This window comes from Moschus berezovskii, chromosome 1 (assembly GCF_049115385.1).
Source record: "Moschus berezovskii isolate FMDL1 chromosome 1, NW_MosBer_1.0, whole genome shotgun sequence".
Lineage (NCBI taxonomy): Eukaryota > Metazoa > Chordata > Mammalia > Artiodactyla > Moschidae > Moschus > Moschus berezovskii.
The window spans coordinates 76,414,884-76,486,972 of NC_142460.1; positions in this window are offsets into that span (position 1 = coordinate 76,414,884).

Consider the following 72,089-nt stretch of genomic DNA (forward strand, 5'->3'; position numbering starts at 1 on the left):
TCATGACCCAGGGATTGAATCTGTGTCTCTTTTGTCTCCTTCATTGGCAGGTGTGTTCTTTAACAATAGTGCCACACCATATTTATTTTTAAAAACTTTCCCATAGCTGGATCTTGCATCAAAATACATGTCCCAACACATAATTCTGAAAAAAAGAAAAAATTTCTAGAAATTTCAGAACTATTCTTTTATTCTGGTGTTTAAATTTAAGTTTTTCTTAGCGGCAACTCTTTCTTCTCTGATAACTGAACACTGTGTTAGTTTTATTAGAGAAGTGGAATTGGCTGACTGAAATAAACTTTACCTCTAAGTCTGGAAAAATCAGAATTGATCCTGTAGCCTACAGGCTAATCCATCAACTGCTCAATGATCAGATTCTGTCTCTCTAAGATGAATAAAGAGACACAGAGGACATAATACAAAAGTCTAGGGTACATGAAATGAAAATTCATTTAAGGTCGGATGTGACCATGTGCACAATGATGAGGAGCAAACTGGTCTCTTCTTTTGGCTTGAAGAACAGAACAAGCATGAAGCCACTAAGTTGCATTTCAGGGGGCTCCAATGAGTTGTGTGTCTTCGTGTCTCAGTGCAGAAAGAAGTCAGCACAAGGCAAAATGTTAGGTACATGATTTACTAAGATAGGACACTTGTGAGGCTTACTTGTGTGGGTGAGGGAGTTCTGTGCCCTGAGAAATAAGTGAGCTACAGTTTTATAATAAAAGGAAGAGTGGGGAGGGGAAAAGACCACCTTCTTCCTCATTTCTTCGGTAGACATCATGCTTCCATCATCAGCTCCCCCTCTGTGTCGGACAGGGGAGTTTTCTTGTCCCTAGATGGTCAAGACAGGATTATCACGACACTAAGGAAAAATTATTTCAGGTCTCAGGACAATGAGGGTCTTTCACTTTAAAATGTCACTTTTCCATAAATTACTGTGTGTTTTTTTTTTTGGTCAGCGAGGGTGGGGTGGGGGGGGGTGTGCTTCCCTCATAACTCAATTGGTAAAGAATTTGCCTGCAATGCAGGAGACCCGGGTTCGATTCCTGGGTCAGGAAGATCCCCTGGAGAAGGAAATGGCAACCCAATCCAGTATTCTTGCCTGGAGAATCCCATGGACAGAGGAGCCTGGTGGGCTACAGTCCATGAGGTCACAAGAGTAGGACATGACTTAGCGACTAAACCACTGTTTTTTTAACATATGCAGGGGGTTTCCCTGGTAACTCAACTGGTAATGAATCTGTCTGCAATGTGGGAGACCTGGGTTTGATCCCTAGGTCGGGACAACCCCCTGGAGGAGGGCATGGCAACCCTCTCCAGCATTCTTGCCTGGAGAATCCCCAGGGACAGAGCAACCTGCAGTCTATATAGTTCATGGGTTTGCAAAGAATCAGACATGACTTAGCAACTAAGCACAGCCCAACACAGCACATGTATGCAGGGAGCATATCTTAGGGGTCATTACATTATTCAGTTAACTGGGCAGGCTATGGGTCTCATATCACCATTATTTATTCTTTTGGGGGCATAGCTCATGCTCCTATTGCACAGTTTTGTTGCTAAGCAAGTCTGCTTGGTTTTGTGGTTAAGTAAACCTGTTTTCTTGAGTGCTCATTAATTTACAGGAGTCTCCCATATTTTCTCTTTACTTACAATCCTCTAGTGGGATTAACTATTTAATCACTAACTTTGTCCCTTTACTCTGTCCCTGTTGGACATTCAAAGAGAAGGCCTGGCCTCAAAGGTCCTCAAGTTCTCAAAGGTTGTCTGCCATGGGGACTGGCTAAGACTTGCTTCTTTATTCTTCTATACAGCTTTTGACTTCGGCCTGTCTACAGGGGGCCTTTGGGCTTCCCTGGTGGTTTAGTGGTAAAGAGCCTGCCTGTCAATGCAGGAGACATCAGTTTGATCCTCGGGTCAGGAAGATTCACTAGAACACTAGTGTTTGAGCTATGAGTTGCTACTTAAGAAAACATTGTGTAACTGAGGCAGATTTCTAGGTCATTCCAATTAAAATATATTTTAGGGGGAGATACTCCATGGAAGATTAATTATTTTCATTTCTTAAGAATATTACTTTTCTTAATGAATACTGAATAATGAATACTTTAAACAGAGAACAAAAGGCAAAAGAGAAAAGGAAAAGATATATCCATATAAATGCAGAGTTTGAAAGAATAGAAAGGAGAGATAAGAAAGCCTTTCTAAGTGATCAACACAAAGAAATAGAGGAAAACAATAGAATGGGAAAGACAAGAGATCTCTTCAAGAAAATTAGAGCTACCATGGGAACATTCATCTTCCCTTGTAGCTCAATTGGTAGAGTCTGCCTGCATTGCAGGAGACCTGGGTTGGATCCCTGGGTCTGGAAGATCCCCTGGAGAATTAAATGGCAACCCACTCCAGTATTCTTGCCTGGAGAATCCCATGGACAGAGGAGACTGGCAGGCTACAGTCCATGGGGTCGCACGAGTAAGACACGACTTAGCGACTAAGCCACCACCACATGGGAACATTTCATACAAAGATGGGCACAATAAACGACAGAAACGGTGTGAACCTAACAGAAGCAGAAGATATTAAGAAGAGGTGACAAGAATACTTTAAATAGAACTTTCTTTAAATATTATTCCCTTAAAAAATTGGAAAGATCATTCAAATTTGTGACTATTTTAATGAGTCAAAGAATGCAAGGAACGGCCTAAATATAGTCTCTTAGCTTTCAATAGACTAGCTGTGTGCCTACAAGCCTTAAGTATGGCAAGTCACTTTCTCATAGCAATCAAGAGACAAGGCCTAATTCCTTTATCCAAAAGCAAAGAGGTTAAATTAGAGGTCATCAAAGATTTCTTCAAGCATAAGAAAAAGTTGTGATTTCTATATTCATAGGAAGTGATGCCCAAGAAAAATTAAAAATAGCCACAGTCAGGTATTTTTTAAGCTTTCAATTAACTTGCTCAGCTGTGAGCACTGTGATAAAATTGCAGTGTAATTGTGATTAATGTTGTAATCGTTATGATAATTTTTATCATAACAAATCAGGAGGAGATAGATATCCCACAGCTACAAAGGCAACAATACAGTACAGATTGCTGCTAATATTAAAACTTTTCATTTATATATAGTTTTACAGCTTAAGAAAATATTTTATGTGCATTTTCTCATTTGATCTCACACCTACTCTGTGAAATAGGCCTTAATAAAATATACTCTCAGAACTTTAAGATGGAATCATGGAGGCTAACAGAAAGATGATTTTTAGTGACTGAACTGAACTGAACTGAACTGATAAGGCCATTAACTGTAATTCCCAACTTTTTAAGTGGGTATGTAGGTCACAAATCACTTTAGAATCTGAAGAGACCTATGAATCTCTACCTAAAGCATGTACATACCTACAACTATTGACACTTTAGAACCTCTAGGTGTTCATGAATCCTTCATTGTTTACCTCTGGTTCTATCTCAGATTACTGTAAAATCTGAGAACTCATCAAAGGGAAAAGTAAAATAAATTTTTCTTTAAGTCTATACATGTAGGTAGAAGAAGAAAAGATATTTAGGTAGTAGGATATTTAGAAGAAAAAAAGGATATTTAAGTGTAGATGGTCAACACCGAAATCAGACTGATTATATTCTTTGCTGCCAAAGATGGAGAAGCTCTATACAGTTAGCAAAAACAAGACCAGGAGCTGACTGTGGCTCAAATCATGAACTCCTTATTGCCAAATTCAGACTGAAATTGAAGAAAGTAGGGAAAACCACTAGACCATTCAGATATGACCTAAACCAAATCCCTTATGATTATACAGTGGAAGTGAGAAATAGATTTAAGGGACTAGATCTGATAGATAGAGTGCCTGATGAACTGTGGACGGAGGTTCGTGACATTGTACAGGAGACAGGGACCAAGACCATCCCCATGGAAAAGAAATGCAAAAAAGCAAAATGGCTGTCTGAGGAGGCCTTACAAATAGCCGTGAAAAGAAGAGAAGCGAAAAGCAAAGGAGAAAAGGAAAGATATAAGCATCTGAATGCAGAGTTCCAAAGAATAGCAAGAAGAGATAAGAAAGCCTTCCTCAGCTACCAATGCAAAGAAATAGAGGAAAACAACAGAATAGGAAAAACAGGAGATCTCTTCAAGAAAATTAGAGATACCAAGGGAACATTTCATGCAAAGATGGGCTCGATAAAGGACAGAAATTGTATGGACCTAACAGAAGCAGAAGATATTAAGAAGAGGTGGCAAGAATACACAGAAGAACTGTACAAAAAAGATCTTCATGACCAAGATATTCATGAGGGCATGATCACTCACCTAGAGCCAGACATCTTGGAATGTGATGTCAAGTGGGCTTTAGAAAGCATCACTACGAACAAAGCTAGTGGAGGTGATGGAATTCCAGTTGAGCTATTTCAAATCCTAAAAGATAATGCTGTAAAAGTGCTGCACTCCAGATGCCAGCAAATTTGGAAATCTCAGCAGTGGCCACAGGACTGGAAAATATCAGTCTTCATTCCAGTCCCAAAGAAAGGCAATGCCAAAGAATGCTCATACTAGTGCACAATTGCTCTCATCTCACACTCTAGTAAAGTCATGCTCAATATTCTCCAAGCCAGGCTTCAGCAATATGTGAACCGTGAACTCCCAGATGTTCAAGCAGGTTTTAGAAAAGGCAGAGGCACCAGAGATCAAATTGCCAACATCCGCTGGATCATGGAGAAAGCAAGAGAGTTCCAGAAAAACATTTATTTCTGCTTCATTGACTATGTCAAAGTCTTTGACTGTGTGGATCACAATAAACTGTGGAAAATTCTGAAAGAGATGGGAATACCAGACCACCTGACCTGTCTCTTGAGAAACCTGTGTGCAGGTCAGAAAGCAACATTTAGAACTGGGCATGGAACAACAGACTAGTTCCAAATATGAAAAGGAGTATGTCAAGGCTGTATATTGTCACCCTGCTTATTTAACTTCTATGCAGAGTACATCATGAGGAACGCTGGGCTGGAAGAAGCAAAGCTGGAATCAAGATTGCCAGGAGAAATATCAATAACCTCAGATATACAGATGACACCACCCTTATGGCAGAAAGTGAAGAGGAATTCAAAAGCCTCTTGATGAAAGTGAAAGAGGAGAGTGAAAAGGTTGGCTTGAAGCTCAACATTCAGAAAACAAAGATCATGGCATCTGGTCCCATCACTTCATGGGAAATAGATGGGGAAACAGTGTCAGACTTTATTTTGGGGGGCTCCAAACTCACTGCAGATGCTGATTGCAGCCAGGAAATTAAAAGACGCTTACTCCTTGGATGAAAAGTTATGACCAACCTAGATAATATATTAAAAAGCAGAGACATTACTTTGCCAAACAAGTTCTGTCTAGTCAAGGCTATGGTTTTTCCCGTGGTCATGTATGGATGTGAGAGTTGGACTGTGAAGAAAGCTGATCACCAAAGAATCGATGCTTTTGAAGTGTGGTGTTGGAGAAGACTCTTGAGAGTCCCTTGGACTGCAAGGAGATCCAACCAGTCCATTCTAAAGGAGACCGATCCTGGGTGTTCATTGGAAGGACTGATGCTAAAGCTGAAACTGCAATACTTTGGCCACCTTATGCGACGAGTTGACTCACTGGAAAAGACTCTGTTGCTGGGAGGGATTGGGGGCAGGAGGAGAAAGGGACGACATTGAATGAGATGGCTGGATGGCATCACTGACTCGTTGGACTTGAGTTTGAGTGAACTCCAGGAGTTGGTGATGGACAGGGAGGCCTGGCATGCTGTGATTCATGGGGTCGCAAAGAGTCGGGCACGACTGAGCGACTGAAGTGAACTGAACTGAAAGAATAAAGGGTATTTTGTATTTATGGAGTGATGCTTACATGTGAAATATTTTGCATTCTTTTCCTATTTAATTCTAATTAAAGAGAATTTAAGGTCCAGAGAAGTCTACACACAATTAGAAAGCAACAGAAGGAATTTAAATGTAAATGGTTAAGCTCTGCACAAAGGGTAAATTTAAATTTAAAAAAATAAGTTTAAGAGAATTTAACCTGAGGGAGAATCTCTGATCCTTATAAAGGATGTATTCTTTCTATTACAATGTATTGGCTAACATGTTACTTCATGTTCAGGAAAAGAAAACAACCACTTTTGTTTGACTGTCTTTGTAAATAGTTGAGCTTAAGAGTTTAGACAACTGACTTTTCATAACTCCATCTTTAAATTCTAAACAAGAGGTGAGGAAAGACCATGCAGTGCCTGAAGAAGTGATGATGTCATATTGTATTCAATAAATTATTTATATTGTGAGGATACATTTGAGGGTAACAGGGCACACTAGAGGTATAGCAAGACTAGATATAAGCACAAATGAAGCAAACAGAAAAGATGGTTTATCCATGATGCCAGAAGCAGTGAAAAGAATGCCTATCAGAATGATGTGGGACTGCCATGGAGGAAGGGTGAGTCACAGCTATAACCTGTCCTCAGGTGTGTAAACATTGCCTCAGGGCTGGACGGCTCCTCCCATACTGAGAAGTATCACTTCCTGGTTATGCTTAGAGATACACACTTACCATGGTCACATTTTGTCAAGGCTGTGATCCACGGGCAGAACCCTACTATGCATTTACTGGGCCAATCTTCTAATTCCTACCCTCCCCAGTATTCGGTTCAGTTCAGTTCAGTCGCTCAGGTGTGTCCAACTCTTTGCGACCCCACGAATCACAGCACACCAGGCCTCCCTGTCCATCACCAACTCCCGGAGTTCACTCAAACTCATGTCCATCGAGTCGGTGATGCCATCCAGTCATCTCATTCTCTTTTGTCCCCTTCTCCTCCTGCCCCCAATCCCTCCCAGCATCAGAGTCCTTTCCAATGAGTCAACCCTTCGCATGAGGTGGTGAAAATATTGGAGTTTCAGCTTTAGCATCAGTCCTTTCAATATTAGTGGACCACAAAACATCATCCTTCAGTGATAGTCTGTAGGAGCTGATTAGTGAAAATGAAGCACTTTAGCTCTCTGGGTCCTTGCTTCTCTTCAGCTCATCTACCCGCCAAAGGATGGAACCCAGCACCATTAGAGTAACTTCCAGCAAAAGACTCCTCCAGATTGATATCCATGGGAGCCTCTCCTGGGAATTTACTGCTGCCAATACCAGACAAAGAGATGGTCATTTCTCCAGAGTCTGAGCTCCTAGAAATCTCTGGTCTAACCGTTTCTTTTTGTTTGTAGGTAACGTGTTTCTCTCACAGTCTCCATGACAATACCACATGATGATCCAATATGCACACTTGTCAGAATCATTTGGAAAGTTTTTATATATACTGATTCCAGGACTCAATTCTTATGACTGCCAATATGGTAAATCTGAGGAGAGATCCAGAAATCTGCCTATTTATCCATGCATCTATCTATCCTTCCATCTGTCCACCTCCCTAGGTAACTCTGGCCATCAGTTTGGAGTATCTCTGGATTAAAAAACATGCAGGGTCAGGTCCACAGTTCAGAGCTTTTATTTGGATATAACTAAAAAAATAAATACTCAAAAAATAATTCAGAGTCTTGAATGTGTTAGAATACATTTTAGGATGCATAACAATTTTTATTAGGGAAACTTAGAATGAAAACTGCATGATTTTTGGAAAGATGTAAATACACAGTCTTATTATTCAAGTTTGGCACCAATTGCATCTGCCAAAAAGGCTTTAATTAACAGACCCACACCTGGGCTTGAGTTTTTCTTTCCCAGCCCCAGGCTGAACTTTCCCTCTTGGTGTCATGACATCCAGGAAGCAAGGCAGTCTCCTCTTTGAAACTCTGATTGATGCCCAGAACTTCATGTCTAAATTGCCCTTCTCAAAGTCACTTGAACTGTGACCCAATCAGATTTTTCTGCTTTAATCACAATCTCAGTGAGCACATCCCAGATTTACCTCTATTCTTAATTATCTTTTTCAATAATGAGCTCAACTTTATTCATGTCCTTTTGTAGCTCCTACTTACCTGGTAGGTGCTACCCGTAATAGATTCTGCTTTCAGTTACCTTGCCTCAAGATCACAGTTTCCTTTGGCATTATCAGTTACCCCCACACATTTTTATATTATCATATGATACCTGTTAAACAGGGGCAGCCCAACTTGATAGTAAGAAGGTGTTGTTTCTACAAGCCTATAAAGTGTAATGAGGTTGCTGTGCTTCTTAATTTAAGAATGGTTGTGTGGCAAATGGGGTTTCTCAGGTGGCATTAGTTGTGAAGAACACATCTGCTAATGCAGGAAACACAGGAGACTCAGGTTCAATCCCTGGGTTGGGAGGATCCCCTGGAGTAGCTCATGGCAACCCACTCCGGTATTCTCATGGACAGAGGAAACTGGAGGACTGCAGGGGGTCGAAAAGAGTTGGACACAACTGAAGCGACTTAGCACCATACCACACCATGTGGCAAACAGCACCATGGAACTTAGAAAATTCCACATGGAAGCTAAAGAATGAGAATTCTAGAATTTGTAGGTTTAAGTTCTTGAGCATGAAGGAGATATGCAAAAGAATAGAGAACATCAAAGAAGTAAAAGAATAAAATGAAGAAAGTAAAATTTAAAAATCACTGACAGCATAGAAACTAAAAATGAAAAGAACAATTACTATCAGAATGCTAAAGATACAGGTGGTGACTCTGTATTGCAGTTACTTCAATTTAGTTATCCTGGCTTATGTTTAGAAGATACTGTCCATTCTGGATTCATATGGACTACCACATGGAGTGTTCTCATTTCCTTTGTGAGACTCAAATCTGCTATTTCCTGATCTAACACATTTACTTTAAATTGCCTTGCAATTCCCAGTGATTTCAACTTCAATTTAATGCTAGCAATAATTGACTTCTGGTTAATTCTGAGCTTCATTTACAGGAAAGAGATCGATATTGTGTGCTGTAGTTTCTGAGATCCACCCTGACAGTGCTCAGAGGAATCCAGACCTAGTATTTTCAAGACAGAAATCATAGGCTCTGCTGAACAGAGTGAAGCAAAAGTCACAAGATAGAAACTAGAAGTCTGCTCAAATCTGTGAGTCTGAGACAGTCTAAGCAGTATTTCTGACCAAAAAAAAAAAATTTTCAAAATAGAATCTCTTACATTTTTCTTTATTTGATAATCATAATTCAAGGAAAGACAGGCATATTTCACAGTGATTCAAAACAGTATGTAGACTCTCTTCTCAGAGTCTGTATGAAAAATAACTAATATTTCATGTTAAAAAGCAAAATAAACAACATTCTATATTGTGTGTGCGTGTGCTCAGTCAACTCAGTCCTGTCTGACTCTTTGTGACCGAATGGACTATAGCTCACCAGGCTCCTCTGTTCATGGGTTTTTCCAGGCAAGAATACTGGAGTGGGTTGCCATTCCTTTCTCCAGGGAATCTTTCCAACTCAGGGATGGAACCCACATCTCCTGTGTCTCCTGCATTGGCAGGCAGATTCTTTACCCCTGAGCCACCCAGGAAGCCCTACATTCTGTATTATAACACTCTAAATAATTGTGTTATTCAATGTATTTCCAAATACCTTCCATTGTTTTATCTTCATAGCAGGAGACTGACAGATTGATCAATTGTGTTTTATAGTGAAAAGTCAATATTTAGAAGAATGAAAGGTCTTGCCTCAAATCATCATTCAGTAGGGCATTGATGCAGATGAGATTAGAAGTTAGATCTCATCGTTCTGAGGCCTTGGGGAGTGTAGTTATCTACCCTGCTATCCTTAATTAATTTATACCAATATAAGACATATTCATAGATAAAAGAATAAAGGACAAACGATAAAGGAATACAAGTGTTAATAATATATATATATACATAAGATATATGATATGATGTTTCATATGATAAATGAGAATTTATTAAATTTGACAGATAATAGAGTCAAGGTTAAGAATATAAGCTGTAGTCCAAAATCTGGAATCTTGTGCTATGTTTCCATTTCCATGTCTGTAAAATATAGATAAAGTTAGTATTTATCAAACAGAATTGGTGGTCAGACTAAAAGAGTTAGTACACATAAAACACCTAAAATAGCATATGCAACGGCATTTCATGTATAAATGATATTGGTATGGTCACAAAATATGAGCAATAATATATTAATTTAACTTTAAAATTTTTAAACATGAAATATTTCAAATGAGCATAAAAGCACAGAAAATAAAATACTGGATATCTATATGCAGAAAGTGGGCCTTAGGAAGCAGTGCTGTTAATAAAACTAATGGATGCAATGGAATTCCAGTAGAGCTCTTCAAAACCCCAAAGTCTGATGCTATCAAAGTGTTGCACTCAATATTTCAGCAAATCTGGAAGACCCAGAAGTGGCCACAGGACTGAAAAAGGTCAATCCTCATCCTAATTCCCAAGAAGCATAGTACTAAAGAATGTTCTAACCATCGGACAACTACACTCATCTCTCACGCTAGTAAGGTCATGCTTAAAATCTTGCCTGCTAGGCTTCGGCATTACATGAACCAAGAACTTCCAGGCTTCAAAGCTGAGTTCAGAAAAGGCAGAGGAACCAGAGGTCAAATTGCCAACATTCTCTGGATCATAGAGAAAACAATGGAATTCCAAAAAAACATATACCTTTGTATCAACAACTACGCTAAAACCTTTCATTGCATGGATCCTAACAAACTGTGGAAAGCTCTTAAAGAGATGGAAATAGAAGACCATTTAAACTGTCTCCTGAGAAACTTGTATGCGGGTAAAGAAGCAACAGTTAGAACCCTGTATGGAACAACTGATTTGTTCCAGGATTGGGAAAGGAGTAGACAGGGCTGTCTGCTGTCACCCTGTTTATTTTGAGCACATCGTGAGCAATGCCAGGCTGGGTGAGTTACAAGCTGGAATCAGGATAGGTGGGAAAAACAACAACCTCAGATATGTGGGTGATAACCACTCTAATGTCAGAAAGCGAAAAGGAACTAAAGAGCTTCTTGATGAGGGTGAAGGAGGAGAGTAAAGAGCCAGCTTAAAACTAAATACTAAACAACTAAGATCATGGCCTCCAGCCCCATTACTGCATGGTAAATAGAGGGGAAAATGTGGAAGTAGTAACAGATTTCCTCTTCTTGGGTTCTAAAATCACTGCGGATGGTGACTGCAGCCATGAAGTCATAAGACAGTTGCTTCTCAGCAGGAAAGCTTTGACAAACCTAGACAGTGTGTTGAAAAGCAGGGACATTACTCTGCCAACAAAGGTCTGTATAGTCAAGGCTACGGACTTCCCAGTGGTCACTATGGTTGTGAGAACTGGACTGTAAAGAAGGCACAGCACCAAAGAATTGATGCCTTCAAACCGTGTTGTTGGAGAAGACTCCTGAAAGTCCCTTGGACAGCAAGGAGATCAAACCAGTTAATCTTAAGGGAGATCAACCCTGAATACTTGTTGGAAAGACTGATGTTGAAGCTCCAGTATTTTGGTCATCTGATGTGAACAGCTGACTCATTGGAAAAGTCCCTGATGCTGGGAAAATTGATGGCAGAAGAAGAAGAGGGCATCAGAGGATGAGATGTCTGGATGGCATCGCTGATGCAATGGACATGAACTTGCGCAAACCTTGGGAGATGGTGAGGGACAGGCATTCCAAGGGGTAGTAAAGAGTCAGACATGACTGGGAGACTGATTAACAACAACATATGTGGAAAATCCAGATTTATCAAATGTTAACATCTTGTTTTATTTCTTCCAAATCATTCTTTATCAAGAGTTAAACACTACAGATACAGTTAAGACTCCACTCTCTATTTCTTATCCCTGTTTCCCTTGAAGGAACACTACTCTGATGGTGTGGGTAAGTTTCAAGTATTATCTTTTGACATGTATATTATCATTTATAAATTTTTTAATTTACATACACATCTTCAAACTGTGAAATATCCTTTTATCATTCAACTTAATGATGTTTTTAAAAGCATCATTAGTTTGAGTGATAAAAGGACATTTTGTTTTATATCCTTTTGTACATAAAAGGATATCAACCATTAATCTCTGCTTGATTCATCTTATGCTTACTAATGTTTACTAAATAAACATTCTACTGTATCAACTAAAACTAAATTTATTCATTCCTCTCTTAAGAGATGACTAGGCAGGTAGTTTTCATTTTTATTCTATTGCAAAATACTACATTGATTTTCTGCACATTTAGGAGAATTTTTCTGAGTAGATATCTAAATCTCTACTTGTTCTTTAATTGCTAAGTTGCATCCAACTCTTTTGTGAATCCATGGAAATTGACTATAATCAATCCTTGACTTAACTTGACCGGGATTTCCAGTCAAGAATACTGAAGTGGGTTACCATTCCCTTCTCCAACGGATCTTCCCACGTCTCATGCTTGGCAGGCGGGTTCTTTACCACTGAGCTGCCTGGATAGCCACCACTATCTATCAAACAGATTTCATGGGCACCTTCAGCTCTCCAGTTTCCAACGAATTGCTTTCCAAAATTTTGGTAACAATTGACTCCCCTACCAGCAAGACTATTTTCCTGCACCCTTACCATATTATCAGACTCAAATTTTACCAACTGAAAGTATATGAAGTGGTATATAATTGCTTTTAATTTACTTTATCTGATTATTAGAAGGAGCAAGTATCTTTTAAAAGTTCTCTTATTACATTTTGCATCTTTCAGTTGTTGTGTAGAGATGCGAGATGGGGTAAAGGCACAAGAGAGTCAACAGTAAGATGCTAAAATAAGTGGTCGGACATGAGTTTGAGTGAACTCCAGGAGTTGGTGATGGACAGGGAGGCCTGGCGTGCTGTGATTCATGGGGTCGCCGAGAGTCGGACACAACTAAGCGACTGAACTGAACTGAACTGAACCTAGTTATCTATGTAGTTATAGCCTGAAGACTCATGTAATTCAAAGAATCTCAACAATGCCATTTATAAACAGGAAAATAATCTGTCATTCCTTACATTGACTTTGTTGTGTTTGTATTATAGCAAGCACTCTCATGATTCTTATGTACTTATTCTACTCTTCTTAAAACAATTGGCAACCACAGAGAAAAAGAAAATCATAAAATGAGAATAACTTGGGATGATGTGGTGTATTTCTCTCAAAATTGAAATGAATGTGTACACTCCCACATGGCTAACTGGGATAAAATGACCCTTTGAATATTTAAATGAGTTATGGCTGAAAAATTCAATTAATGAGAAACAACTAAAATAAAAGAAAGACAACATAGACAAAATCTGTCAGCTGCTTCTGAGCCTGGAAGACTAGCATGACTGTGAAATACCTTATTTTAATTAAAGTACCATCAATCATAAAAGATTTTACTGTGGGGCATCTTTCAAGAAAAAAATCATCCGTTGTGTCTCATGAAAAACTGAAAATGAAAAATCTTCATTTCTGCATTTACTGTAATTACATTTGCTATTAATTGCCATAGACTTTGTGGATACCTTGGTGGGATGTTTCAAACAAGCACGATTACTACGACAGCTCTGCATTTTATGACATTTTGTATTTTTCCCTGATTTATATGCTTTTAGGTTACACATTAACATGCTTTGTTGCATTCCATAAAGAATGAAATGGGATCAATGCACATCTTAAACTCATTATGCTGATATTACAAATGCAAATTGCCTGCTACCTACAGAGTAGTTAAATATCATCCTGAAGTTTCCTGTTACTTATGAACAATTTAGAAATAACATCTGCAATTTTAAATATGTTTTCTTTGTCTAATCAATCTTGCGGTGCTCCCAAATATATGCCATGTCTTGGAGGAAGACTTGCAAAGGCAAACTTTATTTTGTTTGTACATGTAGCATTTCCATCTCTCTGTTGAGGTGTCAACACAAACTCTTTGCTGTCCACAGACAGGGGCTACACTTTCAGTGAGGTGGCTTCAGTCTTTAAAGCCTCTCATGACAAAGCAGCAAGCACTGAATATCCCTGGGATTCCAACGCCATGCTTTGTGAAGCTTCTTCCACAAGCAGCATCACAGAATAGTACTAATGAGGAAATGAATACCCAATTTGGCCCCAGTATGTGACAGCATTTCCAAGACAATATAGGCTTCAAAAGCATAATTATTTCACCAATGTCTGCTTGCAAATTTCATAGGAGAAGTCACAACAATTCGTATGAGGATCATATTCTCTTCTTCAGTTCAGTTCAGTTCAGTCACTCAGTTGTGTCCGACTCTTTGCGACCCCATGAATCACAGCACGCCAGGCCTCCCTGTCCATCACCGACTCCTGGAGTTCACTCAAACTCATGTCCATTGAGTTGGTGATGCCATCCAGCCATCTCATTCTCCGTCGTCCCCGTCTCCTCCCACCCCCAATCCCTCCCAGCATCAGACTCTTTTCCAGTGAGTCAACTCGTCGCATGAGGTGGCCAAAGTATTGGAGTTTCATCAGTCCTTCCAATGAACACCCAGGATTGATCTCCTTTAGAATGGACTGGTTGGATCTCCTTGCAGTATAAGAGACTCTCAAGAGTCTTCTCCAACACCACAGTTCAAAAGCATCAATTCTTGGGAGATCAGCTTTCTTCACAGTCCAACTCTCACATCCATACATGACCACGGGAAAAACCATAGCCTTGACTAGATGGACCTTGGTTGGCAAAGTAATGTCTCTGCTTTTTAATATGCTATCTAGGTTGGTCATAACTTTCCTTCCAAGGAGTAAGCGTCTTTTAATTTCCTGGCTGCAATCAGCATCTGCAGTGATTTTGGAGCCCCAAAAAATAAAGTCTGACACTGTTTCCACTGTTTCCCCATCTAAAGGGTTTGACTTCTTTGCCTCTCTTGGATCTCATGCTTTCAAAGTCTAGACACATTTCAATTAAGATTTCTCTTTTTTTCTGCAGGCTTGGGGCTTCATTTGGTTTCTCAGTCAATGAGAATTTATAGCTGCTTTGCTTTCTTATTTTTTAAAAAAATCTCAACCTTTTTGTTTTTCTTGTGTACACATCCAACACTTGTCTATCTGTACGTGCTTCTTCCTGGAGCTCATCTTCTGGCTGTTTGAGAACTTTCCAGACCAGCAATTAACTAATCTGATAAGTTCATTCATGCCTCTGTTCCAGTGCAGGTAAAGCAAAGAAGTAAAGATATTTATTAAAGGTTTCTTTCTGTATTTTTTTCTGTTGTCCAAATAGTTAACTTTAATTGGAAATTTCAAGTCAGGAGGAAGACAATGACAGTGAAATACATGAGAAGTTGATGTTTCTGGATAGATTGAGCCTTAAACACAGTATGTGTTATCCTTCTCATATCTTTCATCCCAGTATATATGAGTGGTCCCAAGCATAATGATAATTCAAACTGAATTATCCATTTATTTCATCAAATTGAAATTTTGTAATTAAATATGCATAGTGAAATATTAATAAGGAATTGTATTTATTTCCCAGGGTTCCCCCACAAACACCACAGACTGGGTGACTAATAGAAATTAATTTTCTCATAATTCTGAAAGCTGGAAGTCCAAGATCAAGATATTGGCAGATTAGTTTTCTCTTAAGTACTGTTTCCTTGGCTTACATAAGGCTGCCTTCTCAGTGTGTCCTTACATGATCTTTCCTTAGTGTTTGCATCCCTGCTGTCTCCTTGTGTGTCCAAATTTCCTCTTATAAGAGGACACCAGTCAGATTGGATTAGGGCTCACCCTAAAGGCCTAATTTTAACTTAATCACCTCTTTAAAGGTCCTATCTCCAAACCCAATCACATTCTGAAGTATTGGGTGTTAGGGCTTCAACATTCAAATTTGAGAGTACACAATTCAGCTGTTAAGAGCCCTGAAAATAATTATGCTCCATTTTTAATGCTTAAAGCTGGAAATGCTTTAAGAGACATTTTGATAAAATGAAGCCATTTTGATAAAATGTCTTATGATGCATAGCATCTTAAGACAACTCTGAATCTAGTCACCCTTGCCTTCAGATAACAGTTAAGATAGCTGGTAATGACAAATGCTTGGCATAAGTAATGTCACTCCTCTGTCTCACCAACAGACTGGAATTAGCAGCTGATTAAAATATTCCAAGCCCAGACATGGTTTCTGAGTCTTTTCACCGTAACTTCCTAAGCTGTTATTAATAATCAGTAAGAGATAGTACATAAAAAGAAACTTATTTGTCCTACCAAACTCATATGTTAAACTGCATGACATAAAATTTAAAAAAATAATAATATAGATGAATTTTAGTTAATAGTTTGGTTTTCCCTTTATACCTAGCCACTATCCTATTAATACAACCTTTGATTGGATTTTCCCAGTATGACTTAAAGATGGCATTATAGGCATTTTACATGGAACAGTTCTTCATTGTGCTAGACTTGCCTCTGCGTTATCTGCTACTAAATGTACATAGTGTCCCCAGACACTGTAAAAACCCAAATTTCCCTTCACATATCCAAACTCTCCTAAGATAAGTTCGGCTGCCAGTTTTAAAACACAGACCTAAGCAGCCACACAACACTGGTAGAATCAGTTCAGTTCAGTCGCTCAGTCACGTCCGACTCTCCGCGACCCCATGAATCACAGCATGCCAGGCCTCCCTGTCCATCACCAACCCCCGGAGTTCACTCAAACTCATGTCCACAGAGTCGGTGATGCCATCCAGCCATCTCATTCTCTGTCGTCCCCTTCTCCTCCCGCCCCCAACCTTTCCCAGCATCAGAGTCTTTTCCAGTGAGTCAACTCGTCGCATGAGGTGGCCAAAGTATTGCCGTTTCAGCTTTAGCATCAGTCCTTCCAATGAATACCCAGGATTGATCTCCTTTAGAATGAACTGGTTAGATCTCCTTGCAGTCCAAGGGACTCTCAAGAGTCTTCTCAACACCACACTTCAAAAGCATCAATTCTTCAGCAATCACGGAAATGTTAAAAAGAAAAGATGAAGGAGGAGGACAATGTAGGAAGGAAGGAAAGAAAAGAAGAAAGGGAAAAATAAAGAAACCAAGAAACAAATAAATAAGGAATTTTTATAATTTGATTTGATTTTTTGTAAATCCATGCTGACCCCTATTAACATCTTCAATGAACTGTTCAAAAACCATTTTTTTAAACGTCTTAATATGTCTTTCCTGTTAGCTCAGCTGGTAAAGAATCTGCAATGCAGGAGACCCTGGTTTGATTCCTGGGTCAGGCAGTTCCCCTGAAGAAGGGATAGGCTACTCCAGTGTTCTTGGGCTTCCCTGGCGGCTCAGATGGTAAAGAAATCTGAAATGCAGGAGACCTGGATTTCATCCCTGGGTTGGGAAGAGTCTCTGGCTGTGAGCATGGCAACCACTCCAATATTCTTTCCTTCAGAATTCCCCATGGACAGAGGAGCCTGGCAGGCTGCAGACTATAGAGTCACAAAGAGTCCAGCACGACTAAGCATAGCATGTCTCTCAACTACACCAATCTCTTTTTTGCCTTCAGATCTTGGTATGTGTCATCTTTCCTTCTGGAAACTCCACTCAGTCTCCTCCAACCTCCCTCTCCCCCACCCTGCCATGCACAGGCACAGAGTGTGTTTAATCTCTTAGTGAATCTTCTGATAAGAGATTAAAATCTTCCACTTCTGGCTCTTTTGAATTCTATTGTGTATTACCTGTATTAATTGCCTATTTACTTGTAAATAATTCCCTACTGGGTTGCAAACTCTTTAAAGTTATGAAGCTTCCTGGTTAGCTCCTGTTTATCTCTGTATCCCAACACCTAATACCATGTCTGGCACATCTGAATTCAATAAATAATTACTCAAAGACTGAATCAAATAATTAATCAATGAATGTAGGCATCAAAGTCACTAGGAGTCTGGGGTTTATGTAATCTTTCCACTTCCCCTTTCTGTATTCTGAATGTATGTGCTGTTTGCAACCTTCTGGAACCTTGTACACACTCTGAAAGTCCTTCTAATTCCAAGCTGAGCTTACAGTCTTAAATTTATTTAAGGGATCCAAAGGCCCTTTTATTTTTCCTGGTCTCAGTTGCCTTTTATCAATGCTTCTTCACGTGCTTTTCATTCTGTAGAAAATCCAACTTGGAATTCATGTTTAATCAATGAAAATTGTGAAAGTCATTGTAATTTAAATTCATAGAAAATAAACCCTCAATTTTAATATTTTAAAGCAAAGTGCTTTTTTTTAGAATTAAAAAACACAAAGTGTTGGAGTATCAGCATTTTGAAAAACAAAGAAATTTGGCAGAGAAATCCATGAACTAACTCCTGGTAAATGTTGACCAGAAATAATTAAATGATAATAGTAATAAGCAGAATCATGAAAGTAACCAAGTCTGTCTTCTCTCCTCACATTTAAATGCTCTCAACTGTAAAATTCATTACAGACTGTGAAATTACAATTGTTTCCTAGAAGGAGTGATCATTAATAGTGCTGTGACCAGTTCCTAATTTAAATAGAATTTTAAAGGTCTTCCCCCTGATTCATGGTATATGGAGAAAAACAGATACACAAAGCTAGAATTTTATTATGCACATTTTCCTGGCTCACAAACACTAGGCTTTTCAAATAATTTTTTTAATATGTCAATATTCAACTATTTTATTGCCCAGAGGTTACAAAATAGCTTGTTTGACATTAGCTCCATTTGCCCTCACAATTTCAAAGACTTTTTTCAAAGGAATAGAGGGATGTTAGAAAAGAGAATGCAATGCAGAGGTGAATTAAATATGAGGCTATACCAGTGACTTTCTGGAAAAAAAAATAGGTAAAGCAAAAAAGGAAAAAAAGATGACAAAAATTTTTAGAAACAGTCTTTTAACACAGACAAAAATAAGTCACTTCCAAAGGTATGTTATTTACCAGTCTGCCTAGTAGGAAGATCAAATCCCTAAACTCTGGTTTATAAATCATAGTACATACCTCTTTGTAATTTAAATATATAATTCAGTTGGTTCTGAAACACAAATTTGTAAACTTCCCTCAGAACAGACCTGAGGAGTGAATATTTTCTTCTGTGTAAAGAAAACAAAGTGAAAGTTGCTCAGTCATGTCTGACTCTTTGGGACCCCATGGAATTCTCCAGGACTCCATACAGTCCATTGAATTCTCCAAGCCAGAATACCGGAGTGGGCAGCCATTCCCTTCTCCCGGGGCTCTTCCCAACCCAGGGATCAAACCCAGGTCTCCCACATTGCAGGTGGATTCTTTACCAGCTGAGCCATTAGGGAAGCAGAATTCCTGAAGGCTTTCTGTGAAATGGACAGCTCCAAGTCTCACTTTCATTCACACACTAGCAAGCTGGTAGGGGCCTTGACAAAGAGAAATATTCTCAAACCAACCAGATAAATATGAATTTAATAGAATCACAATGGGATGATTTACTTAGTCTTCTGAAAGATTTTTAAATAAAAGAATAATCAGCTGGGGTTACAGATGACTATAATTTTCCATTTTAAACTTTTTTCTAGTTTCCTAACTTTTCACAGTTTGCATGTACTGTGTTTGCAATTGTAAAGAAAATTAAATGTTTTGTTGTGTTTGTTGATGGTGAGGTGGCAGAGCTTGGTAGGAGTACAAAAGAATAATCGTAGATTATTAAAAATATTTGGACTAAATTGCACTAAAGATTGTTTTAAAATAGAGTCACCAATTTACTGGGGAAAGGAAAATGTCATTTGGTCAAAAAAGAAGTGGCTTTTAAGAAGCAAAATACTGGTAAAAATACTTCTATCTATGGGAAAGGGTAAAGAGTGGGGTTCTTCATGAATAATTCCAGATCTATTTTACTTAACATCTTATAAATGATTGGAGGCAGGATTAAAGCAGAGTGAAACCTCACGTTTTGGAAGCACAGAGCTCTTATAGAGTATAGTGTGACAAGTGAATGAAGATAATAGTTTCTAGAATCTGTGCAAGTAGATAGAAGTATAGCAGATAGAGCCATCTGAAGGCAGAGATTATATAATTTCATTCATCTGTGTATCTCCAGCCCCAGTCACAGGGTATGGATCTCATATTCCTGCACAAAAGTTTGTAGATAGATAGTTTTAAAAGCTAAGTCAAGAACTGGAAATCTAAGACTTAGGAACAAACTAAAGAGCTGTTATTCATAACTCTGCAAAGGGATGTGGGGATGGATAAAAGAAGTTGGGTCAGTATGTCCTGGGTACCAAGAAAGGTATCAAAATTAATTCAGTTTGATTCAGCAAGCATTAAAGTACACATAAAAAGACCCAGACACAGATAGACCTGAAGTGCAAGGAGGAAAGAGGACTGGATTAAATCATTCCATTTCTACATGTACATAACAGGACTCCTTACAACTCTAATTTTAGTTAACTATTGGTGCTTACAGTCCATTCTAAAGGAGATCAGTTCTGGGTGTTCATTGGAAGGACTGATGCTAAAGCTGAAACTCCAATACTTTGGCCACCTCATGTCAAGAGTTGACTCACTGGAAAAGACTCTGATGCTGGGAGGAATTGGGGGCAGGAGGAGAAGGGGACAACAGAGAATGAGATGGCTGGATGGCATCACCGACTCGATGGACATGAGTTTGAGTGAACTCCGGGAGTTGGTGATAGGGAGGCCTGGCATGCTGTGATTCATGGGGTCACAAAAGTCGGACACAACTGAGCAACTGAACTGAACTGATTGGCGCTTACTGCATACAATGATAAATCCCTGTTCTTGTAGTAAAGTAACTTTAGCCAAGAGATGACTTAAATGTTTTGCCTCAGAGACTTCAAAACAAAAGATGAAGTTGAGAGACTCTTTCCAAGTCCTGGAGGACTTGAGTAGTGCCAGCAGAAAGGACAGCAGGGGAGAAGACTAATTCTTCTCCATCAGTAAGCATTTGGCTTGTATTTATTAAGTCTCTATCATATGTCCAGTGCTGAGGATATAAAAGTTAGAAACAATAAAGGATTACCAAAAATTCATTTAATGAAAAGATGCACCAGAACTTTCTGCTCAACAAGCATTTAATCCAATCTGAATTAGTCACAATGATGGGGAGGGAAAGGATAAAAGGAAAAGAAAGAGATTCCAAGTGCAAGAGGAACTGTGAAAAATCTGATGCTGCTTCTAATGCATACAATATTTTTTTAATATCCTTAGGAAACTATCTTCTGAGGTCATGGGCATTGTATTGAGCATTATCAATTATTGCAGGCTTTCTTCATTTGAGGAAGCTTATTTATTATTTAAACCTTTAATGGAAAGTTTCACATAAATATAAAAGAGCAAATAGCATAATAAATCACCATACTGGTGTGGATTGCCATTTTCTTCTCTGGGTGATCTTCCTGATCCAGGGATTGAACCCAGGTCTCCTGCACTGAAGGCAGATTCTTTACCAACTGAGCTACCAGGGCAGCCCACCTGTTAGTCAGTTGCAACAATCACAAACTCATAGCCAATCATACTACATATGCCCTTGAACAATTTCTTCAACCTCAGATTATTTTTAATCCAAATCTAGGCATCAATCATTTCATTTAATATACTTACAGCTTTTTGAATAACTAAAAGATAACGACATTTTAAAATGTGACCATAATACCATTTTAATAACTTAAATAGTATAATAATTCCTTAATATCACTAACAAATCAGCATTCAAATTGCTCATATAGTCTGTTTTTAATAGCATGTTTATTCAGATAAAGATCTTAAAATTTGTATACATTGGAAATAGTTGATATATTTAAGGTTTTTAAAATTATCTTTGATCTTTAGCTTCTATCATTATCACCTTTTACTTTTCCTTTGCAAATTATTTTCTGAAGAAATCAGACTTTTTTGTCCTGAGACTTTTTCAGACTGGATGTTGTAGACTTTATTCCCATGGCAACATTTAGCACATTTCTCCAGCCTCTTGATTTCCCATAAACTGATAATTAGTTTTAGAGACTTTGGCAGATTCAGGTTCAATTTTTATAAAGAATAGTATCTGAGGCTATATTTATTTAAATAAACAAATACTCAAAGGTCTTTCAGAGCCCAGTGTAATGAGAAAGATGAAGTGTTCACTTGAATAATAGCCTTTAAGGGTGTATCTTAGAAGAAATGTGATTCAAAGATAAAAATATTTATTTATCAATTTTACAAAAAAAAATAGCTTTAGAGACAATTCCAAGAATAGCTGCAAAGACTTTAAAAGAAAACCTTTTCATTTTGTGTTGGAGTATAGCAGATTAACAAACAATGTTGTGATAGTTTCAGGTGAACAGTGAAGAGACTCAGCCGCACATACACATGTATCCATTCTCTACCAAACTCCTCTCCCATCTAGGCTGCCATATAATACTGACAGAGTTAAAGCAACAGCAACGTAATTTAAACATATAGAAAATGGTCCCAAGGTGATGTTAACTTTTATGAAGTATGAAGTGAATATATGTTTGAAAAATTAGTTCTTGTTGCTTTTGCTTTAATATGTGTCCTGATTCTGACTCTCAAGAATTTAAAGTGTTTTGACAACACACACTAAATACAATAAAACTATTAGAGAATACAAACTAATGCATGAAAAGTTACTATAAAATATGTTTGAAAAAATTCTCACAAAAAATAAGAGAGTATTTTCTGCATTGAGAAAATATAACATATATAAAAAGCTTTATAAGTAAGCCAAATTGGAAAAAATATAGTCAAAGTTAGGAAAAGATGTTTAAGGATAGAGTCATTTGATAACCTGAGAGAAAAAGAATGATAGAAAGAAAAAACAACCATTAAAATTGCTTGATTTTCATAAAAGTAAAAATGAGCAAATAGGACTTAGTCAAACTTAAAAGCTTTTGCACGGCTAAGGAAACCAATAAATAAATAAATAAAAGCGAAAAGATAATCTATAGACTGGGGGAAAATATTTGCAAATGATTCAATCAACAAGAGATCAATTTTCAAAATATACAAATAGCTCATAAAATCTAATACCAGAAAAACAAACAACTAGATCAAAATATGGGCAGAAGACTAAATAGATATTTCTCCAAAGAAGACATACAGACGTGCAACAGGTACATGAAAAGATGCTCAACCTCACTAATTATTCAGTTCAGTTCAGTTCAGTTCAATTCAGTCACTCAGTCATGTCCGACTCTTTGCGACCCCATGAATCACAGCACGCCAGGACTCCCTGTCCATCACCAACTCCCTGAGTACACTCAAACTCATGTCCATCAAGTCAGTAATGCCATCCAGCCATCTCATTCTCTGCTGTCCCCTTCTCCTCCTGCCCCCAATCCCTCCCAGCATCAGAGTCTTTTCCAGTGAGTCAACTCTTCACATGAGGTGGCCAAAGTATTGGAGTTTCAGCTTTAGCATCAGTCCTTCCAATGAACACCCAGGATTGATCTCCTTTAGAATGGACTGGTTGGATCTCCTTGCAGTCCAAGGGACTCTCAATAATCTTCTCCAACAAAACAGTTCAAAATCATCAGTTCTTCGGCACTCAGTTTTCTTCACAGTCCAACTCTCACATCCATACATGACCACTGGAAAAACCACAGCCCTGACTAGGCGGACCTTGGTTGGCAAAGTAATGTCTCTGCTTTTTAATATGCTGTCTAGGTTGGTCATAACTTTCCTTCCAAGGAGTAAGCGTCTTTTAATTTCATGGCTGCAATCAGCATCCGCAGTGATTTTGGAGCCCAAAATAATAAAGTCTGACACTGTAGCTAATTATTAGAGAAATGCAAATCAAAACTACAATAAGATACCACCTCACACTGGCCAGAATGGCTATCATTAAAAAGTCTGAAATTGAACAAATGCTGGCGAAGGTATGGAGAAAAGGGAACCTGCCTACACTGTTACTGGGAATGTAGATTGTTGCCACTATGGAAAACAGTATGGAAGGTCCTTTAAAAACTAAAAATAGAGCTGCCATATAATCCAGCTATCCCACTCCTGGGCATATATCCAGAGAAAACTATAATTTGAAAAGATACATGCACCCCAGTGTTCATAGCAGCACTATTTACAACAGCCAAGACATGTAAGCAAACTAAATATCCATTAACAGATGAATGAACCAAAAGATGTGGTATATAGACACAATGGAATATACTCAGCCATAAAAGAAAATGAAATAAAGCTATTTGAAGCAACATGGATGGACCAAGAGACTGTCATACTAAGTGAAGTAGGTCAGAAAGAGAAAGCCAAATAACATATGATATGTGGAATCTACAATATGAAACAAATGAACTTATATACAAAACAGGAACATAATTACAGATATAGGAAAAATATATATATAGTTACCAAAGGTGAAAGGGGCAAGGAGGAAAAAGTTAGGAGTTTGACATTAGCAAATACAAACTGCTATAAATAAAATAAACAACAAGATTATAGGGAAGTATATTCAATATCCTGTGATAATCCATAATGGAAAAGAATATGAAAAAGAATATATATATATATATATATATATGAATCACTTTGCTGTACACCAGAATATTTTTTGTTTCCTTGATCACTTTTATTGTAAATTTATTTATTGAAATAAATAAGGCATTCTCATAAAAAATAACATACAGTGTGTAAAAAGTAAGTGACTGCCCATTCCCTGTTCCTGACCTTCAGTTCCCCAATTCACTTATCTATTTCTACTAACACAATATTTTCACAATATTTTAAATCAACTATATTAAAAAAGAAAAGAAAACTATCTGATTTCCCCAAATTTGATGAATATAAAAAATGTTCAGACAACTTATACCCTTGTTTAATTTTAGATTTCTATAGTTCAGACTTCGAACAGGTACAATCCTATTTTGTTGAATATAGCAAAATTAGCAGTAAATATGATTGTATTATGAAGAAACAAATTGATTATGACTTCAAAAACTTATTAAAATAGGTTAGGTATCACTACGTTAGAAAGCATCCTTGTATGTTGATGGAATGAAATCAATCATAATAATAGAATCAGAATGTGCAAATGTGTTTATAGGAAGTTATCAGTGGATTAAGCTTATCAAAAAAATTTAACAGTACTTCTCATCCAAGGACATTTCTCCTTTGAGAGTTTAATTATTAACACATGTGTTTTTAAATAACACATTCTGAGAATAACAAATATGCCTTAATGAAACATGCTGATCAAAGGAATCCAAAATGTACTATAAGGCGAAATACCTGTGATTTTTCAGTGAGACTCAATGTGGTGAGATGTGATTCATCATCAAGTATAAGGTAATTTGAAAATTGCCTAATTACAGTTTTCTGTGGACAAAATAGAAAGTGCGTTTATGCCATCTCATCTCTCTTTCTTCTTATGGGTCTTAGGAGAAAAACCTGGATTTTGTCCTGACATCACCTTCCATTGTACTGTGGAGTAATCAAGAGCTCCCAGTAGCAATCTTCATAGCAGGTTTTTTAACCATAGCATTAAAAAACTACATACCTACACTTGTGTGTGTATGTTTGATACATACAAAGTACATTTATTTGAGATGAAACTGTGACTTATAAATTGTGTGTCCCTTGGGAATTTTCTTAAGCTTTTCTTTCTGATATTTTACATGGCAAAAGATAGCAGGTGTTTAATTTATCCTGCTGACATTTGCTCAAACATATTTCCAGTAATCAAGACAGTGTATGTTAGCTAATGCATCTTACTTGACCTACCAGCAGCATTTGGTACATATAATCATTTCCCATTTATAAAAATTCTTCCATCCTGGCTTCTAGACACCACCCTTCTCACTTCCCTGCCATCTCATGAGATGCTCCTTTGCATTATTTTCCTGGTTTCTCCTCCCTCTGATCACAAAATATCAGTGCCCCAGGGATCAGTCCTCTGGATCTTTCCTTTATCTATACTCAGACGCTGGTGATCTAATTCAATCTAGTAACTTTCGTATGCCAAAGACTCAAATTTAGACTTCCAGTGTAAACTTTCCCTCAAACTGCCATCTTGTATTTCCAACTGTCTCTTTAGCATCTTTTCTTGGATATCAAATGTGTATCTCAAATGCAACATGTCACAAAATGTTTTCCTGGTTTCCAGCTCCTTCTGTTTCCCCTGCAGTCATCTCCATCTATGAAATGTGATGTCATCCTTCCAGTTGCTCAGACAGAAACATGAGGGTCAACTTTGGCTCTTCTTTTCCTCTCAAACTCCAAATCCAATCTCTCATCAAATCCTGTTGATTCTAGTTTCAAATATGTTTAGAACTGACTATTTCTCTTCAAATCCTGAGACCTGGTTTATAACCATGCAGTTCCAAACTGTTGTCATCCCTCACCTGGATTAATTCAGGACCCTTCCAACTGGTCTCCCTGCTTTGAACTTTGACCACAACCCCTCCCACCCTCTTTCAATATGTCCTCAACCATTCTGAGCCTAAGTCACAGCATGAAACTCTTCTGCTCAAGCTGCTTTTGATCTTACCAAGTAAAATCAACCAGGAAGAGTGAAAACAAACAAACAAAAAAAGCTTGAGGTTGAAGAGGAAATGGAATTGGGAGCAAATCATAGGGACTCTGAAGTCCTTTGTGAGAACTTTAGACTTTACTGTGGGAGCAGGGGAACTTTTCAGTATTTTAGGTATATAATACTTTTATCACCATTTTTAGATGGTGATAGTTACCATAAGAGAACATAAAGCAAGGAAAAGCTAGTGGTAGTGGGAGAGGTCATTTGTAATGATACTCTGGGTGGATTGGAAAAGGCCCTAAAATCCATGTGGAAGCAAGCTCTATGAAGACCTGGGGGATCGTTCCAGGCAGAAAAATCAGCAAGTATAAAGGTCCTGAATTTTGAGTATGGCTTACTTATTCAAATAAACTTCAAGAAGGACAATGTTTCTTGAAACCAATCACAAATCATAATCTCTTGCTTCCCTTAGAATGTATGTTTCATGACATTTAAAAAATTTCCTTTTCACTTTCATATCCCCAAATTCTAAAAAAATCACTTCACATGATATACATGTAATAACAACTTGTTGAATACATGAGTAGATAATGCTAAAATAAGGTGTAATTACATATGCTGATCCAGATTTGAAAATTATTTTCAGTGATCTGAGTCCATAATTAATAACTCTCAGTATATCCCAGAATCCACTGACTTTTATATGGCATGAGCTTAAAAAAAACACAGAATTCTATGAGTGTATGTAAAAAAAGTCCTTTCCTGACCACCACAGTTCCATCAGTCTGGATAAGGTACCCCTTCTCTGTGTATTATTGTGTTGTCTATTATACTTGTCTTAACAATTATTATATGCTGAGTGCTCAATTGCATCAGACTCTTTGTGACCCCATGGACTGTAGTCTGACAGGTTCCTATGTCCATGGAATTCTCCAGGCAAGAATACTGAAGTGGATTGCCATTTCCTCCTCCAAGGGATCTTCTCTACCCAGGAACCAAGCCTACATCTCCTGTATTGGCAGGCAGATTCTTTACCTCTGCAACACCTGGGAAATCCCATGGACAAAAGAAGCTGGTGGGTTACAGTTCATGGGGTCACAAAGAGTCAGACACAACTTAACAGCTAAACAACAAACACAACAACTGATAGACCACAGATTGAATAAACATGTATTGAATACTCACACTGAATGTATTTGTCTCTAGTCCCACTAATGAGATTTTAGGGTTAAGTAAATTCTTCTTCCCTGCTCAAGAAAGACATAAGAATCAAGCAGTGAGTGAGACTTTTAAATGTCAGTTTTTGTAGAGGATTATTAAAAGGAAGAAGGAAATGTCAACCCACCCCAGTACTCTTGCCTGGAAAATCCCATGGACGGAGGAGCCTGGTAGGCTGCAGTCCATGAGGTCGCTAAGAGTTGGACACGACTGAGCGACTTCACTTTCCTTCTCCCTTTCATGCATTGGAGAAGGAAATGGCAACCCACTCCAGTGTTCTTGCCTGGAGAATCCCAGGGACGGAGGAGCCTGGTAGGAGGCCATCTATGGGGTCACACAAAGTCGGACACGACTGAAGTCACTTAGCAGTAGCAGCAGCAGCAAGTTTAATATATATAGTACTCACTCAACGACTCACTACAGATGGACAGCAATTGCCTTCAGTCTATGTGGAAAGTGTCCCTCTTATTACATGACAGAGAGCACCTGCTTTCTGCAAACAGAAAGCTTCAAATCTGAGTGGTTTCACAAGAGAGAAGCCAGATATGTGCAGTATGTGCTTGCTAAGTCTCTTCACTCATGTCTGACTCTTTGCGACCCTATGGACTATAACCCATTAAGCTCCTCTGTGCGTGGGATTCTCCAGGTAAGAATGCTGGAGTGGGTTGCCATGCCCTCCTCCAGGCGATCTTCCTGACCCAGGGATTGAACTCGAATCTCTTATGTCTCCTGAATTGGAAGGCGGGTTCTTTACCACTAGGGCCAGATGTGCAGTACCTCATCCTACACACCGCATCAGGTAAACTCATAAATCTCCTCTAAGTAGGAATGGTAAAGGGGTAGAGAAAATCTAGGATTGATAATTATCCTCTCCTTGGAAATATGAAAAATAGGGAACTTGAATCATGCAATTTCCAATACCCACTGAAACATAAATCATGAATGTGTCTGTCGCGTTCTCCATTTAAGTCCCTGTGCTTAAGAAAAAGTCTCATATATAGAAAATGAATTAGATCTATATATCTATATATATTACATAAAACAAGCCCCTGAAAGATCATGTCCAAGAATCAAATATTATCCCCCCTCCCAAAAAGAAAAGAATAAAACAACCAAAATTATCCAGAGGAGGCAGAAGCAGAATAGATAGAATATGCTTAAGCAGCTTGCTTGTTTTCTGCTGGGCCCAGTAAACTTGCCAGAACTTATTTTTATAAGTTGCCTTCCTCTGTCTCCTGTACAAAAATAACTAAGAGGCAGTGATGAAGACCATCCACAAGAAAAAATAATGTAAAAAGGCAAAATGGTTGTCTGAGGAAGCCGTACAAATAGTTGAAAAAAGAAGAGAAGTGAAAGGTAAAGGAGAAAAGGAAAGATACACCCATTTGAATGCAGAGTTCCAAAGAATAGCAAGGAGAGATAAGAAAGCCTTCCTCAGTCATCAATGCAAAGAAATAGAGGAAAACAATAGAATGGGAAAGATTAGAAATCTCTTCAAGAAAATTAGAGATACCAAGGGAATATTTCATGCAAAGATGGACTCAATAAAGGACAGAAATGGTATGGACCTAACAAAAGCAGAAGATAATAAGATGAGGTGACAAGAATACACAGAAGATCTATACAAAAAAAAATCTTCATGACCCAGATAACCACAATGGTGTGATCACTCTCCTAGAGTCAGACATCTTGGAGTGTGAACTCCAGTGGGCCCTAAGAAAGCATCACTACAAACAAAGCTAGTGGAGGTGATGGAATTCCATTTGAGCTATTTCAAATCCTAAAAGATGATGCTGTGAAAGAGCTGCACTCAACATGCCAGCAAATTTGGAAAACTCAGCATTGGCCACAGGGCTGGAAAAGGTCAATTTTCATTCCAGTCCCAAAGAAAGGCAATGCCAAAAAATTCTCAAACTACCACACAATTGCACTCATCTCACATGCTAGTAAAGTAATGCTCAAAATTCTTCAAGCCAGGATTCAACAGTACGTGAACCGTGAACTTCCAGATGTTCAGGTTGGATTTAGAAAAGGCAGAAGAACCAGAGATCAAATTGCCAACATCTGAAAGATCATCAGAAAAGCAAGAGAGTTACAGAAAAACATCTACTTCTGCTTTACTGACTATGCCAAAGTCTTTGACTGTGTGGATCACAAAAAACTGTGAAAAACTCTTCAAGAGATGGGAATTCCAGACCACCTTACTTGCCTCCTTTCTAATATAAACCCTTACATGATTATGATTATGTAATTTATATTAGAAAAATATTTCAATTTAAATTGAATAATTAGACCCCATTAATGGTCTGTGTTCAAAAGAAAAAATCTCTAATGAAATAACGAAAAAATAAAAATAAAAATGCTCTTTTTCCTATATTTGAACCAGTAAAAACTACAAAAAAGTGTTAGTTATTCTGAAGGTTAACTAAAACAACAACAAAAAATCATTCTCCTCAAATTATCAGAAAATTTTATGTAATGTACTTGACTTACAATTGCAAATCAGTACCAGAGCCCTTATTAAAAAATAGCAAAACAAATAAACATTAAAAAATACTCATATTTGTTGATTTTACATAAACAGTGATAGAGTTCATTTTATAAATATTAATGTACTTTTTCAAAACTTTTACAAAAACTTCATTCAAAAGATCATTTAAATGGTGTCATAAAACATGGAAGAAATTTGTGAAGAAACAAAAAGCAAATCAGGAACTTTGGGGAGTTGACATCTTAGTTGCTCATGAATTCTGGAAGATTCCTTAATAGAATTGAGGCCCATTTTATCACGACCAAGAAAATATGCACAGTATTTCAAAATGTTTTGGGCTGTTGTTAAATAAATAATTTATTTGCCTTTTGTAATTATAATTTTTCACCAAGTGACATAATTTATTAGGACTTTGTAGCTATCAGAAAGCTTGTAAATAGAAGATACAAATACTATTATCACCTTACATGCTTTATTTCCATGATGAAACTCAAAATGAATGTACCACATTGCTTACCTAGTTATATTAGCATTATGGGAAAGGAAAATGGCTACGATGGGTGTAAGCTGATATTCTAAATTGTGCTGAATTCAGAACTGGCCCATTTGGCAATTTCATAAAACGGACTTTGCAGCTTTATACTAGGCAAGAATGGCCCACTATTACTGGGCCTCAGGTTAAAAGCAAACTTTCCAGTCTTCATCTTAACCCTCTCTAAATTTTAAAAGATATGGTCATATTTTACTTTTTTTATACGCAAATAGCACTTGTAAGCTTACATAGTTGGATAATTACAATGTTATAGCTGAATAATTTAATCAAATATTATTTGTGAGTCAAAGAAATTTTACTTTTATTTTCTTTGTTTTAATCCTAAAACTTCCTCTCAATCTATTTCTAAATAAAAACTAACCCCAAACTGACTTTGCAAAAGGATTCTAACTTTGTAAAAAATGAATAATGTAAACACTGCCTTCGAGCACAATAGATATACAGGCAGTTTTATTGGGAGATCAATGATTTAATTTCTAATACATCCAAGATATATGCCGTCATTACCAAATTAGTCAGTGAAGAGACAATGAGAAGTCAGACTACACACGTGTATACAATAAGACCGATAATGTTTTCTAATGTCTCAGCATACATAACCCCTATATTCAAAATGAAGTCTTATAGCACAGAGTGCAGAAAATCTAAACTCACTCTGTATTGATGGCTTTGACATAGGAAGCTACAATTTTTCTTAACGACCTCAGATTCTGAGCTCGTGAGTACCACACATCAGTAATAACAGAGATGATCTGCACTGATGAAGTAAGAGGGTAATTTTCTTTCTAAGTCTGTGATGTCCTTAGACAGGTCTTACCTCCTTTAATTAAAGGTCTTACCTCCTTTAATTCTCCTATGCTACCTTTATCATTTCCCATATACTTTCATCTGTAAAGGCTCTCAAAATCCTAAAAAAAAATGCATCAACATATTTAATATATATTCTATATTTTCTATCAATATAGTTTTAACAAAATGAGATCAAGTTAAATAAAGAGAGCAGCCACTAAGAGATCCAAAATTTATAAATTTGTCATCTTGAGGGGATTTTGTACTTATGAGACTCAAACGTAGTTTGTTGTTTTCTTTTAAATTCATATATATATGTTTATTTTGCTAGAAAGAAAATCTTTAGATTTACTTTCAACTCAATCCTGAATTTTCTTATTTTTTTCTTTTATTTTTTATTGGAGGCTAATTACTTTACAATATTATATTGGTTGGTTTTCCCATACATTGACATGAATCTGCCCTGGATATACATGTGTTCCCCATCTTGAACCCCCCTCCCACCTCCCTCCCCATCCCATTACTCTGGGTCACCCCAGTGCACCAGCCCCGAGCATCCTGTCTCATGCATCAAACCTGGACTGGCAATTCATTTCACATATCATAATATACATGTTTCAATGCCATTCTCACAAATCAACCCACACTCGCCCTCTCCCACAGAGTCCAAAACACTGTTCTATACACCTGTGTCTCTTTGAAACAGAAATACTTTGGCCACCTCATGTGACGAGTTGACTCACTGGAAAAGACTCTGATGCTGGGAAAGGTTGGGGGCGGGAGGAGAAGGGGACGACGGAGAATGAGATGGCTGGATGGCATCACCGACTCTGTGGACATGAGTTTGAGTGAACTCCGGGAGTTGGTGATGGACAGGGAGGCCTGGCGTGCTGTGATTCATGGGGTCGTGGAGAGTCAGACACGACTGAGCGACTGAACTGAAACAGGGTTATCGTTATCATCTTTCTAAAGTCCATATATATGCATTAGTATACTGTATTGGTGTTTTTCTTTCTGGCTTACTTCACTCTGTATAATAGGCTCCAGTTTCATCCACCTCATTAGAACTGATTCAGATTCTTCTTTTTAATGGCTGAGTAATATACCATGGTGTATATGTATCAAAGCTTTCTTATCCACGCGTCTGCAGATGGACATCTAGGTTGCTTCCATGTCCTCGCTATTATAAACAGTGCTGCAATGAACATTGGAGTACGTGTCTCTTTCAATTCTGGTTTCTTCGGTGTGTATGCCCAGGAGTGCGATTGCTGGGTCGAATGGCAGTTCTATTTCCAGTTTTTTAAGGAATCTCCACGCTGTTCTCCATAGTGGCTGGACTAGTTTGCATTCCCACCAACAGTGTAAGAGGGTTCCCTTCTCTACACACCCTCTCCAGCATGTGGACTTTTGGATAGCAGCCATTCTGACCGGTGTGTAATGGTATCTCATTGTGGTTTTAATTTGCATTTCTCTGATTATGAGGGATGTTGAGCATTTTTTCATGTGTTTGTTAGCCATCTGTATGTCTTCTTTGGAGAAATGTCTGTTTAGTTCTTTGGCCCATTTTTTGATTGGGTCGTTTATTTTTCTGGAATTGAGCTGCAGAAGCTGCTTGTATATTTTGGAGATTAATTCTTTGTCAGTTGTTTCATTTGGTATTATTTTCTCCCATTCTGAAGGCTGTCTTTTCACCTTGCTTATAGTTTCCTTTGCTGTGCAGAAGCTTTTAATTTTAATTAGGTCCCATTTGTTGATTTTTGCTTTTATTTCCAATATTCTGGGAGGTGGGTCATGGAGGAACCTGCTGTGATTTATGTCAGAGAGTGTTTTGCCTATGTTCTCCTCTAGGAGTTTTATAGTTTCTGGTCTTACATTTAGATCTTTAATCCATATTGAGTTTATTTTTGTGTAGGGTGTTAGGAAGTGTTCTATTTTCATTCTTTTACAAGTGGCTGACCAGTTTTCCCAGCACCACTTGTTAAAGAGACTGTCTTTTCTCCATTGGATATTCTTGCCTCCTTTTCAAAGATAAGGTGCCCATAGGTGTGTGGATTTATCTCTCGGCTTTCTATTTTGTTCCATTGATCTATATTTCTGTCTTTATGCCAGTACCATACTGTCTTGATGACTGTGGCTTTGTAGTAGAGCCTGAAGTCCGGCAGGTTGATTCCCCCAGTTCCATTCTTCTTCCTCAGGATTGCTTTGGCTATTCGAGGTTTTTTGTATTTCCATACAAATTGTGAGATTATTTGTTCTAGCTCTGTGAAAAATATCGTTGGTGGCTTGATAGGGATTGCATTGAATATATAAATTACTTTGGGTAGTATACTCATTTTCAGAATATTTATTCTTCCAATCCATGAACACGGTATATTTCTCCATCCATCACTGTCCTCCTTGATTACTTTCAGCAGTGTTTTATAGTTTTCTATGTACAGGTCTTTTGTTTCCTTAGGTAGATATATTCCTAAGTATTTAATTCTTTTCATTGCAACAGTGAATGGAATAGTTTCCTTAATTTCTCTATTTTCTCATTATTAGTATATAGGAATGCAAGGGATTTCTGTGTGTTGATTTTATATCCTGCAACTTTACTGTATTCATTGATTAGCTCTAGTAGTTTTCTGGTAGAGTCTTTAGGGTTTTCTGTGTAGAGGATCATGTCATCAGCGAACAGTGAAAGTTTTACTTCTTCTTTTCCAATTTGTATTCCTTTTATGTCTTTCTCTGCTCTGATTGCTGTAGCCAAAACTTCCAGAACTATGTTGAACAGTAGTGGTGAAAGTGGACACCCTTGTCTTGTTCATGACTTTAGGGGAAATGCTTTCAGTTTTTCACCATTGAGGATAATGTTTGCTGTGGGTTTGTCATATATAGCTTATATTATGTTGAGGTATGTCCCTTCTATTCCCATCTTCTGGAGGGTTTTTATCATAAATGGATGTTGAATTTTGTCGAAGGCTTTCTCTGCATCTATTGAGATAATCATATGATTTTTATTTTTCGGTTTGTTAATGTAGTGTATTACATTGATTGATTTGCGGATATTGAAGAATCCTTGCATTCCTGGGATAAACCCCACTTGGTCATGATGTATGACTTTCTTAATGTGTTGTTGGATTCTGATTGCTAGAATTTTGTTAAGGATTTTTGCATCTATGTTCATCAGTGATATTTGCCTGTAGTTTTCTTTTTTTGTGGGATCTTTACCAGGTTTTGGGATTAGGGTGATGGTGGTCTCATAGAATGAATTAGGAAGTTTACCTTCCTCAGCAATTTTCTGGACGAGTTTGAGTAGAATAGGTGTTAGCTCTTCTCTAAATTTTTGGAAGAATTCAGCTGTTAAACCATCTGGACCTGGAATTTTGTTTGCTGTAAGATTTCTGATTACATCATCTATTTCCGTGGTTGTGATAGGTCTGTAAGATTTTCTATTTCTTCCTGGTTCAGTTTTGGAAAGGTGTACTTTTCTAAGAATTTGTCCATTTCTTCCAAGTTGTCCATTTTATTGCCATATAATACTGATAGTATTCTCTAATGATCTTTTGTATTTCTGTGTTGTCAGTTGTGATCTCTCCATTTTCATTTCCAATTTTATTGATTTGGTTCTTCTCCCTTTGTTTCTTGATTATTCTGGCTAGTGGTTTGTCAATTTTATTTACCTTCTCAAGGAACCAGCTTTTGGCTTTGTTGATTTTTGCTATGGTCTCTTTTGTTTCTTTTGCATTTATCTCTGCCCTAATTTTTACAATTTCTTTCCTTCTACTAACCCTGGGGTTCTTAATTTCTTCCCTTTATAGTTTCTTTAGATGTAGAGTTAAGTTATTTAGTTGACTTTTTTCTTGTTTCTTGAGGTGTGCCTGTATTGCTATGAATCTTCCCCTTAGCACTGCTTTTACAGTGTCCCAGCGTTTTTGGTTTGTTGTGTTTTCATTTTCATTAATTTCTATGCATATTTTGATTTCTCTTTTGATTTCTTCTATGATTTGTTCATTATTCAGCAGCGTGTTGTTCAACCTCCATATGTTGGCATTTTTAATAGTTTTGCTCCTGTAATTGAGATCTAATCTTACTGCATTGTGGTCAGAAAAGATGCTTGGAATGATTTCAATTTTTTTGAATTTACCAAGGCTAGATTTATGGCCCAGGATGTGATCTATCCTGGAAAAGTTTCCGTGTGCGCTTGAGAAAAAGGTGAAATTCATTATTTTGGGGTGAAATGTCCTATAGAGATCTATTAGGTCTAACTGGTCTATTGTATCATTTAAAGTTTGTGTTTCCTTGTTAATTTTCTGTTTAGTTGATCTATCCATAGGTGTGAGTGTGGTATTAAAGTCTCCCACTATTATTGTGTTGTTGTTAATTTCCCCTTTCATACTTGTTAGCAATTGTCTTATATATTGCGCTGCTCCTATGTTGGGTGCATAAATATTTACTATTGTTATATCTTCATCTTGGATTGATCCTTTGATCATTATGTAGTTTCCTTCTTTGTCTCTTTTCACAGCCTTTGTTTTAAAGTCTCTTTTATCTGATATAAGTATTGCTACACCTGCTTTCTTTGGTCTCTATTTGCGTGGAATATCTTTTGCCAGCCCTCCACTTTCAGCCTGTATATGTCCCTTGTTTTGAGTTGGGTCTCTTGTAGACAACATATATGGGGGTCTTGTTTTTGTATCCATTCAGCCAGCCTTTGTCTTTTGGTTGGGGCATTCAACCCATTTACATTTAAGGTGATTATTGATAAGTATGATCCCATTGTCATTTTCTATATTGCCTGGGTTCGAGTTTATACACCCTTTCTGTGTTTCCTGTCTAAAAAAGGTCCTTTAGTATTTGTTGAAGAGCTGGTTCAGTGATGCTGAATTCTCTCAGCTTTTTCTTGTCTGTAAAGCTTTTGATTTCTCCTTCATATTTGAATGAGATCCTTGCTGGGTATAGTAATCTGGGCTGTAGTTTACTTTCTTTCATCACTTTAAGTATGTCTTGCCATTCCCTCCTGGCCTGAAGAGTTTCTGTTGAAAGATCAGCTGTTATCCTTATGGGAATCCCCTTGTGTGTTATTTGTTGCTTTTCCCTTGCTGCCTTTAATATTTGTTCTTTGTGTTTGATCTTTGTTAATTTGATTAATATGTGTCTTGGAGTATTTCACCTTGGGTTTATCCTGTTAGGGACTCTCTGGGTTTCTTAGGGTTGGGTGATTATTTCCTTCCCCATTTTAGGGAAGTTTTCAACTATTATCTCCTCAAGCATTCTCTCATGGTCTTTCTTTTTGTATTCTTCTTTTGGGACTCCTATAATTCGAATGTTGGGGAGTTTAACATTGTCCCAGAAGTCTTTAATATTGTCCTCATTTCTTTTAATTCGTTTTTCTTTTTTCCTCTCTGTTTCATTTATTTCTACAATTCTATCTTCTAGCTCGCTTATCCTGTCTTCTGCCTCCATTATTCTGTTTATTCCCTCCAGAGTGTTTCTGATCTCATCCATTGCATTATTTATTGTATATTGACTATTTTTTATTTCCTGTAAATCCTTATTAAAACTTTCTAACATCTTCTCAATCATTTTCTCCAAGTTATTTATCTGTTACTCCATTTTGCTTTCCAGATTTTGAATCATTTTCACTATTAAAATTCGAAATTCTTTATTGGGTAGGTTCCCTATATCTTCCTGTTTTGTTTGTGTTGGTGGGCATTTTTCCTGTTCCTTTACTTGCTGGGTATTTCTCTGCCTCTTCATCTTACTTATATTGCTGTGCTTGGGGTGGCCTTTCGTCTTCTGACAGTTGGTGGAATTCTCTTAATTATGCAGTTTCCTCTCTGTGTGTGGGGTTGGACAGGTGGCTTGTCAAGGTTCCCCAGTTAGGGAACCTTGTGTCGGTGTTCTGGTGGGTGGAGCTGGATTTCTCTCTGGAGTGCAATAAAGTGTGCAGTAATGAGTTTGAGATGTCAATGGGTTTGGAGTGTTTTGGGGTAGCCTGTATGTTGAAGTTCAGGGCTATTCTGTGTTGCTGGCAAATTTGCGTGGTATGTCTTTCTCTGAAACTTGTTGACTCTTGGGTGGTGCCTGGTTTCAGTGTATCAGTTAATGTTCCCTGGAACAGGAGATCTCTGGTGTTCTCAGGATTTGGAGTTAAGCCTCTGCCTCTGGTTTTCGGTCTTATTCTTGCAGTAGGCTCAAGACTTCTCCAACTGTCACATCCAAGGCAGTTCTTTTTGTTTAAGCTCTTCTGTTTACTGGTCTCTTCCGTGTCTAATTCCAGCCCTGATACACGGATACGGTGGTGGACATTTTAATAGACGTGCTGTGGGGAGGGAGGGATGCTGCTAGCAAATATCCCTGGCATCTGTGGGGAGTGAGTGCAGTGTCTCAGCTACACTGGGATTGCCCCCGCTCGCAGCTTGTGTGCTTTCCCTGTTTATGCTGCTCAGGCTGTAGGTTGCTCTGTCGGGAACTGTCCGCAGCTGGTGCTGGGTTGCATGCACTTCTCAGGTCTCAGACGCTCAGGTTCAGGTCCTCAATTTCTCCACAAAGGCGCAGACTTGGGTGGGCCTGCGTTTTGTGCCTTCCCCAGCCCAAGCAGCTCAGGTGACCAGGCTTTTGGCGAGCGTGGTCACTGTGATTTATCGCCTCCCCGGTACCTGCTGCTCGGTTTTCTGGGTGTACAACCGGCGCACCTTCTCGGGCAGATATTGACTGGCCCAAATCCAAGAAGTCTTGGTTAGCAAGGAAGCCTGCCTGCAGCTTGCTATGGGAAGCCTCTCTGGGGCTGTGGTTGCCCCTTCCGGCGCTGGCTGCCCTCCCTGCCTGTCCCGGCGGGGCCTGGGGGATGAGCTGATCCCAGAGGGTTCGCTCTGCTCAGTCCTTTGTTCTGTGAGTGTGGCTGGCGGAGTCTTAGGTTGGGGCTTTTTGTGTTTTCGCAAGCTTTTCGCCTTTCAGCGGGGTCGCTATCCCACCTTCTGCTTAGCTATCTCCCATTAACGCCCCCAGATTGCCCTCGGGCTGGTCTTCTCTCTAAGGGCTGCTGCCACGCCTCCTTGCCCAGCCCCCGCTTGCTAGTCAGGGATGTGGGGAGTTGCGCCACTTCTCCACTGAGAGTTTCCTCTGAGCACTTAGTCTGTGGGTTTTAATTATTTATTTCTTTTCTCTCCTGGTTATATGGCCCTCTGAGGTTTCAAGGCTGGACACAGACTTACCAGTGACTGTTTAAAGCTGTTTGGAAACCTCTCTCTTTTTTTTTTTAAGACTCCCTTCCTGGGATGGAGCTCCATCCCTCCCTCTTTTGTCTCTCTTTTTATCTTTTATACTCTTTCATCAGTTCAGTTCAGTTCAGTTGATCAGTCGTGTCCAACTCTTTGCAACCCCATGAATCACAGCATGCCAGGCCTCCCTGTCCATCACCAACTCCCGGAGTTCACTCAAACTCATGTCCATTGAGTCGGTGATGCCATCCAGCCATCTCATTCTCTGCCGTCCCCGTCTCCTCCCACCCCCAATCCCTCCTGGCAACAGACTCTTTTCCAGTGAGTCAACTCATTGCATGAGGTGGCCAAAGTATTGCAGTTTCAGCTTTAGCATTAGTCCTTCCAATGAACACCCAGGATTGATCTCCTCTAGAATGGAATGGTTGGATCTCCTTGCAGTCCAAGGGACTTTCAAGAGTCTTCTCCAACACCTCACTTCAAAAGCATCAATTCTTCGGTGATCAGCTTTCTTCACAGTCCAACTCTCACATCCATACATGACCACGGGAAAAACCATAGCCTTGACTAGACGGACCTTTGTTGACAAAGTAATGTCTCTGCTTTTTAATATGCTATCTAGGTTGGTCATAACTTTCCTTCCAAGGAGTAAGTGTCTTTTAATTTCCTGGCTGCAATCAGCATCTGCAGTGATTTTGGAGCCCAAAATTAAAGTCTGACACTGTTTCCACTCTTTCCCCATCTATTTCCCATGAAGTGACGGGACCAGATGTCATGATCTTTGTTTTCTGAATGTTGAGCTTCAAGCCAACCTTTTCACTCTCCTCTTTCACTTTCATCAAGAGGCTTTTTAGTTACTCTTCACTTTCTGCCATAAGGGTGGTGTCATCTGCATATCTGACGTTATTGATATTTCTCCCAGCAATCTTGATTCCAGCTGGTACTTCTTCCAGCCCAGCATTCCTCATGATATACTCTGAATATAAGTTAAATAAGCAAGGTGATAATATCCAAACTTGACGTACTCCTTTTCCCATTTGGAGCCAGTCTGTTGTTCCATGACCATTTCTAACTGTTGCTTCCTGACCTGCATACAGGTTTCTCAAGAGGCAGGTCAGGTGGTCTGGTATTCCCATCTCTTTCAGAATGTTCCACAGTTTATTGTGATCCACACAGTCATACTCTTTCCTACCTCCTTTCAAAGACAATGGGCTGTTTTTCTGGGTGCCTGATGTCCTCTGCTGGCATTCAGAAGCTGTTTTGTGGAATTTACTCACCGTTCAAATGTTCTTTTGCTGAATTTGTAGGGGAGAAAGTGGTCGCCCCATCCTATTCCTCTGCCATATTCTATCCTCCCCCTCAAACGTAGTTTTATGTTATTGAATTAGTAGAGCATCGTTTAGCATTTTTGAGCTCCCTTTGTCTTTCTTCTAGCTGGTAGATCTTTTTTCTATTGCATATATTTAAGTTGTGCTTGCATCTACAGTCGAGTCAGTCATGTTGAACCCTTTGCAATCCTAAGCACTGTAGCCTGTCAGGCTCCCCTGTCCATAGGATTCTCCAGGCACGAATACTGGAATGGGTTGCCATGCCCTTCTCCAGAGGATCTTCCCAGCCCAGGGATGGAACTCATGTCTCCAGCAGCTCTTGTATGGCAGGGAGATTCTTTACCATTGAACCCAGGGAAGCCTACATATATGTAAGTCAATGTGGTTTAATATCAGCTAAATCTAGCAGAAATACATTGAACATCTAGAACATGCCACAGAGACACCATGAGTATACGTTGTTTTTGTCTCAAAAACACTTACTATTTAGCATAACACAAAATATTGTCTCCCTGCTGCTGAAAACAACTATAAAACTTGGACATAACACAAAAAGCAACTTTCTGAAAGTACCAGAGAGCAACAAAAATCGGTTCTTCGGAAGTGCATTAATAACTTGAGAAACAAAGATGGGAGCTACACCGATAAGTAAGTTTCAATTCAGTTCAGTTGCTTAGTCGTTTCCAACTCTTTGGGACCCCACGAGCCACAACATGCCAGGCCTCCCTGTCCATCACCAACTCCCGGAGTTTACCCAGACTCATGTCCATCGAGTCGGTGATGCAATCCAACCATCTCATCCTTTGTTGTCCCCTTCTCCTCCTGCCCTCAATCTTTCCCAGCATCAGGGTCTTTTTAAATGAGTCAGGTCTTTGCATCGGTTGGCCAAAGTATTGGAGTTTCAGGTTCAACATCAGTCCTTCCAATGAACACCCAGGACTGATTTCCTTTAGGATGGACTGGTTGGATCTCCTTGCAGTCCAAGGGACTCTCAAGAGTCTTCTCCAACACCACAGTTCAAAAGCATCAGTTCTTTGGCGATCAGCTTTCTTCACAGTCCAACTCTCACATCCATACATGACCACGGGAAAAACCATAGCCTTGACTAGATGGACCTTTGTGGACAAAGAAATGTCTCTGCTTTTTAATATGCTGTCTAGATTGGTCATAAATTTCCCTCCAAGGAGTAAGCGATTTTTAATTTCATGGCTGCAATCACCATTTGCAGTGATTTTGGAGCCAAAATTAATAAATAAATTCAGCCACTGTTTCCCCATCTATGTACTAGGTATTTAATGTTGAACTAAACGGCAAACCACTTCAGTATACTTGCCTTGAGAACCCCATGAACAGTATCAAAGGGCAAAATGATAGGCTACTGAATGAGGAATTCCCCAGGTCGGTAGGTGCCCAGTATGCTACTGGAGATCAGTGGAGAAATAACTCTAGAAGGAATAAAGGGATGGAGCAAAAGCAAAACCAATACCCAGCTGTGGATGTGACTGGTGATAGAAGCAAGGCCCGATGCTGTAAAGAGCAATATTGCATAGGAACCTGGAATGTTAGGTCCATGAATCAAGGCAAATTGGAAGTGGTCAAACAGGAGATGGCAAGAGTGAACATCGACATTCTAGGAATCAGTGAATTAAAATGAACTGGAATGGATGAATTTAACTCAGATGACCATTATATCTACTACTATGGGCAGGAATCCCTTAGAAGAAATGGAATAGCCATCATGGTCAACAAGAGTCCGAAATGCAGTACTTGGATGCAATCTTAAAAACCACAGGATGATTTCTGTTCGTTTCCAAGGCAAACCATTCAATATTACAGTAATCCAGGCCTATGCCCCAACCAGTAATGCTGAAGAAGCCGAAGTTGAACGGTTCTATGAAGACCTACAAGATCTTTTAGAACTAACACCCAAAAAAGATGTCCTTTTCATTATAGGGGACTGGAATGCAAAAGTAGGAAGTCAAGAAACACCTGGAGTAACAGGCAAATTTGGCCTTGGAGCACGAAATGAAGCAGGGCAAAGGCTAATAGAGTTTTGCCAAAAGAACACACTGGTCATAGCAAACACCTTCTTCCAACAACACAAGCGAAGACTCTTCACATGGACATCATCAGATGGTCAACACCGAAATCAGATTGATTATATTCTTCGCAGCCAAAGATGGAGAAGCTGTATACAGTTAGCAAAAACAAGACCGGGAGCTGACTGCAGCTCAGATCATGAATTCCTTATTGCCAAATTCAGACTTAAATTGAAGAAAGTAGGGAAAACCACCAGACAATTCAGATATGACCTCAATCAAATCCCTTATGATTATACAGTGGAAGTGAGAAATAGATTTAAGGGACTAGATCTGATAGATAGAGTGCCTGATGAACTCTGGATGGAGGTTCGTGACATTGTACAGGAGACAGGAACTAAGACCATCCCCATGGAAAAGAAATGCAAAAAAGCAAAATGGCTGTCTTAGGAGGCCTTACAAATAGCCGTAAAAAGAAGAGAAGCAAAAAGCAAAGGAAAAAAAGAAAGATATAAGCATCTGAATGCAGAGTTTCAAAGAATAGCAAGGAGAGATAAGAAAGCCTTCCTCAGTGATCAATGCAAAGAAATAGAGGAAAACAACAGAATAGGAAAAACAGGAGATCTCTTCAAGAAAATTAGAGATACCAAGGGAACATTTCATGCAAAGATGGGCTCGATAAAGGGCAGAAATTGTATGGACCTAACAGAAGCAGAAGATATTAAGAAGAGGTGGCAAGAATACACAGAAGAACTGTACAAAAAAGATCTTCACGACCAAGATAATCATGAGGGCATGATCACTCACCTAGAGCCAGACATCTTGGAATGTGATGTCAAGTGGGCTTTAGAAAGCATCACTACGAACAAAGCTAGTGGAGGTGATGGAATTCCAGTGGAGCTATTTCAAATCCTAAAAGATAATGCTGTGAAAGTGCTGTACTCCAGATGCCAGGAAATTTGGAAAACTCAGCAGTGGCCACAGGACTGGAAAAGGTCAGTCTTCTTTCCAGTCCCAAAGAAAGGCAATGCCAAAGAATGCTCATACTAGTGCACAATTGCTCTCATCTCACACTCTAGTAAAGTCATGCTCAAAATTCTCCAAGCCAGGCTTCAGCAATATGTGAACCGTGAACTCCCAGATGTTCAAGCAGGTTTTAGAAAAGGCAGAGGCACCAGAGATCAAATTGCCACCATCCGCTGAATCATGGAGAAAGCAGGAGACTTCCAGAAAAACATCTATTTCTGCTTCATTGACTATGCCAAAGCCTTTGACTATGTGGATCACAATAAACTGTGGAACATTCTGAAAGAGATGGGAATACCAGACCACCTGACCTGCCTCTTGAGAAACCTGTATGCAAGTCAGGAAGCAATGGTCATAACTGTACATGGAACAACAGACTGGTTCCAAATAGGAAAAGGAGTACGCCAAGGCTGTATATTGTCACCTTGCTTATTTAACTTATATGCAGAGTACGTCATAAGGAATGCTGGGCTGGAGGAAGCACAAGCTGGAATCAAGATTGCTAGGAGAAATATCAATAACTTCTGATATGTAGATGACACTACCCTTATGGCAGAAAGTGAAGAGGAACTCAAAAGCCTCTTCATGAAAGTGAAAGAGGAGAGTGAAAAGGTTGGCTTGAAGCTCAACATTCAGAAAACTAAGATCATGGCATCTGGCCCCATCACTTCATGGGAAATAGATGGATAAACAGTGGAAACAGTGTCAGACTTTATATTTTTGGGCTCCAAAATCACTGCAGATGTTGATTTCAGCCAGGAAATTAAAAGACGCTTACTGCTTGGAAGGAAAGTTATGACCAACCTTGATAGTATATTAAAAAGCAGAGACATTACTTTGCCAACAAAGGTCCGTCTTGTCAAGGCTATGGTTTTTCCCGTGGTCATGTATGGATGTGAGAGTTGGACTGTGAAGAAAGCTGATCACTGAAGAATTGATGCTTTTGAAGTGCGGTGTTGGAGAAGACTCTTGAGAGTCCCTTGGACTGCAAGGAGATCCACCCAGTCCATTCTAAAGGAGATCAATCCTGGGTGTTCATTGGAAGGACTGATGCTAAAGCTGAAACGGCAATACTTTGGCCACCTCATGCGACGAGTTGACTCACTGGAAAAGACTCTGATGCTGGGAAAGGTTGGGGGCGGGAGGAGAAGGGGACGACGGAGAATGAGATGGCTGGATGGCATCACCGACTCTGTGGACATGAGTTTGAGTGAACTCCGGATTTGGTGATGGACAGGGAGGCCTGGCATGCTGTGATTCATGGGGTCGCGGAGAGTTGGACACGACTGAGCGACTGAACTGAACTGAACTGAACTGAACTGAAATTCAGTCCACACTGTTTACATAGTGGCAACAAAACCATAAATGCTGAAGAGATTGGGGGAATTCCCAAATGGAAAGAATCAGAGAGGGAAATCCTCAAACTTCTTCAATCCTCAGACAGTTTCTAACCCAAGCAGGCACAGAATAGACTCAAAGCAACTAGGCTAAAGACAAAAGAGCTAGACTTAGATATGCCGCCCAAGAGGCAGAGTTTGCAGTTCATTCCAACCAAAAGAAATCGACCCTATATGACAAAGGAAATGCTCACTGGAGAAAATACACACTCCAGAATCTCCAAAACATAGCATTCATATTGTCCAAAATACATTCCAAAATTAACTGAAATAAAGAGAACCAGGAAAATGAAACCGTTTCTCAAGAAGATAGAAAATCTATTCAGTCTGACAGCTAAATAAACTAGATATTGAAAGAAATGGATATGGATCATAAAGAAGTTATTATAATTGCTCTCCATGAACTAAAACAAAACATGTTTCCAATAAGTAAAAATATAAACAAAATAATAGCATCAGCCAAGAAACAATGAAAACCAATGAACGAAATGGGAATTCCAGCATAAAATTCTGAAATAAAAATAGGATAAACTTGAGACCAAAAAAATAAAAAGGACAAACCCCTCCCCCCCAAGACAAGAAAGAGGAAAGATTAAGATACATAGATAGGCAGATAATGGCATATTATTCAACCACAAAAATGAAGAAAATCTTGACATTTTCAACAACATAGATGAAGCCAAAGGACTTGTGCTAAGTGAAATAAGTCAAGCAGAGAAAGATTAATACTGTGCAATCTCACTTATATGTGCAGTATGAAAAGTCAAGCTCACATAACCAGAGACTATACCAGTGATTATCAGGATCTGGGGCAGTTTGAGATGACAAAAAATGATGAGAAGCTGTTCTTTAAAGGGTAAAAAATTTCCATTATAAGATCAATAAATCCTGGAAATCTCATGTAAAACATGATGATGATAATTATTAACATGTATACTTGAAATTGCTAAGAGAGTAAATCCTAAATGTCCTCATCACACCAAAAGAAACAAAAAAATGAATTATGTGAGGTGACAAATGCAAAAATGAACTTGATTGTGGTAACCATTTCAAGTGTATCTGTATATCTGATCATCGTGTTGTTCACTTAAAACATGCATAATTTTTATTTGTTAATTATAACTCAATAACTGGGGGAAAAGGAGGAAAGTGAAAATGAAGACATTTTCAGGGAATCAAGAAATACAAATCTGTAGTACAATAGATACTAAAGGAAATTCTTCAGTCTAAAGGAAGGTGATACCAGATTGAAACTAAGATTCCCAAAACAGAATAAATAGCTGCTAAATATCCAGATAAATGGTAAATATGGAAATGGTAACAATCTGGGTAAGTGCTAGTTGTTTTTCATGTTGCCTTTTACAAATTATTGTTTTTGTAAATCATGCAATAAATACAAAATTTAAAATATTTTCTTTTAGGATTTTAAAATATATTTATATAATACAGATACAATTTTACTACACAGATTATATATATATATATATATATATGTATATATTTATCAACTAAAAAAGTAAGAAAAATGTATTATGTGTTTGTAAGATGTCTGTAATTTATCTCAAGTAACATGTGTTAACTGTAAGTGGTCTATGAAAATTTAATGATGTATGTTGTTAATCTATAAGGTAATCATTTAAAATGTAGAAATATAACCCAAAGTTTTCCAGGAAATTTTAAGTGGAATTCTTAAAAAAAATCCAAAGATAATTTTTTAAAAAAAATAAGGAAAAAAGGAACAGAGAAACAAAACTAAAAAAGGCAAGTAAAATAATATTAAAATATTAGACTCAACTATGAAAATATTAATTATTACATTGAAAGTTAACTAGACACTTTGAAACATAGAGACTGAAAAAATAATCTTTAATCCTGCTTATATTCTGCCTACAAGAGACATACTTTAAGCAGCAGTCCCAATCTTTTTGACATCAGGGACCAGTTTCGTGGAAGATAATGTTTCCACAGACCATGGGGTAGGGATGGTTTTGGGTTGATTCAAGGGCATTACATTTATTGTACACTAGCTCATTATATTACATCAGCTCCACCTCCGATCATCAGGCATGAAATCCCAGAGGCTGGGGGCACCTGCTTTAAGATATAAAGCTAGATTGGCTATAAGCAAATGAATGGAAAAGATACACCATACATACCCTATGCATAAGAAAGATATAGTAGAATATAATATACATACATATATATATGTCAAAGAAAGTAGATATTAAGACAAAAAGAGGGGCACTTGATAATAAAGTGTCAATCAGGAAAAGATAGCAATCATAAATATACAAGTACCTAATAACATAAGCTTAAAATATATGAGAACTTAACAGAATTGAGGAGAAAATTATAATATTACACAATTTTACATGAAGATTTTAACACTCATTTTCTACACCACTTATTAAATAATTAGGCAAAAATTAACAGACATGAAAAATCTGAACAGCACTATCAAATATCTTGACTGAATTAACATTTATAAGACTCTACATCCCAAAATAGGAGAACGATATCCTTTGCAAATGCATGGGTACATTTACTAGGATAACTATATTTTGAGTAATAAAAAAAGCCTCATTAAATTCTAAAAAGTTTGAAAACAAATAAAATATATTCTCTAACTCCACTGCAATTAAATTAAACCCAGCAATAATGTTTTCAGAAAAAATCCAGATGTTTGGAAATTAAACAACATATTTTAATAAAATATTGCATTGAATAAAAAATTAAATGATCAATGATAATAAACATACATCACAATTTATAAGCTGTAGCTAGGGCAATGTTTCTAGGGAAATGCTTAGCACTAAAAGTCTATATTAGGGGGGAAAAAGTCTAAAAATGAAGGACCTAAACTTCTATTCTAAGAAACGAAAAAACAAATTAAATTAAGTCCAAGACATGAAGAAATTCGGAAATAAATATGAGAGCAGAAATCAATGAAACAGAAAGCAAAAACAATAGATATAATCAATGAAATTAAAATATTTGGTGGGAGAGAATCAGTAAAATGAATGTTTAACCAGAGGGAGAAAGGTAAAGAAAAAAGAAGGGAAGAAAGGAGGTAAGGATCGAGGGAAGAAGGAAGGAAGGAAAGATAAGGCATATATTACTATCAGCAGAAATCAAGAGCCTTCAGACTTTAAAAGGACAGTAAGGTAATACAGTGAAAAATTTTATGGCAATAAATCAAAATGGACACATTCCTTAATGATACAAACTACCAAAAGTCATCCAAGAAAAAGTAGAAAACTTGTATTGTCTTATATAAATTTTAAAAATTGAATCATAATTAATATTCTTCTCCATCCAGCACACACACACTTGCACAATTCCTTAGGTTCAGATTGTGCCACTGAAAGTTTTTTCCAAACATTTAAGAAATTTCAATCCTACACTTTCAGAAAAGAGAAAAGGGAATGACTCTAAATCATTTTATGAGGTTAATGTTATCTTGATTTCAAAAATACATAAAGACACCACAGGAAAAGAAAACCACAGACTGATGTTCCTCATGAATACAGCTACAAAAAATTTGAAAGACAACATTAGCAAATTAAATCCAATAAAAATGCAAAAAGAAGAATTCATTATAGTGATGTAGAAGTTGATCCTGGGAATTCAAAGTTGGTTTAATGCTTAAGAAACCAAGCAGTGTAATTCACCATAATAAAGGATAAAACACATGATCACTTCAATGGATGCAGAAAATTGATAACCTCATTTTTAAATTTAAATGGAAATGCAAAAAAGACCAAGAAGAGCCAAAATAATTTTGGAAAGTAAGAACAAAGTTGAAGCACTTACACTGACTAATTTTAAGGCTTACCCTAAAGATACGGTACTTAAGACAATATCATCTTGATATAAGGGTAGACCAATTCATCAATGAAACAGATTAGAGAGCCCAGAAATAGAGCCATGTGTATACAATAAATTGATTTTTGACAAAGTTGATAAGTTAATTAACTGAGAAAAATATATTCTTTCAACAAAAGATGAAAGAATAATTGGTTATCATTTTTCTTGTTTGTTTTATCTTTTTATAATTTTGCATTTATTTGTTAAGCTTTCATTTTAATAATTTGAAAGTGTCCTTTTCTTTGCTTTGAAAGAATATTTAAAACTAGTGAACTAGATTTATTTGTTTTCTATCACATTTAACTTTCTTTATGTGTTACTGTTATGTTTTTTTCTTTCCAGTTTTACTGAGATATAATTGACATACAGCACTATATGAGTTTAGGGTGTACAGCATAATGGTGTGACTTATATGCATCATAAAATGATTACAATACTGAATATGGGTATGGAAAAAGATAAACTTTAACCTCCTCAGAAAATGCAGAACTTAAGTCAAAATAGGTAGTAAACTAAAATTATGAAACTTCAAAAGAAAGCATAGGAGAAAATCTATGTGACATCAGGTTGCTGTTCAGTCACTCAGTTCTGTTCAACACTTTGTGACCCCGTGGACTGTAGCATACCAAGCTTGCTTGTCTCTCACTGTCTCGCAGAGTTTGCTCAAACTCATGTCCATTGAATCAGTGATGCCATTCAACCATCTCATTCTCTGTCTTCCCTTTCTCCTCCTGCCTTCAATCTTGCCCAGTATCGGGGTCTTTATATCTTCCAAGGAGCAAGCATCTTTTCATTTCATGGCTTCAGTCACGATCTGCAGTTATTTGGAGCCCAAGAAAATAAAGTCTGTCATTCTTTCTATTTTTCCCCATCTATTTGCCTGAAGTGATGGGACTGGATGCCATGATCTTAGTTTTTTGTATGTTGAGTTACAAGCCAGCTTTTCACTCTCCTCTTTCACCTTCATCAAGAGGCTCTTTAGCTCCTCTTTGCTTTCTGCCATTAGGGTGGAGTTATCTGTATATCTAAGGTTATTGGTATTTCTCCCAGCAATCTTGATTCCAGGTTGAACTTCATCCAGCCTGTTATGTTGCATGATGTATTCTGCATGTAAGTTGAATAAGCAGGGTGACAATATACAGCCTTGATGGACTCTTTTCCCAATTTTGAACCAGTCCATTTTTCCATGTCCAGTTCTGACTGTTGCTTCCTGACCTGCATACAGGTTTTGCAGGAGGCAGGTCAGGTGTCAGGTATTCCCATCTCTTTAAGAATTTTCAACAGTTTCTTGTGATACACACTGTAAAAACTTTACATAGTCAATGAAGCAGTAGAGGTTTTTCCGGAATCCCCTTGCTTTTTCTATTATCCAGTCTATATTGGCAATTTGATCTATGGTTCCTCTGCCTTTTATAAATCCAGCTTATACATCTGGAATTTCTCAGTTCACTTATTGTTAAAGCCTAGCTTGAAGAATTTTGAGCATTACCTACCTAGAACTCACAAATGAGTGCAATTATCCAGTAGTTTGAACATTCTTTGGCATTTCCCTTCTTTGGGATTAGAATGAAAACTGACGTTTTCCAGTCCTGTGGCCACAGATGAGTTTTCCAAATTTTCTGGCATACTGAGTGCAGCACTTTAACGGTATCATCTTTTAGGCTTTGAAATAGCTCAGCAGGAATTCCATCACCTCCACTACCTTTTTTCATAAGAATGGTTCCTAAGGCCCACTTGACATTAGGTTAGGCAATGAATTTTTAAGCAGCACCCAAAAAACATAAAATGTTTTAAAAGAAAATGTGATGAAATAAACATTAAATTTAAAGCTCTTTCTGAAAGTTATCCTTACCAGAACCAAAAGGCAAGTCATAAAATGTGATAAATTTTTTGCAGAAATATATCAAGCAAACACCTTACTTCCAGAATATATAATATATAAATAACACTTACAACTCAATTTTGACAGTAAAAATAGATAAAAAATATGAAAAGTATTTCACCTAGGAACATACACAAATGCCTAGTAAACACACAAAGTGTTGCTTATTATCACAAATATCTGAGAAATTAAACCCACAAGGAGATACTATTACACATACATTAGAATAGTCATAGTTAAAAAGACTGACCTCACTAAGTGTTGGTGAGGATATGAACAACTAGAACTTTCAAATATTGCTGGTGAAAATGAGAAACGTTGCAGTCACTTTTGAAACTAATATGCAATATCTTATATAATTAAGCATATACTTATTCTCTTTCTATGTAATTATCTAGAAAAAATAAGAATAAATGTCTACGCAAAAATATGTACAGGCATGGTCACAGCAATAATAACACCAAATTATGAACAAACCAAATGTCATCAATTGGGAAATCAATGAATAAATTGTGATACATTCATATTATGGAATACTGCTCAGCAACACAAACAAAATAATAATATACCCAACAACATGAATGCATCTCAGAAACATTTTGCTAAGTGAAAGAAACCAAGCAATGAGCTTTATGATATCAGTTATATGTTATTCTAGGAGAGACAAACTTATAGTAACACCAGGTAAATCAGTGGTAACTGGAAAATAATCAATAACAAAGTACCATGAGAATACTTCTAAGATAAAGGAGCTAGTCTATGTTGTTATTAAAATAGTGCTCATGTAATTTTATACAATTACCAAAATTCATCCAGCTGTAGCCTTAAAACAGGTGAATCATATTGTACATAAATAATACATTTTAATGGCAACCCACTCCAGTACTCTTGCCTGGAAAATCCCATGGACAGAGAAGCCTGGTAGGCTACAGTCCATGGGGTCACAGAGTTGGACACGACTGTGCGACTTGACTTTCAACCAATACATTTTAAAAGAGCAAGCTAGACCACATGTTGCTCAGAGGGTCACAGGAGACTTTATTAACAATTCTTTTGTGTGTGTATGTGTGTGTGTGTGTGTGTGTGTGTGAAATCTGGGGCTTGAATGATGAATAAAATGCTCTGATAGGTAAGAAAATTCCAGTCATGGAGACCTCATTGCTTGGCAGTGTAGCTAGTAGATATAAGAATACTAGAAATGATTATGGAGGAAAGAAGGGGAAAGAAAAAGAAAGAGATCAGTTCAGTTCAGTTCAGTTCAGTCGGTCAGTCGTGTCTGACTCTCCGCGACCCCATGAATCACAGCACGCCAGGCCTCCCTGCTGCTGCTGCTGCTGCACTCAAACTCATGTCCACAGAGTCGGTGATGCCATCCAGCCATCTCATTCTCTGTCGTCCCCTTCTCCTCCCGCCCCCAACCTTTCCCAGAATTAGAGTCTTTTCCAGTGAGTCAACTCGTCGCATGAGCTGGCCAAAGTATTGGAGTTTCAGCTTTAACATCAGTCCTTCCAATGAACACCCAGGATTGATCTCCTTTAGAAGGGACTGCTTGGATCTCCCTGCAGTCCAAGGGACTCTCAAGAGTCTTCTCCAACACCACAGTTCAAAAGCATCAATTCTTCGGCGATCAGCTTTCTTCACAGTCCAAATCTCACATCCATACATGACCACAGGAAAAACCATAGCCTTGACTAGATGGACCTTTGTTGGCAAAGTAATGTCTCTGCTTTTTAATATACTATCTAGGTTGGTCATAACTTTCCTTCCAAGGAGCAAGCGTCTTGATTTCCTGGCTGCAATCAGCATCTGCAGTGATTTTGGAGCCCAAAAAAATAAAGTCTGACACTGTTTCCACTGTTTATCCATCTATTTCCCATGAAGTGATGGGGCCAGATGCCATGATCTTTGTTTTCTGAATGTTGAGCTTCAAGCCAACATTTTCACTCTCCTCTTTCACTTTCATCAAGAGGCTTCTGAGTTCCTCTTCACTTTCGGCCATAAGGGTGGTGTCACCTGCATATCTGAGGTTATTGATATTTCTCCCAGCAATCTTGATTCCAGCTGGTGCTTCTTCCAGTCCAGCGTTCCTCATGATGTGCTCTGCATATAAGTTAAATAAGCAGTGTGACAATATACAGCCTTGACGTACTCCTTTTCCTATTTGGAGCGAGTCTGTTGTTCCATGTACAGTTCTGAATGTTGCTTCCTGACCTGAATACAGGTTTCTCAAGAGGCAGGTCAGGTGGTCTGGGATTCCCATCTCTTTCAGAATGTTCCACAGTTTATTGTGATCCACACAGTCAAAGGCTTTGGCATAGTCAATGAAGTAGAAATAGATGTTTTTCTGTAACTCTCTTGCTTTCTCTATGATCCAGCGGATGTTGGCAATTTGATCTCTGGTGCCTCTGCTGCTGCTGCTGCTGCTGCTAAGTCACTTCAGTCGTGTCCGACTCTGTGTGACCCCATAGACGGAAGCCCACCAGGCTCCCCCGTCCCTGGGATTCTCCAGGCAAGAACACTGGAGTGGGTTGCCATTTCCTTCTCCAATGTGTGAAAGTGAAAAGTGAAAGTGAAGTCGCTCAGTCGTGTCCGACCCCTAGCGACCCCACGGACTGCAGCCTACCAGGCTCCTCCATCCATGGGATTTTCTAGGCAAGAGTACTGGAGTGGCTTGCCATTGCCTTCTCCCTGGTGCCTCTGCCCTTCCCAAAACCTGCTTGAACATCTGGGAGTTCACGGTTCACATATTGCTGAAGCCTGGCTTGGAGAATTTTGAGCATGACTTTACTTGCGTGTGAGATGAGTGCAATTGTGTGGTAGTTTGAGCATGGTCAAAAGAGAAGCAAAGTTCAGGATGGCCAATTTTCTCAAGTTCCTGGATCACAGAAGAGTCCTTGATTTGGTAAAGCATTTGGATTTTACTTAGACTGTGATGTTAATTCACTAGAGAGTTTGGAATGGTGGAAATACATTTTCTCATTTATGTTTTGAGATTTTTCTGGCTGTTGGGTGAATTGTATATATAAAGGAAGACAAAAGTGGACACAGGAAGAAAGAATAGAAGTCTGTTATCACAGTCTACATGAAAGGTGATGTTTGAAACAGAATAGAAGTTCTGAAAATAGAAAAGTGAATAGTTATATTTTGTAAACAGATCTACAAAGATTTGCTGGAGTGGTGGTGCAGGAAAATGAAGACTCAAGGATGAGTACCCATAAAAGGGTTTGAGCAAATAAGTAGTTGGTGATGCCATCTCCTTAGATCGACAAGATTTTATCAAAAAGGAAGATTATATTGTGAAATTCTAGTATTTTAAAACTCTTCTGCTTAATATATATTTTTCACGAATTTTCAGCATTCAATTTTTATGAACATATTATGTATAAAGTAGAAAAGAATCTATATTTAAAGCTGGTTTGCTATATCACACTTCACAATTGGGTGCTGACCTCTAATATTCAAAGCAGTTATTTTCTTAAATGTGAGACTTCTGATAACAAAATATAAGACTGCATGGGGAAGATACAATTTCATTAAACACTGGGATATAAGGTTCAAAATAAATATGTTAGATGGAATGACAAAGGGTTTTACAGTGCTGCATAAACAGTCATTGGCCGGCTCTGTCTTCATTTTCCTAATTTCTTCAGAATCCTGACAAAATACAGTCTGCGACAAAAAGAAATCATTTTTCATATGGTTCCCTGGTGATATCTTGTCTGATATAAATTACTTCATTAAAATTAAACCATTCAGTGTTATAAGGGTTAAGATGACTTGAAATTAAAATTAACCTCCCTGGAAAAAAAGAGTCTATTACTTATATTTATAAGCACTGGATACCCTGGGAGCTTGCAAATTCACACAGTACAGAAGAATTTAAACCAGCAAACGTATCTCTGAATAGACAACTAAGACTTAAAGTTCTGAAGCTGACAGAAATTTTAATAGAATTGGTTCTTTGCAATTCATTAATGTTCAGGAACAAGGGCCTAGGATCTACTCTCTGCCCAAACATACCTGGCTCTGTAGCTCTAAAGCCTCCCCTTCAGAAATAAGACATACAGATGGGCAAAGGAACATAAAAATTGCTCAACCTCACTAACTATTAGAGAAAGTGAAAGTGTTAGTCGCTCAGTCAAGTCTGACTCTTTGTGACCCCCATGGACTGTAGCTCACTAGGCTCCTCTGTCCATAGGATTTTCTAAGCAAGAATACTGGAGTCGGTAGCCATTTCCTTCTAATGAAAGTGAAAAATGAAAGTGAAAGTGAAGTCACTCAGTTGTGTCTGACTCTTTGCGACCCCATGGACTGTAGCCTACCAGGCTTCTCCGTCCATGGGGTTTTCCAGGCAAGAGTATTGGAGTGGGTTGCCATTTCTTTCTCCAGGGGATCTTCCCCCACCCAGGGATCGAACCCAGGTCGCCTGCATTGCAGGCAGATGCTTTACCCTCTGAGTCACCAAATATGGAATCAAACTAGTGTCTCCTGCATTGCAGGTGGATTCTTTACCGTCTGAGCCACCAGGAAAATCCAACAATTAGAAAAATGCAAATCAAAACTACAATGCCATCCAGCCATCTCATCCTGTGATGCTCTCTTCTCCTTCTGCCCTCAATCTTTCCGTGTATCAGGGACTCTTCCAAAGAGTTGGCTATTCACATTAGATGACCAAAATACTGGAGCTTCAGCATCAGTCCTTCCAACGAGTATTCAGGGTTGATCTCTTTAAAGATTGACGGGTTTGATCTCCTTGCTGGAATTTTAGGAGTCTTCTCCAGCACCACAGTTTAAAGGTATCAATACTTTGGCATTTTGCCTTCTCTACTGTCCAGCTCTAACAACCGTATGTGACCACTGAGAAGATCATAGACTTGAATATATGGACCTTTGTGAGCAGAGTGAAATCTCTGCTTTTCAACACATCATCTAGGTTTGTCATAGCTTTCCTGCCAGGAAGGAATCCTCTTTTGATTTCATGGTTGCGGTCATCATGAACAGTGACTTTAGAGCCCAAGAAGAGGAAATCTGTCACTACTTCTGTCTTTTCCCCTTCTTATTCCAAAGGAGAATTGAAATGATACAATTTCATATCTTAAAAATGCTTCAGTTCAGTTCAGTTCAGTCGCTATCGTGTCCGACTCTTTGCAACCCCATGAGTCACAGCACGCCAGGCATCCCTGTCCATCACCAACTCCTGGAGTTCATCCAAACTCATGTCCATCGAGTCGGTGATGCCATCCAGCCATCTCATTCTCTGTCGTCCTCTTCTCCTCCTGCCCCCAATCCCTCCCAGCATCAGAGTCTTTTCCAATAAGTCAACTCTTCGCACGAGGTGTCCAAAGTATTGGAGTTTCAGCTTTAGCATCAGTCCTTCCAGTGAACACCCAGGACTGATCTCCTTTAGAATGGACTGGTTGGATCTTCTTGCAGTCCAAGGGACTCTCAAGAGTCTTCTCCAACACCACAGTTTAAAAGCATCCATTCTTCGGTGATCAGCTTTCTTCACAGTCCAACACTCACATCCATACATGACCACTGGAAAAACCATAGCCTTGACTAGACGGACCTTGGTTGGCAAAGTAATGTCTCTGCTTTTTAATATGCTATCTAGGTTGGTCATAACTTTCCTTCCAAGGAGTAAGTGTCTTTTAATTTCATGGCTGCAATCACTATCCACAATGATTTTGGAGCCAAAAAAAAAAAAGTCTGACACTGTTTCCCCATCTATTTCCCATGAAGTGATGGGACCAGATGCCATGATCTTAGTTTTCTGAATGTTGAGCTTCAAGCCAACTTTTTCACTCTCTTCTTTCACTTTCATCAAAAGGCTTTTGAGTTCCCCTTCAATTTCTGCCATAAGGGTGGTGTCATCTGCATATTTGAGGTTATTGATATTTCTTCCGGCTATCTTGATTCCAGCTTGTGCTTCTTCTAGCCCAGCGTTCCTCATGATGTACTCTGCATATAAGTTAAATAAGCAGGGTGACAATATACAGCCTTGACATGTTCCTTTTCCTATTTGGAACCAGTCTGTTGTTCCATGTCCAGTTCTAACTGTTGCTTCCTGACCTGCAAATAGGTTTCTCAAGAGGCAGGTCAGGTGGTCTGGTATTCCCATCTCTTTCAGAATTTTCCACAGTTTATTGTGATCCAAATAATACTGTGAGTGGTATATGTGATATGGAAGCAGATTGAAACTTTACAAAAGGGACTTTTTATTAATTCTTTGTGTGACTATTTAGGTTTTGTGGGGTTTTTTTGCATTTACTTTGATACATAAGGCCATTCCTGTTTACCACGGATTATAGAACATTTTAGATATAGGTAGAGGGTTTAATTTTAAAAGAAAAAAAACCACATTAATTCAAATACAAGTCAAATACAATTTTAAATAACTTATGAAATAATTTGATTTAAAGGTAAACTACTGTTTTCCCTTGGTGCATTCCATAAATACTTGCAAAATAAACTTTTTGCAATAAAAACCCTTTCCTCTACTCCTTGGCACCACCACTATCCCAGCTGTACTGAGGAATATAATTTTCAATGCATTTTGAAGCACACATTTACCTGAATTGATGTACTCAATCCTTCCTTATACAGTACTGAACATCTGCTCTGTGCCAGGCATCATATTAGGATTTGAGAAATATGACATTCATAACAAACCATTTTAATTTTTCATTACAAGATATGCCAAATACTTTCTAAGCAACACTTTGTTAGCCTATGTTAAAACAGTAATTTTGCCAATAATAAATCTGAATGTATTTTGCAATAGTTTAAAAGTTTTATAGGCCCTTCTCTCATCAGCCTGAAATGACAAATGCATCGAACACCCCATGCCCTTCTCAGGGTCAGATTTTCTCAGCCCTACTCCAAGTGCAGTTTTTTCTGGCACTGCAAGGAGATCCAACCAGTCCATTCTAAAGAAGATCAATCCTGGGTGTTCATTGGAAGGACTGACGCTAAAGCTGAAACTCCAATTCTTTGGCCACCTCATGCGACGAGTTGACTCACTGGAAAAGACTCTGATGCTGGGAGGGTTTGGGGGCAGGAGGAGAAGGGAACGACAGAGAACGAGATGGCTGGATGGCATCACTGACTCGATGGACATGAGTTTGAGTGAACTCCGGGAGTTGGTGATAGACAGGGAGGCCTGGCGTGCTGTGATTCATGGGGTCTCAAAGAGTCGGACACGACTGAGTGACTGAACTGAACTGAACATTTGATAAAGTCTAACATGAGAGCATCTACCCTCAGCTCTAACATGGATTTTTCACATCTGTTCTTGGACTTTCTGACTCAGCAGCAAGCACACAAATGCAATGGAAAGAATGAGGGAGTTAATGTTCTATGGAGCACTTGTGAGCGAACGTTCCCCTCTTCCAGCCCGTGTGTAATAATTCTGCAGGATAGCTCCTCAGAAATTCACTATGTGGGGCCCGCTTAGTATTGAAGTTGCATTGCCATTCTCTCCTTCTCTACCGCCCTCCTCCGTATCCTTCCTTCCTGATTCCTCTGGTAACTCCTCAAAATAAACAACTTCTATGCAAGCCCTTGTCTCAGCCTCTGCACAAGGTGGCACAGTGGTAAAGAATCTGCATGCTAGTGCAGGAAACACAGGAGACATGGGTTCAGTACCCGGGTCTGGAAGATCCTCTGGAGGAGGAAATGGCAACCCACTCCAGTACTCTTGCCTGGAGAAACCCTTGGACAGAGGAGCCTAGTGGGCTACAGCCCGTGTGGGCTCAAAAGAGTTGGACACGAGTTAGCAACTGAGCAACAACGATGACAGAGACGAGGGCAGGAAGGCTTCACTAGTCACAGAACCTTCAATGAGGCACGCAGCTGCAAATCCATACATTCTGGAAACGTGCCTCCTCCCTTCAAGAAACAGCTCGTTAATATAGTTTTCTATTTACAACTTGCCTAAGAAAACTGAAATTTCATGCCGAATGTTAAAGGTTCTTCAAAATCTACTTCCCCATCCCAGCCATCTCCTCTCTCAATATGCAAGCTTACTCCCTCTTTTGTGCTCAGCCAGAATCCCCTTCTAGATGTCCTCTCATTACTAGTCAAGCATATCCTGCCTTGACTTGTGCTCTGAACCCTCACGTTTAAAACAATGGTATTGTCTCAAAACCTCTGTTTTTTGTTTTTGTTTTTCACTCTTTCCAATTACACTTTGAGGATAAAGGCTCTAGTTATAGTCTAGTTTTACATTTCACAGCACTTAGCAAAATGAGTACACAAAATAGGTTAATAAATGTATACTGTTCATTGATTTTCCTTCCAGCATACTTGACGCTACATGTTTTCCAACATCAGCTGGGCAAGAAAGATAGCCTAGGACTTCAACAAGGTCAGACTCATTACTCTCAGCTTTTGAGAAAGATCAAGGATATGACCAAATCTGACAAAAATTAGCATCCACAAATGCATGTACTCACACACAAAAAATCAGTAACTACTATGCTTCTACTTCAGGGTAATATATCTTTTTTTTTTCCAAAAGAAGTGTAAATCATTGTCAGTAACTCACATTTTTAGGGAAATACTACTTTTTAACTTTCTTGGGGAGTTTAGAAAACAGAAAACTCTTATCTGTAAGGAACCACTACCCTCGGTTACACCTGGGCTCTAGTCATAGTGCTGTTATTGAACCCCCTTCCTATAGTAGATAGAAATTAGTAGTATAAAATACAGTTTGCAGGATGACAATTTCTAAAGAGCTCAATGTTCCTGACAAGCTCTAACAGCAGCAAGATGTGTTTGTTTGCTGTCATCTATAGTCACTGCCTTAGTTCAAGCCCTTAGGATTCCTCCTCTGGATTAGTAATATTTTCCCGGGACTGTCCACTGAATAAAAGTGAGTCTTTTTATTATGCCCTCTAAAGTCCTTCCTGGTTTGATCTCTGAATATGTCTTCAATTGGATCTCTCACATGCTTCTACCTCTCCCAAATCTAAATTCCTATCATTCAGAATTAATTGCAGTTTTCTTTTAACTCTGTCTTTGAACGTTCTGTTTCCTCTTTTTGAAATACACTGACCTTTCTTTGTTTGATTAACTCATTTTTGTTCTTTACACTCAACTCAGTCACCATTTCCATCAAGGAGAAACCCCTGATGCTTCCACCTCAGTTTAAGAATTTATTGATATATGTCTATCATAATAATTCAAAGTATTACACTGAATTGTATTTAGCTGATTTTCTATGTCTAAGCTCAATTAGCCTAAAAGTTTCTTAAGCGCATAAGTTAGTTTATATTTGCATTGGTTTCCTCAACCTAATAAACCATCAATAAATTTTTAAAGAAAAAATAATTTAACTTACTGGATATTTAATTTATTGGATATAATATCTAAAGGATATTGAAATGAAAGTTAATATTCTACTGCTGTTAAAAAGTAAAGGGTAAAGCAAAGGTCTTAATTATAAAGAGATATCTAGGGGGGACTAAAATGAAATGAGAAAAAATTAAATCAAAAATGTAGAACTGAGGTAGTCACATGAATCCATCACTGGTGATCCCCCAAATCCAAGATGGTCTAGGGAAGGACATAGAGCTCAGATTAAAGAGATTTCGGGAAAGGGCTATGTACAAGTATTTTTTGCTATAGAAAATTCACAGACTGAAATTTCTCACACTGGTAAGCACCTCACACATACTAATTGACTAAATGATAACTAAATTTGGGTTTTTGAGCTACTCTGATGGGTACAGATCCTAGATCCATCATTTACCTGTTGAAAGTGTTTAATTACTGAACTTGTTTCTTCACCAACTATGTAGGGCCACCTGAGTATGTGGGTTGTAGTGAGGATTAGTAACAATGTGTACAAAGAATATAATACAGATAGTAAGAGCATATCTATTTAATAAATGGAAAGTATATTAGTCAGTGTCCTCCAGAGAAATAGAATATAGTGATATGAATATATACACATATATATGTGTATGTATATATAGCTGTTGTTTGGTTGCTGAGTTGTATCCTACTCTTTTGCAACCCCTTGGACTCTAGCACACCAGGCTCCTCTGTCCATGAGATTTCCCAGACAAAAATTCTCGAGTGGGTTGCCATTTCCTTCTCCAGGTGATCTTCCTGACCCAGGAATCAAATCTGCATCTCTTGCATTGGCAGGTGAATTTTTTACTGCTGAGCCACTAGGAAAGCCCATATATATATATTAATATATATATATGAATATATTATATTATATGCTACTGCTGCTAAGTCGCTTCAGTCGTTTCTGACTCAGTGTGACCCCATAGACGGCAGCTCACTAGGCTCCTCTGTCCCTGGGATTCTCCAGGCAAGAATACTGGAGTGGGTTGCCATTTCCTTCTCCAATGAATGAAAGTTAAAAGTGAAAGTGAAGTCGCTCAGTCGTGCTGGACTCTTAGCGACCCCATGGACTGCAGCCCACCAGGCTCCTCCATCCATGGGATTTTCCAGGCCAGAGTACTGGAGTGGGGTGCCATTGGGAGACCCAGAAAAATCAGTGGTATAGTCTGAAGGCCTGAGCACAAGGGCAAGCAGAAGATCAATTTCCCAGCTCAAAGATTTAGAGAGAAAATTCAATCTTTCTTTGCCTTCTTGTTCTATTGAGACCAAATGGATTGAATGTTGTACACCAACGGAAGGGCCTAACAGAAGCAGAAGAGATTAAGAAGAGGTGGCAAGACTACACAGAAGAACTATACAAAAAAGTCTTAATGACCAGGATAACCACAATGGAGTGCTCATCTAGAGCCAGACATCCTGGAGTGTGAAGTCAGTTGGGCCTCATAGTAATATCTTATCACCTCAAAATAGTGAGGGTGATAAAATCCCAGCTGAGCTTTTTAAAATCCTAAAAAATTATGTAGTTAAAGTGCTGCACTCAATATGTCAGCAAATTTGGAAAACTCAGCAATGGCCACAGGACTGGAAAGGGTCAGTTTTCATTCAAAGAAAGGCAATGCCAAAGAATGTTCAAACTACCATATAGTTGCATTCATTTCACAAGCTAGCAAGGTAATGCTCAAAATCTTTCAAGATAGGCTTTAACAGTAAGTGAACTGAGAATACCCAGACATACAAGCTGGATTTAAGAAAAGCAGAAGAACCAAAGATCAAATTCCAACATCTGTTGCATCATAGAAAAAGCAAGGAAATTCCAGAAAAATATCTGATTCATTGACTAAACCTGTATGCAGGTCAGGAAGCAACAGTTAGAACTGTACATGGAACAACAGACTGGTTCCAAATAGGAAAAGGTGTACGTCAAGGTTGTATATTGTCACCTTGCTTATTTAACTTATATGCAGAGTACGTCATGAGGAACGCTGGGCTGGAAGAAGCACAAGCTGGATTCAAGATTGCTGGGAGAAATATCAATAAACTCAGATATGCAGATGACACTACCCTTGTGGCAGAAAGTGAAGAGGAACTCAAAAGCCTCTTCATGAAAGTGAAAGAGGATAGTGAAAAGGTTGGCTTGAAGCTCAACATTCAGAAAACAAAGATCATGGCATCTGGCCCCATCACTTCATGGGAAATAGATGGAAAAACAGTGGAAACAGTGTCAGACTTCATTTTTTTGGACTCCAAAATCACTGCGGATACTGATTGCAGCCATGAAATTAAAAGACGCTTGCTCCTTGGAAGGAAAGTTATGACCAACCTTGATAGTATATTAAAAAGCAGAGACATTACTTTGCCAACCAAGGTCCGTCTAGTCAAGGCAATGGTTTTTCCCGTGGTCATGTATGGATGTGAGAGTTGGACTGTGAAGAAAGCTGATCGCCGAAGAATCAATGCTTTTAAACTGTGGTGTTGGAGAAGACTCTTGAGAGTCCCTTGTACTGCAAGGAGATCCAACCAGTCCATTCTAAAGGAGATCGATCCTGGGTATTCATTGGAAGGACTGATGCTAACGCTGAAACTGCAATACTTTGGCCACCTCATGCGACGAGTTGACTCACTGGAAAAGACTCTGATGCTGGGAAAGGTTGGGGGCGGGAGGAGAAGGGGACGACGGAGAATGAGATGGCTGGATGGCATCACTGACTCTGTGGACATGAGCTTGAGTGAACTCCGGGAGTTGGTGATGGACAGGGAGGCCTGGCGTGCTGTGATTCATGGGGTTGCGGAGAGTCGGACATGACTGAGCGACTGAACTGAACTGAACTGAAAGCCTTTGACTGTGAAGATCACAGCAAATTGTGGAAAATTATTAAAGAGATGGGAATATCAGAACACCTACCTATCTCCTGAGAAACCTGTATGCAGGTCAAGAAGTAAGTTAGTTAGAACTGGACATGGAACACGGAACTGGTTCAAAATTGGGAAAAAGTGTATGTCAAGGCTGTATATTGTCACCTTGCTTATTTAACTTATACACAGAGTACATTATGGGAAATGCCAGGCTGAATGAATCCCAAACTGGAATCAAGATTGCCAGGAGAAATAACAGCAACCTCAGCTATGCAGATAATACCACTCTAATGGCAGAAGTTGAAGAGTAACTAAAGAGCCTCTTGATGAAGGTGAAAGAGGAGAGAGAAAAAGCTGGCTTAAAATTTAACATTCAAAAACCAAAGATCATGGTATCCGATCCCATCTCCTCATGGCAAATAGAAGGTGAAAAAGTAGAAGAAGTAACAGATTTTATTTTCTTGGGCTACAAGATCACAGTGGAAGGTGACTGTAGTCATGAAATTAAAAGACGCTTCTTGGAAGAAAAGCTATGAAAAACCTAGATAGTGTATAAAAAGCAAAGACATCACTTTGCTGACAAAGGTCTGTAGAGTCAAAGCTATGGTTTTCCAGTAGTCACGTATGGATGTGAGAGTTGGACCATAAAGAAGATAGTGCCGAATAATTGATGCTTTCAAACTGTGGTGTTGGAGAAGACTCTTGAGAGTCCCCTGAACTGCAAGGAGATCAAACCAGTCAATCCTAAAGGAAATCAACCCTGAGTATTCATTGGAAGGACTGATAAAGCTCCACTACTTTGGCCACCTGATGCAAAGAGCCAACTCATTAGAAAAGACCCTGATGCTGGAAAAGATTAAGGGCAGGAGGAGAAGTGGACAATAGAGGATAAGATGGCATCACAGACTCAATGGACATGAGTTTGAGCAAATTCTGGGAGATAGTGCAGGACAGGAAAGCTTAGTGTACTGCAATCCATGGGGTCTCAGAGACAGACACAACTCAATGACTGAAAACAACACCAGCTTTGGGGAGGGCCATCTACTTTACTCAGCCCATCAATTCAAGTCTAATCTCTTCCAGAAACACCCTCACAGACACACCCAGAAATAATGTTTAGTTATTTATATGGGCATCCCTTGGCCATATCAATTTGACACATAGCACAGCAGCTGTTGTTCTAGTAGCAGCAGTAGCTGTTGCTTTCATTTTAATAGTAATAAAAATCATCTTTTCTGAAGAAAAGATATCCTTGATTCTTTGAGTGTCAGCAGCAGAACTCCTCTACCGAGTTTCTACTATGCACTTTCACCATGGGATCTGGACTATTTCCTCCTTTCTCAAATTTGCTGCTCTTGACAGTTTGAGAGATCTCAAGCATACCAAGTTATTCTAGTATAAATTAAAATGAGAGAGAGCATCATGGCTACTTTGAGTTCTTCATTACCATATTTAACTAAGAAGATGCTTGAGTAAGCCTTTTCTCCGTTAGAAGCATTCCGGTAATTGAGCATCTTCTCACGCCTTTATTTTGTGACCATTATAAGACCACCAGAAAAAGAAACAGAAAAAAGGCACAGTAGATTGGATGTTGAACTATTTTTTATTATTACACCATGTTTTAAATTCTCTCTTATTCTGCCTGCCAGCAGCTCCAGACACTTTTAAATCTCTGAGACTGGGTGAGAGTATTCTCTAAAGTGCCTGAATAACAAATTATTTTTAACAGAATCTCCCATGTTTTTCCAAGGTGAGCATGTGACTCAAAAACCACCCTCTCTCTTGCTGACTGCCATCCCTCTCTCATCTCAGGATAAATAGACCACTTTAGTGTTGATAACCACTCCAATTATAGTGGGACTGCCAAATTAAAGAGATCCATACTTGATGTTTGTCCTAATTAGCTATTACTAACATACATGAGATTTGTGGGTTTGTTTTTTGTTTTTTTGCTTTTTTTTTTTTTTTCAGTTTGATGTGCTGCAAGAGTTTACACATAAACATTCTTGTGTTGCCAGGATGTTTTTTTGCAAGGTACCTTTAATTCAAGTTTGAAGCAAAATATAATAATGAAACATAGGTCTCCTTAACAATATTCAAATATCTGTCTGATGGCAAAATTCATTAAAACCCACAGGGCTCTAATGATAAGCCAGTACTTTCTGCTTGACATCAAGATAATACATGCAGAACCTTCTTAAAGAACCAGCTGGAAACATACCTTATCAAAAAGTAGGGTCCAAATTATGAATCAACTCATAGAGTATACATAACACTCACTGTCATATTGGAAGAGCCAAGAAACAACAAACCAACTGCCTGCAGTAGCATCCATTTAATGATTTAAAAGAAAATAATGGATTTCTGTGATTATCTTTGTATCTAGAAAATTTTAAAAATATGAACTGAATAAATTTTATCTTCAAATTTATATTTTCCATTTTAGCATATTACTTCAGTAAACAGAAATATTTTAAAATAAATACGAAAAGGAATAGCTTGACAATGATTAATTTGAATGTTGTACGTATATTCACACAGAGAGGAAACTTCATGGAATTACCCTCACTGTTATACAAATCAAAGCCCAAAATAGGACAACATATTATCACAGACCTATACTTATTACTCTATATAATTCGTAACATAGCAGCTTTCAGGAAAATTACATGTTTCCATAAAAAGCAATCCCACAGTCTTTGGTTTTTGAAGCTGTGTGCTCCTAAACCTAGCAATCTGGAGTTTTAGAATGTCACACCTGTACAATCGGATACTGTTCTTCATGCTATTGTCCAATCAATTCTTATCTTCTTATTCCCAAAATCCATTTATAGCAATAATAGCAACATAGTTTTTACTTCATTAAGTATAATTATGATTATAATAACAATGGCAAAAATGTACACACTTTTTTGTCAGAGGGGCACTGAGACATTTATAGATGTAGGTATTGTTGCATTGTCTTTGTGAAATAAGTTAAAGCAGATTATACACAGTTTTTAACCTAGAAAAATGAGGGCAAAATACTTTTCCTAAGGTTGGCCTTGGCATGATTATATCATAGGTTTTTATTTATCCACTAAACACTTAACATTTCACTATCTGTTCCCTTCTCTGAATAGCAATCAAACAATATTTTATTCATATAATATCTATAATTCTATGATTCTTACCAGTATTCCAAAACATATCCTCAAATTAAAATGAGCTTTTCTCACCCTCCATCTACTAGTGTAACCACCTTATAACACCCGATACTTCTACTTATCACTTCTTTTCAAGCCATAGCAATTCAGTTTGAGGTCTTTGATATGGAAGAGCCATCGGAAAAAGAAGCTGAGAAAAAAACAGGAGATTCTAACACTGAAGTATAGAAATAAACACAGTAAGGCACTGCTGAAGGTAACATACCATTGCTATCACAATGAGATATGATATTTGAATTAAGTTGAAAGGAATGCATTTCTAATTATACAGCTAAATGGCAGGTGACAATTTGAACTGCTTGATGTAGTTTACAGATTTAAAGTTTGCAGTACCTTTATCTGATTTCTTCTCCCCATCCTTTGATAACCTCTTAAATGGAATGCTGAGAAAGGCAACCTTCAAAAGTGATTGGACACATAGGAGGCTTAACTTTTCCTAATGACCTTTTAATGAAAAGCAAAAGGTCAATAGTGTTACTCACACTGAGTTTGACAAAGAATGTGAACTAAGTCTAACTGACAAAAGCTTGTTGTTGGAGGTCACTTCTCAATGAACTTTCCTGACATTAATGCTTGTTATAATCCAGGCAACTAGTTTTTAAGTTGCTGTTCTCACTTCAAAGCCCTGCTTATTATAGATAACATATTTGTCAAAGACATAGGTCATTGCTTACTCAGCTACTTGAATAGTCTGTAGAAATAAACATTCAAAGGTTACTCATCCTATCACAAGAAACATATTCTGGTACATTTTCTTTAAACTAGCTTGAAATTTTAAGTCATGTCTCTGGAACATACTGGAGAAGGCAATGGCAACCCATTCCAGTAATCTTGCCTGGAAAATCCCATGGATGGAGGAGCATGGTAGGCTGCAGTCCATGGAGTTGAGAAGAGTCAAACACAACTGAGCGACTTCACTTTCACTTTTCACTTTCATGTGTTGGAGAAGGAAATGGCAACCCACTCTGGTGTTCTTGCCTGGAGAATCCCAGGGATGGTGGAGCCTGGTGGGCTGCAGTCTATGGAGTCACACTGAGTTGGACACAACTGAAGCGACTTAGCAGCAGCAGCTAGAACATACATGTAAAGAGATTAGGTATTTGGCATTCCTAGATGTGTCAGTGATGTTATTACTGTGGGTATGTTCGCAGGGTCTTCTTGGTTTATATGCATTTTCAGAAAGTGTGGTAGAGTGGAATGTTGACTAAATTCACTCAGCTGACCAGAGTTGCAGTGTCCACTCTGATAGTCACCACTTTTTAATTAGTATTGTTTGAAAAGCTGCTCTTAAGGGCTGCCTAAAATTTATATGAGAGTCTAGTGGACAAGAGTCCTGTTTGGGTCTCAGTTTTCTAATTCATACATTTGGGATTTGTATAAATGATCTGTAATAGTACCTATACAGATATTGCACTTCACACATGGTTGTCCTTTGTCACTTTTAGTTGAATTGTAACATCTTGAACATTTAGTAGCCCCATTTATTCATGTTAGATTGAATACTCTTATCTCTACCACTCCTTCAATTTTGGAAAACATGTTTTCATAGCACTTTGGGCAATCTAAACATGTTCACTGGCCATCTCCAACTAGGATATGCTTCTTTCTCACAAGGGACACAGAAGAAAGAACTGTCCCATAACTTCAAATTCAAAGAATCATATGATCTTAGGCTAGGAGAATCCTTAAACAGTCATATACTTTAACTGTCTTGCTCATTAAACATTCAAATTGGTTGTCTCCTGCCAAAAGGCTTGCTAGACCTGCACTGTCTGGTGTATCACTAGCCACGTATAGATGCATGAATTTAAATTAATGAAAACTTTTAAAGTAAACATCCAATTTTTCAGTTGTTGGTCACATTTCACATGCTCATAAGCCGGCACATGGAACTAGTGGATTCTCCATTGAACAGCAGAGGTACAGAGCTTTTCCACCACCACAAAAAATTCTATTAGGCATTGCCAATGTATACAAAGCTTTATCACTATCATTACAGAAAACTCAGTACCTCCCAAGAGTATCTGTGATGCTTTTTAAATACTACTTTTTAAGAAATTTTTTTCCGTATATGTAATCAAACTTCTACCCATTTGTACTAGCTCCATTCCCTAAAATGTACCTACAAATTACATGTTCTTCTACATGGTTCCCTTTCAAATTTTTCAAGAGATTTTTCATGAGCCTCCTCTTCCTTATTTGTCCTCTTAAATAACTATCTTCTGTATTTTATTAGATACATAACAGAATTTGGTAACTTTGCCTTAAAAATTCTGAAGTCACAAATTTTATTGAGTCACAAATTTATAAACCTAGGTCACAGGTATATATATGCATAAATATTTTACATAAAAAGAAATAGTTATGTGTCCTCCAAATTTTCCATTTTCATCCTGATTTCTGGGCATAGAATTGTCAGTAAATATTGGTTGAATAAATAAAATAATAAATTTAACCAGGGAATGTTGCTCTTAATGTATTAATGGCTTGCTCTTGAAGTGTAATCTTCTCCATGTAGTAAATTAAAAACTCTTTTGATTAGAAAATAATAATATTCAATGTAGTTAACCTTGAATATGCACAAGAAAAATAATCAAGATGCTACCACTATAATTACTATTAATCTTTTTGTTGCCATGGTTTTTTGTGAACAAATTTAGAGTATATGTTCATAATTATAAACTTATATTTTTCAACTGATACATCATGAGAATTGTTCCATGCCACTGAGGAGACTTCAAATAGCTGTTATTTTTTGTTAGCTATATTGTATTAAATTATTTTATATTACTTCATTTTGGATTAGTAAATACTTACTTGAATTTAAGGACTGCAGTGTTTCCCTTCCAAATACATGTCTTGAATCCCCAACCACCAGTACCTCAGAATGTGACTGTATTTGGAGATTGGGTCTTTAAAATGGTAGCAAAGTTAAAATGGGATTCTTAGCATGAACCCTAATTCAATACAACTTGGTAATCTTATATAAGGTAAAGAATAGGACACAGACAAGAAAAGACCATGGGATGACCACATGAGGACACAGCCAGAAAACAGGATCTGCAAATCTGCACGTCAGTGAAAAAGAGGCCTTCGGAAGAAACCAAACCGCTGACACTTTGATATTGGACATCTAGCTTCCAGAATTGTGAGAATATGTATTTCTGTTTCTTAAATCACTCAATCTGTGTTATTTTCTTATGGTAGCCTTAGTAAACTAATATGTGCTATTTCCAATTTTTAATTTTCATAAGCAAAGCTATGTTTCAAAAGTATCTTTGTGTACATCTATGGTTATTTTCTCACATGGATGTTTAACCAAAAATTATTTTTAAAATTTTATGGAAAAGGCTTTGATATATATTTTCAAATATTCTCATTAAAAGTTATACATTGAAACATGCAAATTTTTTGCCAACTCAATAAAGAAAAAAAATTACATCACTCTGTGTTTAATTTAAAAATTCAAGTGAAGTGGAACTTTTTTTTCAAATAGTTATCAGCCATTGTTTCTGTGTTAGTGTGATATACAAACTTAATAGTCTTAGTATACATGTAAACATATACTGATTAGATTTTCATGTATTTGAACATGTATTTTTATATATGGTATATGTTCTCTGCCCTTGCTTTTATCAGCCAACATTATTTTGAGATTTGTTTGCATCGCACAGTTAGTAGCATGGTGTAACATTATCCTGTACATCTCAATTATTTACCTATCCTCTTCTCAACGGGTTTTTAGGTTTTTCTTTTTATTATCAACATCACTGCTATGAGCATATTTGTATCTTTGCACATTGAAAAAAATTCTGCTATGATTTATGTTAATAAATGAAGTTACTGATTTTACTAGTTGAAAGGAACAGTGTAATGGTTAAGAGGATGAACTCTAAAGCCAGACTGCCTAGATTCAGGGCTGCTGGTACCAGTAATGGGCTTTTTGATGCTGACCAAGTTATCCAAATTCTCTATATCAATTCCCTTATATATAAAGTGATTAAAATTACAGTATATACCTCACAATTGTAAGGATAAAATGAAATAATATTAGTAAACTTAGGAAAATAAATGGAACATAGTAAACATTCCACAGTGTTCATTATATTTCCAATAATTTTAGAAAATAATAAATTATTTTCCAAAGCAGTCATTTGAATTGATACTTCCACTAGTGTTACATTAGTTTGTGCACATGATTTTGTGGACTTTCAGTTCAGTTTAGTTCAGTCGCTCAGTCGTGTCCGACTCTTTGCGACCCCATGAATCACAGCATGCCAGGCTTCCCTGTACATCACCAATAACCAGAGATCACTCGAACTCATGTCCATCGATGCCATCCAGTCATCTCATTCTCTGTCGTTCCCTTCTCCTCACGCCCCCCAGTCCTTCCCAAAATCAGAGTCTTTTACAGTGAGTCAAATCATCGCATGAGGTGGCCAAAGTGTTGGAGTTTCAGCTTTAGCATCAGTCGTTCCAATGAACACCCAGGATTCATCTCCTTTAGAATGAACTGGTTGGATCTCCTTGCAGTCCAAAGGACTCTCAAGAGTCTTCTCCAGCACCACAGTTCAAAAGCATCAATTCTTCAGTGATCAGCTTTCTTCACAGTCCAACTCTCACATCCATACATGACCACGGGAAAAACCATAGCCTTGACTAGATGGACCTTGGTTGGCAAAGTAATGTCTCTGCTTTTTAATATACTATCTAGGTTGGCCATAACTTTCCTTCCAAGCAGTAAGCGTCTTTTAATTTCATGGCTGCAATCAGCATCCTCAGTGATTTTTGGAGCCCAAAAAAATAAAGTCTGACACTGTTTCCACTGTTTTTCCATCTATTTCCCATGAAGTGATGGGACCAGATGCCATGATCTTTGTTTTCTGAATGTTGAGCTTCAAGCCAACCTTTTCACTCTCCCCTTTCACTTTCATGAAGAGGCTTTTGAGTTCCTCTTCACTTTCTGCCATAAGGGTAGTGTCATCTGCATATCTGAGTTTATTGATATTTCTCCCGGAAATCTTGATTCCAGCTTGTGCTTCATCCAGCCCAGCGTTCCTCATGATGCATATAAGTTAAATAAGCAGTGTGACAATATACAGCCTTGACGTACTCCTTTTCCTATTTGGAACCAATCTGTTGTTCCATGTCCAGTTGCTTCCCAACCTGCATACAGATTTCTCAAGAGGTATGTCAGGTGGTCTGGGATTCTCATCTCTTTCAGAATTTTCTACAGTTTATTGTGATTCACACAGTCAAAGGCTTTGGCATAGTCAATGAAGCAGAAATAGATGTTTTTCTGGAACTCTCTTGCTTTCTCTATGATCCAGCGGATGTTGGCAATTTGATCTCTGGTGCCTCTGCCTTTTCTAAAACCTGCTTGAACATCTGGGAGTTCACGGTTCACATATTGCTGAAGCCTGGCTTGGAGAATTTTGAGCGTCTTTACTTGCGTGTGAGATGAGTGCAATTGTGTGGTAGTTTGAGCATTCTTTGGCATTGCCTTTCTTTGGGATTGGAATGAAAACTGACCTTTTCCAGTCCTGTGGCCACTGCTGAGTTTTCCAAATTTGCTGGCATATTGAGTGCAGCACTTCCACAGCATCATCTTTCAACATTTGAAATAGCTCACCTGGAATTCCATCACCTCCACTAGATTTGTTTGTAGTGATGCTTTCTAAAGCCCACTTGACTTCACACTCCAAGATGTCTGGCTCTAGGTCAGTGATCACACCATCGTGATTTTATTGGTCATGAAGATCTTTTTTATACAATTCTTCTGTGTATTCTTGCCACCTCTTCTTAATATCTTCTGCCTCTGTTAGGTCCATACAATTTCTGTCCTTTATCGAGCCTATCTTTGCATGAAAATTCCCTTGGAATCTCTAATTTTCTTGAAGAGATCTCTTGTTTTTCCTATTCTGTTGTTTTCCTCTATTTCTTTGCATTGACCACTGAGGAAGACTTTCTTATCTCTCCTTGCTATTCTTTGGAACTCTGCATTCAGGTGTTTATATCTTTCCTTTTCTCCTTTGCTTTTTGCTTCTCTTCTTTTCATGGCTATTTGTAAGGCCTCCTCAGACAGCCATTTTTCGTTTCTTTTCCATGGGGATGGTCTTGGTCCATGTCTCCTGTACAATGTCATGAACCTCCATTCAGAGTTCATCAGGCACTCTATTTATCAGATCTAGTCCCTTAAATCTATTTCTCACTGCCTCTGTATAATCATAAGGGATTTGATTGAGGTCATATCTGAATGGTCTAGTGGTTTTCCCTACTTTCTTCAATTTAAGTCTGAATTTGGCAATAAGGAGTTCATGATCTGAGCCACAGTCAGCTCCTGGTCTTGTTTTTGCTAACTGTATAGAGCTTCTCCATCTTTGGCTGCAAAGAATCTAATCAATCTGATTTCAGTGTTGACCATCTGGTGATGTCCATGTGTAGAGTCTTCTCATGTGTTGTTGGAAGAGGCTGTTTGCTATGACAAGTGCATTCAGCTATAA